Genomic DNA, 72,089 nt, shown 5'->3' on the forward strand with positions numbered 1-72,089 from the left:
TCTTCTCAGGTGAAATCTACCTAATGCTTTTGGACTTTGGGGAGCAGTGTCCTAGCAGCACAGTGCCAAAGAGGGGGTGACTTCCTCCTGCCACAGGCCCTTTGCATTACAGGCTCAGTGTCCCTCTGACTGGGAGGTGTGATCCCTGGGGCTATGGAAGTTATCACTATGAAGAACCGAAAAGAACAAGCTGCTGCTGAGCTGGGTTCCGCTTATCAGAGCAGCTCATACATGAAATCCCAGGCTTTCTCCTAATCACCTGCAAACCCACCTTCCCCTTTTCCCCTTGGCCATATCCCCGAGGGTCACTGTCATTTCTTCTAATTGCCTCTGCTATTCTCAGGGCTGGAGTACAAGGTGAGTTTAAGAGCCCTAGAAATATCTTTGGCTCCAAATCTTTCTCCTTTGTCTGATTTTTAGGAGTTGTGATTCCACCTCCAGTCTTTGCGGGGTGGGGTCCTGTGTTAAAACACAAAGACTCTGTCTTGGGCTTAGTTCACCTTTCGGAGCTCCAGAATGGTGGGGCCAGGGATGGGGGTGTGGGGATGGGGGTTGGTGAAGACCATGTCCTTTTCCTTTCCTAAAACTTAAAATGTGTAAAACATTTTTTTTTAAGAGCCTTTCAGAAGAAAGCCTGATTTGATAAGGAATGAAGCATGGAGACTTATGAAGGTAAATTATACCTTAAGTAAGAAGTTAGCCAAGTCCTGCCATTTTGGCTGGTGAAGAGGGTTGGGAATGTGGGGACAAAGGCTGCAGGAATGAAGGCCAGGGATTGGACTGAGATCACTAGAATCCCCCTCCCCTCTCCTTTCCTTCCTCCCTCCCCCTCCTCTTCCTCCTCCCTTTCCTCCTCTTCTTCCTCCTTCCTTGTCTTCTCCTCCTCTTCCCCCTCCTCCTCCTCTTCCTCCTCCTTCTTTTGTTTCTTGAGTCTGTAGGAAACAGGAAAACCACTCCACCTCTTTTTAGTTTCAACTGCTTTGTATTGTACCCTGTGTCCTGTGTTTTCTCTTGGACAGCCTGGTTTTCAAGTTTCAGAGAAGAATCGAGTAAAAGCCAAGTTAAACTGCTTAAGAGGGAACCTGGGGCTTCTGTGGGCATCCAGGATGGAGGTGAGAAGTATGGAGGGTGAGGGGAAAAATTATAAAGAGGACCTTGTGCTCCAAGAAGTTTCAGCCCTCTTGTCCTTCTCGAGCTGATTGAATGAAACAGAAAAAAGTGCTTCTGAATGAGTTTCTTACGAAGGTAAGCTTTGTTTTGCCAAGGTGGTGTATAGCATGGATGCAGTTTGTGCTTAAGGAGGGTCCAGGAGGATCAGGGGGAATAGGAATGGGAAGAGAAGGAGGGAGGAAGGTGCCAAGCACTTTTTCCACCGAGGAGGATACCAGGGAACTCTGCCCATACCCTTTCTTCAGGGCTGAGACCTAGTCCTCCAGGGCCTAGGATGCTTGGCTGTCAAAACCTCTCAGCTGAGTTTGTTGCTCTGGCCAGTGGTTCTTTGCTGCAGAGAGCCATCTAGGTCTTCCAGAGGACAGAGCACAACCAACAACTGGCCAGTGTGGGGCCTTAAGGGTCAGGTCCTTTGCCCCAGTTTGATGTAACTGTGCAAGGCTATTCAAGCTCCAGAACTCCCTGAGGGATTATCTGAGAGCTTCATTGAGACTGTATTTCTGCATCCCAACCTCCTCTTCTTCCCAGGCCTGCTTCTTTTCTTTCACATAATTCTGCAACTTGCTGTTTGGCTCCAGACAACATAAATGAGCTCCAAATGTATCTAGGTATTATATCCTACACTTATTCTGAATTTTCTGGTAGCGATAGTCTGGAATCTTTAATATACTCACCAGATTCCATGGTGCTGGGCTCAGATAGAAAAATTGCAGATTTGACCTGAAGTAAGTTATATCTTACATAATAAGATAACATTTTTACCTTCTGGAAAAAGTATTCAGAGGATGGTTTTATTTGGTCCTGACTTAAAAAAAAGTGGATTCTGAGCTCTTAGAATGGCAGAATGCAAATGATATCATAAAAACACCCTTATGAATGCTTTTGGTTTTTCTCTCTAGTATTAATATACTTCAGTTAAAAAAAAAAAAACAGGGAAGGAGTTGCAACCTTAGCATAATTGTCCTGCCAAGGTCCAGATATGGCTCTTAATAATCAGAAGATTATGAAAGAACATAGTATTCAAGGGAGCAAAAATCAATCTCTAATTTCTGTAAAATTAACCACCTGCTACCAATATTTTAAAGAGTATGAGGTTATATTAATAACAGTGATAATTGCCATGCTTACGTGTAGGTCAATGGAGAAAATCATTCATTAAAACGGGTACTTCTATGTATTAGCTATATGATGATTTGCATTTTGAAAAAAAGGCATTGTTTTAATATGTTTAAAAATTCTGCAAAAATGGTGGAACATGAGAACTTCATAAAAGGTAAGCCCAATGATGTGTTAAATGAATATAACAGGGTATAGGTGAGAAAGTGGCTGGACTTAGGCATCTGCTGGATGGATCCCTGAGTGTGCCTTCACAAGGGGCTGCCCACACAGCAGAGACACTGTGACACAGGAAGAACTGGATGGTCCAGGGCAAGTGAGAACAGCAGAAACAACACATCAGACTAGCAGGAAAATCAGGAGCGCTGATGAAGCATGAATTCTGAAAAAAAATCAAATTATGAAGGTGCTCTCTACTCCCCAGAGGAATTTCTATGCTTCTCACCATTAGGACTGGACATTATTATTTGGTGAAGTGTTTTGGGTTTTTTTGTTGGTTTTTCTTTCTTTCTTTTTTTTTTTTTTTTTTTTTTTTTTTTAGTGGTTCTGGACATCGAACCCAGGTCCTTGTGCATGCAAGGCAAACACTCTACCAGCTGAGCTATATCCCCATCCCATGGACATTACTATATGGGAAGCATGACTTGTCAGTCAAGGTAAAGGGGAATAATTCTTTACCTTAGCAGTATGGAATTTTGCCTGCAGAATTTCTCTAAGGAAAAAGCCTGTCAATCTGCTCGGGGGAGAAAATGAATCTCTGCATGGTTGACATTCAACAAGGGCTACTCCTGGGATAAAAGGCTGGGATGCATTGTGTGAGAAACTGGATATAGGATCTGGCTTCCCCAAGAGAAGTGGTGATTAAGGAAGAATGTGGGTAAAGAGGGTGATCTATGAGATGGGAGTGCAGTTTGGTACTTCCATGAGGTCTCCAGGAGAGTTGTCCAGAAGGACGCAGGACTTTTTGAATCAAGGGTGTCTCTTCATGACACAGCATGCCATGTGCTGTGTCTGCCTGTTTGTGTGTGTGTGCAGGTGTGTCCAACATGGAGGTGTTCCCCTGTCTGTGTCACATAGAACAGGGGTATCTTACAGCCTGTTTGGAAAGATGAGGTCATCTCTAAACTGAACAGAAGGCAGATGGTTGAAACTAGGAGAGATCAAAGTAACATCAGCTCCTCAGGATTCTGCAATGATTATCAGAGATCTTGGGTTTTCTCAGGGAATCTGAGCAGATCTCATCTAAGGTTTCAGTGGACTCAGAGGTTCCCACTCACAAAATAATGACGTCATTACCCCTGTGAAGTGCCCTGCTGGATGACTCATGCCATCGTACTGGATGTCCTTCCATCTTGGTGTCACGTTCTTGTCATTTACAGAAGAATATTGCAAAAGAACCACACCTGAATCTGGCCTCCATGAAAAATGTTGCTTAAAATGATCCATTATGTGACTCTCTGTCTCCATCCTCAATACCATGTGGGAAAGTTCATAGGGAGTTCCGTGCTGAGCCCATTGCTGGGGGCCCTGGTCTGCTCTTGCTTTGATAAAAAGGGTCACGAATTTAGTGACGCCATCTTTTCCTACTAGCTACAAGAAGCCCAGAATCCAATGTTTTTCTCCATCACAGCAACTATTTCACCCAAGCAGCCAGTGATTGTGCTTCTGCTTTCTGTGTGTGGTTCTTTGGGTCAGATTTGTTTTGTATCTCCCTGCTTTAAGGGGCTCTTCACTGAAAGCCACTCCAATCACCTATGGAAGCATTGGGAGTAAAAATAAAACACACCTTTGATTTTGTTCAAGAAAAGTTTTCATTAGAATCATCTAGATGCTAAGATACTGCAAAGTGCCCGGTGGAGCTGGCAGTAGCACCACAGGCTCAAGTGTCCTTTCTGCACTTGGCGTCTTCTTTGAGGATTAGCTGCTCACTGGGAGCTGCACCTTCTTTTCTTTGACTCCCATGGGAGTGGGGGTTTAACCAAGGAGATTTACGTCATGCTGCCAGCTGCCTTTCCCCTAATATTTGCAAGTGACTTTGTAATCTACCACTCTGCACAAGTTTAATAGATCTGCCTACTTAGCCCCAGGAATAACACTGTTTGTTTATCTGCCATTTTTCCCACAGAGTAGGCTATGTGGACAGGGTTTACATGCAATACAGTTTGAGAAGGTGAGAGAACAAAGACAGGTAAGAGAAGGAGGAGGTGCATTAGGGGTCATAAAAGTTGAGGGACCAACATTTCATTATTTGCCGCAATACACTGCAGCTAATCCATGTAGCTTAAGTCTATCTTTCCTTCTTCTTCTGGCCTAGGGATTCTCAACCTTGCCATGATTGACATTTTAGACCAGACAGTCTTTTGTTGGGTGGGACTGTTCTGTGCATTGTGGGATAGTTAGCAGCATCCCTTGGCCTATACCCACGGCATGCCTGTACATCCTCCCCTAAACGGAGACAAGCAAATATGTCCAAACATTGTCAAATCCCCCTGGGAAGGCACAATTGCTTCCGGAATCGCTGTTCCACCCATCTCCAAGCCACATCCCTGCGGGCTGATGCTTTGTGGCTGCTGGGCTTGAGTCATGTTGTGGTCCTTCCCTCAACCTGCGGCTGGAAGGCCTTGCTTTAAATATTTTATGTGCAATGCTCTTTTCTGCATGCTTTACAGCCAGGAAAAAAAAAAAAAAAGAAGACAAACAGCATGTTCTGCCTGTTGCAACTCTTCTTTCCTGTAATGTCTTGAACAGCATCCACTTTGAGGAGTTTCTCAATGACGCTGCTAGAACTTGTCCTCAGGCCTCAGCAGCTGATCTAACCACCTCCATCCTCCAGGCCTCTGCACACAGTTGAAATAAATCTCACGTGCGTTTTCATTATTCCCCTTTTTCAGCTAAATCTACTGCCAAATCTGAACCGTGTCTCTTAAAAGGAAAGCTCAGAATATAATTTGTCTTTCTTCAATATAATTTTTCAAAAGAACATCATTTCATTGGGCTATAAGAAGGTAAAATTTTGACATGAAAATTAATTTAGGAATTTCCTTCCTGTTCTCATTTAGTAAATGCTATCCAAATTCTTGGCTGCAAAGAAGACCAGAGCATTTAACTAATTACTGTGACAGTGAACAGTTGTAGCCTGCTTATTTGCTAGACCCAATATGAACTCATCCAAAATCAAATTACAATAAATGTAAAATCCAGTACAATGGTGTATAAGGTCAATTGGTGTTTTCCATTAGTGAGCTGTTTTCAAGGACAAAGACTATAGAAATCCTAGCTTGAAATCCAGTAAATGTGGCCTAAGACAAAGTTAAATATTATATTGATTTCAAATAGATAGGTATAAACTATATTTTGGGGGGTACTGATATGATTCATAACTCATGATGCCACTTTTGGGGCCGGGAGGTTGTGGAATATGGCAATATAATTTATTATGGAATTTGCAGGTAAATGGATGAAGCTGGAGAATATAATGCTAAGTGAAATTAGCCAATCCCCAAAAACCAAATGCCGAATGATTTCTCTGATTTAAGGATGCTGATACATAATATACTGTGTGTGGTAGGGATGGGAGGATTGAAGGAACTCTAGATAGGGCAAAGAGGAAATGGGGAGGGAGGAGAAGGGAGGGGGAATGGGGTTGGAAAGATGGTAGAATGTGATGGTCATCATTACCCTAAGTACATGTAAGAACACACGAAGGCTATGATTCTACTTTGTGTACAACCAGAGATATGAATAATTGTGCTGTATATGTGTAATATGAATTGTAATGCATTTTATTGTCATATATAACAAATCAAAATAAAAAAATAGCAATTAAGAGCACAAATTCTAGAGACACAGTCAAATTTCAACTCTTACATCTACCAGTCACATTCTATTGAACAGATTATACACAATTTCTAAGCTTCTTTTTGTCTCAGTGAATAACAACAGAATGGATATGACGGGTTGTTGTGAGGACTAAATAATAGAATGCATATAGGCAGAGACTTCTATGCCTGTCCTATGGTAGGAATTTGGTGAAGGATAGCTATCATAAATTCAAAGAAAACTGCACTAAAAGTAAGCACCCATGTGGAAATACGGGGACATTTCCGAGAGAAGGCAGAACAGGACCCCTCAAGAAATAGCTGTAAGGTGATGTCAGTGGAAAAATCTTTCCTCCTATTTTCCACTTACTATATGAACAAAAAAGAATTGCAGTGGCTTGGTAAGAGAATAGCCTGAATATCCTCTGGCTAATGCACTTTACTTTGTGTGCATGGGTACTGCTCAGAAGCTTCTCTGCAGCAGCAGTGGCCATGGGTCAGAATGGGACCTCCACTGGGGGTCTTGTGTCACCCAGAGCTGGCTGACCCCCAGCAGGTCTGCTCAGTAGTCAGTGTGGGGGATGCTCTGCTCTGGTGACCTCTGGCACTGCTTCTCCCTGTTGCCTAACACCAGCCTGCTTTCCATCTGCCATTTGGAGGATTGAACCTTATTTGTTTATTTCTGGAAAATTATCTTTTAGCAACAGTATGTGCCCATATGGCATAGCAGAGCTTTATCAGGCATGGCAAAGAAGTCCCACGAGATATATCCCAATTCATTTGGAGGTTCAGCCCAAATCTCTATTTTTCATCTTGTTTAGTTTTTCAAAATAAGCTCTATAGGACTTGGAAAGAATCAGGACCTAGGCCTCGGGGTATACACGTCTCATCATCATTTAGATTCTTGAAGCAAAGTAATCACAATAGCAAACTAGCTTTTAATAGTTCAAAATTAACATCATTTATTCACCAAATTTATATCTCTTGTGTGTATAGATAAATATTTTCTTATCACACTGCTTGGAGGGTAAATCTTAAGGTCTTTAAACTCTTAGAGGCATATTTATTCAATGCTTCCTTGTGTATGAATGATTTAGATTGAACTATTATTAGAGCTAAATTGTCTCATTTTAAGCTACTGTCTTTTGAAAAAAAAAAAGGTGGTAGGGAGCACTAACAGGATTTCTGTTTCTGGTTCTTTTTGATTATGAAAATTGTTTTGAACTCAGTTGTATCATTTCCTAAGCAAGGGGGTTTGGCTTAATGAATGGATGTCTTTTTCCATTGAATTTGGCAAGGTAGAATGTTATGCTTGCTGGTTCTATGAGATCCAGAGAACTCCCAGAACCCTGTCTAGTGAGGAGGGGGTTCCAGGCAGCAAGGTGTGTGGTACTCATTTCCTCTATTTTATGACTTCATAGTCTAAATCATTTTTACTATAATATCCAGGCAACAGAACAGTATTTCACTAAGGGGGAGTTAATAGTAGGTATTGTAGTAACTTCAGTCCCAGCTGGGTATCTGTCCTTCTACATCACCACACCCCTTCCCCTGTAACACACACACACTATGAGATATCCTGGTTTTCACTCTTTTACAAGGAGACATATGAAAGAGGGGTAGTCCACGTGACCCTTATTTGGGTAGAGATGGAGAAGTTTTGGGACTTAGACAACATAACTCCTCTTGCATGGCCACTGAATGATGTGCTGCACACTAGAAAATGTGAATTCTTATCAATCATAAGCAGAAAGAAATGCCTGCAGATCTTAGCTGTGGATCCCTCAGTTAAAGATGTGGAGGTTGGGTCCAAAGGAGGGGGTGGCCAGGGATACAGAAGGGCATCAGTAAATCAAGCGTCACCAGGGCTCTTCTGCCTTTTCTGTTCACTTCCCTCTCAATGCAGATTGCTTCTTCCATGCATGGGAGACATGGCTGCTATTACAACCTCTGGTTGGTTTGGGTTCAGACCTAACATGGCCCCAGGGCCCTGCAGCTCTTCCACGTGATCTGAACCCTGGGAGACCTCCTGTCCACTCCTCAGTCTCTCTGTCTCACGTTCTCCTGATTTACCTTTTCTCTACCCTAGGGAATCTCATCTCCAAATATCTCAGGGTGGTTATTTTCTTTCATTTACCACTTTTATGACCTCTTTAAATTGGTTTTCTCTTCTCTGGATCTCCAGGTTGGCATGTATCCGCTGGAGAAAAACTACAGCAATATGCAGAGTAATGAAACTGAAAATCTGTGTTATCAAACTGTGCCAGTCTTTCCTTAGCTTGGCAATCAAGTACTTGTCACTTGGCTCTCTTTCATGTTGCCTGCTGCAGCTGATTGAAAGGCCTTGCACACATTATATGCTATGTGTGACACGACTCTACTCCCCCAGCACAAAGTAGGAAACCATATAAAACTGATTGAACCTATGAATGATTCTATTGACTGAAAAGATGGATTTGTTCATGAGGGAATAAGATTTAGGATATACCACTTGAATTCTGCTGGGCATCTATCTAGATCTTTATGGAACATAGCCTTTTCTGCATAAACTTTAAGAATATTCCACAAATAAGAACTGTACCTAAACTCTACACATGTTCACGAAGAATGAATCCTGTCATCCTCTCCTGACAGTTTGGTAAGTGAATCTCAACTTCAATGTTAGGTGGTATTACTGAAAAAGCAAGAATGATCTTCAAGGTTATAAATATTTCACAAAAAGAGATGGGGGTAAAATGACAATATAATTTGATGAAATTAAAACAAAAATGAGATATGCAATGTGAAATTCATATAAGTTAATAAATACATGAGCTGGAGGATATCTGAATACAACTACCTTTCAGAAATTGCTTCAGCTATAACCTATCAAATGGTTCAGCAAGTTTAAAGTACTTGCACCCCCCATGGATTCAAATAATTAATGAAAAAAGGGTAAACTGTTAGGAAGCTGACCTGAAGGGATTTCAAATAGGACAAGCTTATAGTATAATTTGGGATGAGCTGAAATTTGATTTTTGGAGTTAATCTCTTTATGAAAATAAAGAAAACTTGGAATGAGTGGCAGGCATTATGTTAGTGAAATTAAAAAACAATAGCCTCTCTGAATGACCTCCTCACCCTTGGCCTCCACCAGCTGTTTTATGGTCACCTGAATCCTTTGGCTACAATTTACAGAATAGAATGAGAACACCAGCCTACCCCCACCCCTGACCTCATGGGCCACAGGAGCAGAGAGACAGGTGGAGAAGGCAGCAGCCACCCATGGCAACCTTGTGTGACCAGGGCTTCTTCAGGCCCAGTTCCATCCCCGCCCTTGTGGCCCACACCTGGATCCTTCCAGTAAATTTCTTGTTTTTGCTTAAACTTAGCGAACACCCCATGGTGCTGAAGCTGTGGTGAGATTCGTTCACACACAGTTGGTGGCATTATAAATTATTGCAAGTTTCTGGGAAATATTTGGCAATGTGTATTAAGAATATGAAAATGTTCAGAGTGTCTACTCAGTTGGGCCACGTGGAGGAGGGTGAGGAATTATCAGATTCATCGCTCAAGGGCTCATCTCAGTGTGATTTATGACACTGAAAAATAGTATGAAAAAAGCTAAATGTTCCAATTTGGTGACTAGCTAACTACATCAGGGTGTGTCTGTATTTTGTAACATTGTGAAAATACTAAAGTGTTTTAGCAAATATTTAATGGGTTAGGAAACTACCATGCTATCATGTTAATCCCCCAAAAAATTGATATACAAAATTCTGTATGCATTATGACTCCAGTGTCATAATTTATATATGTATATGTGTATGAATAAAAAAAAGTAGAAGGAAGTAAGCAAAAACATTAAAATGATCATTTTTGAGTTGGGAAACTAAAGATGACTTTTTTTAAACGCTTTTCTATGTCTTCTAAATTTCCCTCAATGATCACATATGTAATTAGAAAAATACCACTTAAAATTTATGAATAAAATTATATATTATTATTATTTTGTATGTTTAGGGCTGGGGATTGAACTCAGGGCCTTGTGCATGCAAGGCAGGCACTTTACCAATTGAGCTATATCCCCAGTTCCAAATAATGTATTATTTAAATTTTATAAGGAATAAGAATTATTTTTGCTGTTGTATGGAAAACTAAATTTCAACACAATGTGTTTATTCCATGTTGTTCAGTAAGGGGAAAAACTTTCTTTGTCTTTTCAATGGTGGGATATAAAAATTGATACCTAGCAGAATTAAGCTATCAGTTGAGTGAAACTTTAAATGAAAATACAATCATTCTTATCCATATTTATCCTATTTCAAAAAATAAATAAGCATCTCTTTTAAGTAGTGAACACTAGATACATTACAATAAAATTATTTTATTTCAAGGTAAATATAACTTTTCCAGCTTTTAATCAAATAACAGCAGTTTAGAGATGTACATATATATGTAGAATATATACTTTTTAAAAAACAGTAAGGCATACTTTAAGACATATAACCTTTTAACCATAAACTATACACATTTCTCAGATATGAAATAGAACTAACAGGACTAGGAAGACAGAGCCACCAGGGATCTGGATAACAGATTTACAAGTAGTTTTAACTTTTATGCAATGACTTAAGTGACAACATTGTACAACTAAGCCATCTTGCTGGCACAGTTTTGGTAGTGTGGATCTGTAAGACACTGAATTTCATGAAAGGTTCTGCAACTTGATAACTACTGCTTAGCTAATCCTTGTTCCAAATGCGTAGTAGCAGGAAGGAGTGACCACCATTGCTAATGGTTAAACAGGCACCAAAGCTTCACTGCCCTGCAGAAACTGGACAGAGCAACCTTGAACCCCCAGGGATCTTCTGTTGCTCTTCTGAAGGTTGAACATATTCTAAGTACCTTTATGTGGAAATAAAAAAAAAAAAATGACAGAACAAGAGGAGATGGGAGACTGCATTTCTGCCGGTAAAATTTTCCTAATTAACACATCCATCCAGTTTGTGATATTGTTCTGGGAGCAGCGGTGATCTGTTTAATGCAAACCATGGAAAAGCGTGGCTTTGCTTCATTTTGTGGCAAAGGGAAAGAAAAGCTTTTGTTCAGAGCTTTAGAAAAGGAGCATCAGTGCACTTAATCAGCGATCTGCTTACATTCGGAAAAGTAGCTCATTCGATAGTGAAATGCTATAGAGGAATGTTTCCCTGGCTCTTCCTTTCACAAGACTGCTCCACAGACTTGTCACTCTATCTCAAAAGGCGGTGGCGCCGACTTCTTGGTGGAGGAGCTTAAATTATCGGAGTGGCGGTAGGAGAGCGTGCTCATTTTTGTTGATAGATTTGAGTGGGTCTTGGGCTTTGGGGGAATGTATTTCAGAAGCTGGAGAAAATATTTTTTAAATTTCTTCCCCAGAAAGCCATAGAAAAGAGGATTGAGGCAATTGTTAAAATAAGCAATGCAAATGGTGATGGGCATGGCTGTGTCCACAATATCTGAGATTTTACAGTTGCGTATGACACCCAGCTGAATCAACACATCCAGGAAGGTGAAGATTTGGTGGGGAACCCAGGAGAAGAAAAAGAAAAGCACAATTGCCATAATTATCTTAAAGATATCATCATTTCTCGGCTTGTTCTTCTGGATGGCATAAGCCTTCTTGAGGGCCTTCCAAATAAGAGTGTAACTTGTCAGAATAATCAGAAAAGGAAAGATGAAACCCAGGACGTTTTTGGTCAGTCCCATCCCGACGGGGACAATTGAGTTGTTGGCCTCATAATGGAAAGCACAAACCGTGACATTGGTGTTCTCGATGAAAAAGACATTTCGGTGGATGACAGATGGCAAACTGGCCAAGCCGGCCAGCAGCCATATAATGATGCAGGTGACTTTGGCCACAAGCATTGTGCGTCGGAGGCGAGATTTCATGGGGTGGACGATGGCCAGGTAGCGGTCGATACTGAGACACGTGAGCAGAAACACACTGGCATAGAGGTTGAAACTGACGCTGGCTGAAGCAATCTTACACAGGTAGTTGCCAAAGGGCCAGCGGTATTCCATAGCAGTGTAGACAGCCCACAGCGGCAATGTCAGCAAAAAGCAGAGGTCAGCCAACGCTAAATTCAAAAGGAAAACACTGGCCACGGTCTTCATTTTCATGTAAAAGTAAATGACGATCACCACCAAGCTGTTTCCAAATATTCCCACCACGAAGATGATGCTGTATAGAGTAGGAATCATGATAAATATGTAATTGTGCCTGCCAGCTTTGGGGCAGTCATCTTGGATTCTTTTAATACCATCATCTATGGAAGAGTTGAGGTTCATTTTGATTTCTTGAGTTGAAACAGTGTCAGATGCTATATCAAATGCTCCTGGAAAAAAAAAAAACAGAAATAACAATGGAAAATATTTTAACTTCTCATTGTCAGCAGTTTTATTTTTCAATCATACTCAACCTGAGTCTTATAATACATGTTAAATCACATTTTCCTGAAGAAAGTCTGTGAACTGATAAAAGTCTAGGATTGCATCTTTAACTGTAGAATATTCTGCTTTTGCAGGAATTCATAAGCATCCTCCAGAGACATGGAAGTGAGAGTCCAATGTGACTAAAACTGCCTAAAGATTTTGCTTTTATATTTTTCCTACAAGTTTAAGTCCTAGCTTCTAAGTGAACTGAAAACAATCTAAATCTTAGAAAACACTGAATTAATCTAGTTATTCAGAACAACTTGAAAGTTTCTCCTGAGGTAAGTAAGACTAATTAACTTATCTTTAACCCCAGAAGTATGGCACAGCTGTATCATATTTTTCATGTATTTCATCTCACAATCTTTACTTAGGTATAAAAATTTCCCTTAAGTGTCAGAATATCTGCTTTTAAGTTAGTGAGAAACTGGTCATTGTGAGAATATATTGAAGAGGTGTTGGAGGGAGGGCTCAGCTCTTAGGAAGAACATTTTTTTTTTCCTGGTTTTACAAGCTGCTACTGGCTATAACTACTTATTCTGTAATTTCCAACTTAGATCTTCCAAAACATCTTGAATCTTCCCACATTCATCCCTGCTGTCTGTTTCTGGAGCTAGAGATGGCAGCAGTTCCATAGGATCTTAGGAAGAATCAGATGCTCAGGAGGAGCACCATGCTAACACTTTCTGTGTTAAACCGCCAGAAAGTCCTGCCAAAGAGGCTGAAGGTGACCTCACAGGGGTGTGCTACAGGGGAGCTCTGAGGGGAAGGGCAGCACTGGACACAGGTAAGGACAAGCAAGCAGGCTGGTGGTGCTGGCACATAGATCCTATGACTAGTTCTTCTATTACTAGTTCTTCTGAAGCAGATCCTTAGATGTGAGTGGCTGTGCATCCCCCATAGCAATGTGCCCTGGGGAAGAAGAAGAACAAGATCAAGACACCCATGGTCTGCCTAGCATGGCTGTGCTTGGCATCCAGAAGAGCTGGACACACATTATTAGGGGAGTGTTCATCCTGGTACAAAGGAGTGAGGCAAAGGATAAGATCCAGTTGCTGGCTTTTAAGAAATAATGCATGATTTGAAGCCTGAGAAGTATCATTATCTGGAACACTGACTAACAGACACCCCTTTTTATTTTGTAATATGATACCTCAAAAAAATCGTTTTGTACCTCTACCTTTCTTCAATGTATACAAAGAAAATGTTCAAGTTCCATGGGAAAAATAAGAACAAATAACAAAAGAGATAATGCATGAGAAGAAGAGTTTCCAAGTAGCCTTTTACCTTCCTTCAAGAGGTGAAGTTCTCTCCAACTATTTGGTTCTATGTCCTCAACATTTTTTCTTTTGCACTTGGCTTTGTACAACCTAAATCTTTCTTTTTGTCTCCTTTCACCGATTAGCAGCCACACACTAGCACTATCAACCCCTCATCACATCACATGCAGCCTTCCCAACATTTCCAAGTTTCTTTGGAACTTTAGATACAGATGGGACACTTGAGTCATCTTGACAACTCTGTCTTCCCAGTGGCCGGTCAGCTGTGGGAGAGGGGCCTGCTTGAATCATCATCCTGTCTACTACTGCAGGTTCTGGTATATTCCAGGAGTAGATGATAAAGGAACCATGGAAACGGAATGAGTGACTAGCTGAAACTTGATGCTATGAGCACAGAGTGAGGAGAACAGTTTCTACAGGGCTTCTGAAGCCAGTTACTGCTCCTCAAAGTATCGCAGAAAGCACCTGTTGTCAACCTGAGCCTCACGAAGGACAAGCAAACAAAAACAAACTTTCAAAAGACCCTTGGCACCATGTGGAGGAAACAGAAGATACAAAGAAGGAATAATTTCATAGAAGCCAACCAGGCTTTTAGGAGGTATGACTAGTTCTTCCTTACTTGCTTTCTTTCCATTCCTTTCAATACAGTTATTGAATTCATGCCAACTTAGAAGTATAATTTCCTTGGATAATTATTCTTTTTTAAGAGTTAATTACTTCACCAAAGGCTTATGGGCTAGTAGTCATTTATGCCTCAATAGGGATTAATTTAACCATTTGCTTTTCTCTTAACATCTAGTTGTGACCAGCTGGGTTTTGCCTGAGGAGGGGGGATTAGAAATATTAAAGAATGTCAATGGTTGAAAATGGCCTGGTCGAACTGAAAATATGGTTAGAGGTAAATATTTGGCTCAGCTTGGACATAAAGGCACACGCGCAGCCCCCCCCCCCCCAAATACAGAATATACGGGATGCGTTGCGTGAGAATCCACTGGGAACCTGAGCTGCTAGAGCAAGGAGGACATTCTCTCCTCTGTTTCCTTTCTTGACCCTACTTTGTGGGCACATAAATCAGACTGCGTCCATTAATCCTATATTTGTAGGACATAAAATTTTATTGTCTAGCCTGAAACGTATAATGGAATAGGAAGGGATCAAGTTTGCATTTGAGAACCAATTTAAAAGCAGAGTTTTTAGGTTCCAGCTTCTTCCCAAGCGGGGCTGAGCCTCTTCCACAGTCCATGCTAATTCACACCCACCACTATGTCACGTGCTGGAGTCTACTCTGAAACTCCAGTGATGTATTTATCATTGTAATGAGCATATCACTCGAGGTACTCTGCCCGTAGAACTGAATATACTAATTAGAAGGACATTTTACATAATAATTTGTAGAATGACCAAGATTCCCTAACTAATAAGGAAATACATTTTCTCCTATCTGAGAGTGCAGAAAAGGGAGAGAGGAATTTTAGGGGTTGTCACTAGAGCAAAACCAAGAAAGCACAAATGTAATTAGCGCACTCAGCAGGCATTGACCATTCATCATACAGTCACTGAACACCTACGATGTGTGGGTGTCCAGGATGCAAAATGAATCAAGTCACAGTCCTTCTCCTCCTTGGCAGTGTTCAAGTCTGGCTGGGGGGGGGGGGCGGACAGAAGCCTTAGAGATACTTCCTCTGTCCGGTGTTGAACGCTATACCATACCCGAGGCATGTGGGATGCTCTGACCAGCTTGTGGGAAGGGGAAAGGAATTGAGAGAGCACTTTGACTCTGGAGAACATTGAGAGAGTTGAGGTGAGGTGATGACTGAAAAGCAACCAACCAGCTGTTCAGATGGAGTCGAGACTGTCACTCCTTGAACTTTCACCTCCATAGCAATGTCTGCAGTGTCACTTAGGGAAATTGCTTGAAATGTACAAATCTCGCGTCACCCTCCTGGAACTGTTGGGTGTGAGCCTGCCCTGGGCCTTTCTGGATGGGAAGGTGACATGGGCCAGTCTGCAGTGTGCACTGCTGCCCCTGAGGAGCTTCCCCAGAGGAACCAGTCCTCAGGAAAGAGGGAAAAGTGGGACTGCTGAGATTGGAAGCTGTCTGAGATTGGGGACAAGTGAGTGACAAGGCGTGGGGCTCATTCCCACTTGAAGCTGAAAGGATGCTGTTGTGGTGAGAGCTGCAGGAGGGGAGATGTGGTCTGTTAGGAACACTGCAATTGTGAGTCCCAGAAAACAAAGACCCCCTGCTTCTCTTCCTAACAAACAGGGCTGTGAGCAGGCAGAACACTGAGGAAGACACAGGAGTCAGTGGTACCAAGTTACAGTCAGGTAGGAGAGAGCAGTTCTGGGGTGCTGCTGCACGGTGGGGTGATTAGATAATGATCACGTACATCTCACAAAGCTAAAAGGATTCTGAATGTTTTTGTCAGGAAAAAAAAAAAGAGAAATCTTTGGGGAGATGGATATATTTAACCTGATCTCAGCATTACACCATAGAAACATATGCTGAAACATCACATGGTACCCCATGAATGTGTACGATTTTAATGTATCAGTTAAAAACTAAAATCTAACCATGGTTTAAAAATCCACAAAGGAGTGACCTCTTCCTATTTGTCCTATTCCAGATCTTGCAATAGCTTTTATCCAGGCTCTGTGGGTGTACATGAATTCCATAGCAATATTTTGCCCCTAGGGGAAAAAAATATGTATTTGGAGTTAAGAGATCCTAATGGAATCATCCTGTGCCATTTACAAACCCATGTAGCTCTGGGTAAGTCACTTCGTTTCACTGTGAGCCTTAGTTTCCTCATCTGTCAGATTAGAATGGTGATTCTTATTGCATATGATTATTGTGGGAATTAAATGAGATAATGTGAAAGTACTGGGAATATGTTTCAAATAGTGTTCAATACATGTTTTATTCGAATCTTTACTATTATTTTCGAAAGCAAGGCAAGCACTGACTCAGAATAGCCAATGGTAGAGAAAGCATGAGAGAGTAAAACAAGTTTATCACTGGTAAGTTCTTTATGTTAGCAATAAAAGGCTAAAAATTCCAGGCTGCTATTCTTCTGAAGGATGGGTAAAAATAATCTTAAGCAGCTGAGCAAATTTTCCACGAGTTGGGTGGGAACCTTCAGCCTGCGGCAAACACAGAGGCTCATTCACCGTGCCCAAAGCACATCCATGCACTCACTGCTTGCTTTTGGAGGAGTTGCTTTATATTCCTTGACAGTTTCCTGGGTTCTCGAACACAAGCTTGAGAAAGAAGATTTTCTGTCTTTTTTATTCTAATACTATTTCCCTGAGACTTTTGATTAGAATATTAATCCCTTCTTGTGCTTTTAGGCAAGCCAAAGCCAATCTAATTGAATTGTTCATTATAAACATGTTTTCTAATGAGTTTGCAATCTAAAGGAAAAAAAACACTACATGGGTTCTTATGATAATAAAGAGAGAATGGAAAGACCAACTAATTATATTTTCGAATCATCTTCTATCAAAGTCTCTCTCTCAAATATCAAAAAGAGCAGGCCAGTGTTCATAAGTCACTGACTTGCAGGGTTGGACAGCTCAATAAACCATCCTGTTCAAAAACCATTCTCTTTATTGCATTTATTTTATAATTCAGATTTTAACAAGCATCTGTTTCTCTTCCTATGTCCCCCTCCCAACCCTCAGTAATGCTGTTAGTAAGCCATCCATTTGCAAATTCATTGACTCATAGATATTGGCACTGAAATTTGTAAAGTTTCTACTTGTTTCTTTTAGAAATCTATTTGTCCTTATTTCTTAGCATTCTGTGTTTTTATGGGCTGTATATTTTCCTTCATCTCCTCACATATTTGGAATTTCTGTTTGCTAAGAGCCCCTACCAAATTGCTCCATTACTTGCAGCTCCTCAGATATAAATTCTATGTGTCACATCTTTGGATCTACTTTCTTGGAATTTGCCTTCCTCTAGGATTAGTAATCTTGGACTATGAATTCATCTTGGGAGCCTGTGAAATTTCTGCTTGGGTGCACAGGGTATGGAAGTCAGGGACCCTAGACTCACATACTGAAAGCAATTGAAAGTGGGTTTTGGGGTAAAACCATTAGAACTTAATCTAGCTGTGTACGCTGTATTAGTCCTTCTCTGGTCCTGTGGTCTTAACTCAAACAGAGCCATGGTCCAATATTTTGTGTTTGGAACAGGAAGAAGCATTCCCATGCCTGTTGAGTCCATCACCTTCGTCTGGGCTGATGTTGCCCTAATATTCTTTGTACCTAACACTTAACTTACTTGAACCCAATAAGCTATGGTTTACAAAGCTTATTAATTTTGGGCTGCAGTTGCATCCATGTTGGTAATGCTGGCTGCCATGGAGAGAGGAGCATGGCAGAGCACCTGGCACCATGGGGACAGTGTCTAGAACTGATTCCATGTCAGATGCACAGGAGAATGCCACACAATCTTTTTTTTTTTTTTGTACCAGGGATTGAACTCAGGGGCACTTGACCCCTGAGCCACATCCCCAGCCCTATTTTAAATTTTACTTAGAGACAGGATCTCACTGAGTTGCTTAGTACCTTGCAGTTGCTGAGGCTGGCTGGCTTTGTGATCCTCCTGCTTCAGCCTCCTGAGCTGCTGGGATTACAGGCATGTGCCACTGTGCCCAGCTGAATGCCACATTCTTGCCTGGCAATGACAGTCCAACTTCTCTTACTAAATGCTTTCCCTGTGGATGATTTTCTTTACCTTTGTTAATTCCTGAGTGATTATTTCCCTCCACCCAAAACATATTTTATTAAAATTATTAATAGCATACTAATTAAGTATTTAAGATCCAACCTCCTTAAACTTAATGAATGGCTCTGGGATATGTCTAAGTGGTAAGTAGTGGGTCCACTTCCATCAGCCACTGTGGTCTGATGTGCGTTTTCTCACAGAAAACGCAAAATGCAAACAGGGCCCCAGTTTTCTGCATTCTGCAAGGATATGCCATCATGGTGATGGTGGTTAAATCTTCCATCATTCCCAATCATCCCTGTTGAAAGTAAAAGACCACAAACCCAAAGATCCCAGCTTTATCAAGAAAAATCCAGAAGTCCCTTTCAACTTATAATATGAATTTCAGTGAAAGCAATATGTTAATCCCACACTTTAGCTTCTTGGGAATTAATCAAGACAGGTATCTAATAATGGAACACCATGCTATAATAAAACTTCACTCTAGAAATCCCAACTGATTATAAATTACAGTCACAGCCACTCAGCCACAATGGATGTCCCACGTCCCTTATGTCCCCCACTATTCCAAACTCCTGACCGCTGTCTCCCCCACCCCCAGTGAAAAGAGAAACAAGTAGGGATGAAAGATAAGTGATCAAGTCTAATTCATGTGCTTTAAAAATTCTCCTTGGATGTGCTGGTGTTAGTGAGAATTCTTCTTATGTTGAAATATGAAGGGTAGTGGAAGGCTGTCTGGGGAGCCTGGAGAGAGGAGGGATCCAGAGACTGACCAGGAGAAGAAGGAGGCGTGGACTTAAATGAACCCCTGTGCTCTTACACTCCCAAATTCTCTCAACTTAGAACTTAGGGAATTGCTCCACTGGACTCATCACTGATTTCAGCTGATCAGCTTCTTGGCTAACGGGGAGGAGACATCATCTTAGAAATGTGGCTCGTGGAGACTCTCACAGCCTTCCTGTCTCCACCCATGTGGGATTCCGGTCAGTGGGACAGCTGCTTTCTCTAGTTCGTGAACAAAACCCCAGCATTCTTATGTGGAACCACTCCATTTTTACTTTTTTGAAACTCTAGTTCGGCAAAAGAAACTGTTTCATTTCTGATTCCACTTTAAGGGGCATAAGGAAAGTGATTGGGTGGGAAAGGAAGTACTAATTTGAATTCCTAAGAAACTATGATAACATTTAGAATTTATATGTATTATGAGTTTTATGCTAGAGCTTATTGCCTGCATGGCAATTCATTTCAGATGAAAGTTTTTAATATACAAACCACATCACTTAAATTTTAAATGAGGCTAGTGAGTATTCAATATACTGTGCATGCTTCTCCAAATCGCTGAACGTTCTGATTGCAGTAGGAATGTTTGAATGACAGCGTGTGAGTCAGCCCTGGACGATGTGGAAGGAGCCTGTGATTCTCCTTTTGGCTTCCTTGATCTGTAGCTGGGTGACTGTGAACCAGTCGCTGGGCTTCCCCAGACTTCTGTATTCTCTAGGGAGTTAGTTTTACACACACACACACACACACACACACCTCAGTGCCCTGCAGCTTCCAGATTTTTCTTCTAAATGGGTGTGCCTCTTTTGAAGGCAAGGACAACTTGACAAACAGAAGTGACCTATCACATATCATTAAATAGTTATGTGTCTATATTAATCTGTACAGTTTTAGTCCCACACTCATTTAATTAAGTCTATATTGAACACCAGAACTCTTTATATTAAAAACAACAAAATGAAAAGAATTTTGCCTTTTGCTCAAGATGAATAAAGAAACTCCATGTAAGATTATTATAGGGCTGGGGATGTGGCTCAAGCGGTATCGCGCTCTCCTGGCATGTGCGCAGCGCTGGGTTCGATTCTCAGCACCACATACAACTAAAGATGTTGTGTCTGCCGAAAACTAAAAAATAAATATTAAAAAATTCTCTCTCTCTAAAAAAAAAAGATTATTATAGTTATAGGTCTTTTTCTTTCTTTCTAAAAGTTAACTAGCACACAAAGAAACTCTTCCCATGTAACCTGGCTGTGGTCCTGGGAAAATGAAGTCAAGGTCATGGGTCTGGGCCCTATCTGGACTAGCTTGCTCCATTCCATTTGTGGCCATGGGCTGAGACTCTCAGGCATTTCTGCTTTGCTCACTGTCACTACAAGGTGAAAGGGTACAGACAGATTGGTTCATGGTTGGAAAGCAAAATTAAAAGCATGCCCTGAAGTCATAGGGAGTCAGAATGACGCCATCCTCTCAAATGCAATATTGTTAAAATAACTCATACAAAAGGAACCTAGCCTCTGATTCTTTGTGACAAAATATAACTTGCTAAAGTTTAGCAATTAGTTAATATGGTTCAGTTGCCCAGGTGAAAACACATTGGCAGGGACATTATTAGAAAAGAAACCCGCAGCAATGTATCACGCAATAGTTAGAATATGACAAAATTAAGAGATTTCTGTCCTCTGAAAGCTAATGCTATGAGGGTGATGCTTATTTGATGTTGTCATAGTTATATTTTTCAAACTGCAGTCTTGTGTGCGTTATTCTTTATTTGTTGCCTTTTTAACCTTAAAATGCTGTTAAATCAGGGAACAGCAAACCATCTGGCAGAGGCACAGGACTGGACTCCTGGCACAGAGGCTGCCCTGTCACTCACCAGCCACACAATCTTACACCGGAAACTTAATCTCTTACCTTGATATTCCTTAAATATTACAAAATATTTGCAATGGGAATACCCACACCTGTTCTCAACTCTACAGGTCAATATAGGTAAAAAGCAAAGTCTTTGGAAGACATAAAAACACTTGGAAAATACCTTTTTATCACACAGGGGTAAGTGAAATAAATTTAGTGAAAAAGCTCAGATCTTCAAAAGATATAGATATTAATAGTTCTATCAAGATTTTAATAATTCTATTAAGAATTTTTAATTCAGAAATTCAGAAGAAATAGTTACCATTATTATCATCCAAGCCTTGATTTTAAACACTATAACAAGGCACTTGTTTAATGCTGATGGAAAGGCAAAATTCTAGATACTGAATTGCTTCTACATTTAATACTTGTGACCGCAAGTATTTGGCTACAAATTGAGGCCTTTAGGCCAAATCTGACCAATAGGCATATTTTCTTTGGGCCCCACAGTGTTAGAGCTTTTGGAATTTGAATCCTCTGTGGTTTACTAATCCTTACTTATCACTCTCTATTTTCTGATTCTTTAGGTCAGTGTAGTCCAAAAGAGATACATATGTCATTAAATTTTTCTAGTAGCTACATTAGAAAAGTAAACAAAACAGGTGAAATTAAGCTTGATAATATGTTTGATTTAACCCAATATACCCAGACTATTATTTCAACCTGTAATTGATATGAAAAATATTAAGATATTGTATTTTTTTGAGCCATTTCTTCAACATCCAGAGTATATTTCATGCTCTCAGCACCTCCCGGTGGAGAGGGCTGCATCTCACGTGCTCCTGCCCACAGGGCTGGTTGCTGCTGTTTGCTGTAGGTGCTTCCCTCACCCAAGTGCCCTCCCTGTCCCTCTGGCAACAGGTCTGAGTGCTGGTCCCTGAACAACAGCAGCGGCATCACTCAGGAACTTTTAAACTTTTGTTAAAAGTACAAATCTTAAGCTTCACCTCAGACCTACTGAACCAGAAAGTCATGTGTAAGAAGCCCTCCAGGAGATCAGGAACTGCTAATATTGGATCTCTGGGCATTTTAATCTGCAACTCTGGCTTAAATGATGATAATCATGATTAACAGGCAAGATCAAATCCAATGAACAACTCAAGTGGCCTCAGCTAAAATGTGTTCAGTGGGTCTTTGTGAGGCTTCACTGACCAAGTAAAAGAGACTCCTAAGTATAGTTTAAGAATTATGCATTTAGCTGGGTGTGGTGGCACATGCCTGTACTCTCAGTGGCTTGGGAGGCTGAGGCAGGAGGATTGCAAATTCAAAGCTAGACTCAGCAATTTAGTAAGGTTCTAAACAACTCAGTGAAGCCCTGTCTCTAAATCAAATATAAAAAAGGGATGGGCAGGTGGCTCAGTAGTAGAGCATCCCTGGATTCATTCCCTGGTCCAAAAAAAAAAAAAAAACCAAAAAACTCATTAAACTCTGTTTCCTTTACATATTCCGGACTGGCTTAGGGTGTGCCCAGCATGACACTGTCTAGTCAAATGATCCTTGAGCTGTGGGTGGGGTAGAGCTCCACCTCCACATCATCATTAGAACAAAGATCTACCTGGGGAGGGAAAAGCTGACTCAGGTTAGTGACAGAAAAGAGCAAAGGATCTGAATCCAGTACATGCTTTACTTCAGAGGTGCTGCAGAGTGTGGCTTTTCATATAACCTCTGTCTCTTTTTCTCTGTCTAGAAAATGATATCGTGATATTGGTGATGGATGACGATGAATTAGTAATATCTGTTCAGTTGGCCTCACAGTACAATTGAGAAGATCAAATGAGATCACAGAGGTAGAGAGTCTAAGAGGTGCTAGACTGCAGGACTTTTGTTGGTGTTAAATTCACACTATCGTGTATATGGCTCATATTTACCCTGCAAGCAAATGTGGATAAGAGAGTTTGGGAAATTGCACACGGTGTTGGAAGTGAAAGAAGCTAAGGTACAAGAAGCAAGGGACGGACTTGGGGGAGGTGCGCTGAGAGACACTGCTAAGAATCTGCTTGGATTGGACAGTTTTGCCAGCTTTGAAAAGTCCTCTTTGAATTCTATATCATTTTAATACATAAATTACAATGTTACTACACTACTGACTGTCATTAAAAAATCTAGAACCATCTATCTTCTATTATTTACTGCTCTACCCCTTCTCTTCTTCTACTTGAGCTTCCTAACTAAACAGCCTGTGATCAGAGCCACAGAGGCTGGGCCAATGAAAGGTAAACAACACTTTGCCAACTGGAAAATAAGATGCCGGTGACTTCTGCTTCCTGTGAACACGTCATTAGCAATAAATGAGTCACCAGATGTCACACAAAAGACTCAAAATTAAGATCTATTCCAAGTATTTGTGTGCAGTCTGAGTAGGAGTTGAAAATGGACTCTTCCCAAGAGAGCAGCATAAGATAACACACCATTTTTGCCTTCTGATAGTTTGACCCTTTCTAAATGTAAAATGCAATGCATTCCTTGGTTTGCAAAATGAAAAAAAAAAAAAAAAAGCATTTCTTCTTAGGGCTGAGGAGCAAGCAGCGTGTCATCCTGCAGGCCCAACTGCATAAGGCTAAGGAGGAGACTTTTGAACGTTCTGTGCCATACCAAGACCACCAGCCCCTCTGGTTTTTAACTCTGCTATAGCAATTTCATCTTTTCTCACCTTCACACCTTCATGTTCAGTAGGTGATCTCTCCTTTTACCACCAGAAACAAAATTGTTCAAGTCAGCAACTGTCAGCGTCAACGCCACTCTTCCTGAACTCTGCCATGATAGCAACTTGGGAGTGCTCGCCTTTCCCCACCAGGTATGACAACTCTCCTCTTGTTCCTCCAGCTAGCTAAACCCGCTGCTCTGTCCTCGCAGTTACCAGTCTCCAATCTGAAGGCAATTGTGGTCGGGAAGGGAAGCCCACAGTAGGAAACAGAAGAGCACAATTCCACTCGAGCCAGCAGAAATTTCAGATGATAAGCTGGAATGATGGAAATATCTAACACTCTCTAGTTTTTATAAACAAACATTTTTTTGGCTGAACTTCTCCGGCCTAGTTCCTCTGCAATTTCAAAATCTTTACAGTTGCTCAGTTCTAGCTGAGGATCGTGGCTGTTTGAAATCATTTATTTTTTTTTCTCCCCAATTAATTTTGGCTCTTATCTCCCCTAAGATAGGTGAAGCTTATAAAGCGAATTTAAAGAGTGAAAGTGAATTATCATTCTCAAGCCTCCTCTTAGAGAACTATTTACACAGAACTTCTCTACACATAGAAACCCTCCAAAGCACTTTAAAGTTTATTTCTGGATCATTAGCTACTCATCAGATGTTAGAGATGCAGGAGATACTGCCCTATGACCTTCACATAAAGGAAGACAGAGCATCATTGATTAGTTATGTCAGGGAGGAAAAATATCAATTTAATCCCTTCAGCTGCAAAACTTTAGCACAAAGTGATATATAAAGGTCCAGCTAAATTTATTTAATGTACAGCTATTTTATTCTCTATTTTTGCTGGTCTCTGATTCACAGAATTGACAAATAATAGCTCAAGGTATATCATTTATGATTAAGTGAATATTTGCTATGTGCCAAGTATGGTGTTGTTTCAGTCTTTAAAGAGCACAAGGAGGGACGACATCACCATTCCTATTTTTTAGCTGAGGAAGCAGGCTCAGAGAACAGGTCCTTACATTTTTGATGTTCTAGGGGGGTATTGAGGCTCCATTATTTTGAATGATTGATAATGTTATCTGTCCAGTGCTTCTCCACCAGGGGATGTTTTGCTCTCAAGGGTCATCTGGCAGTGTCTACACACATTCTTCATTTGTACAGCTGGGGTAGGGGTAGGATGGGGGTTATCAGCATCTAGTAGGTAGAGATCAGCCTGATGCTGACCATTTTACCAATCACGAGACAGACACACCCCCCACCCCCCCACCCCCGCAAAGAAGCATCTGGTCTAAGATGTCAACAGTGTTGCTATAGGGAAACCCTCTTCCAGGCCTTACTTTTTTTTTATTTTTTTAACTTTGCTAATTTTTATCTCTTTTATGAAATGTTAACTATACGTTGCATTTTATAGGTGGCTTTGGTTTTCTGTATTTTATTTTCTCAAGAAAGCTATTGATTTCTCAAAAGATAAAAACCCTCCTGGGTTATCCCTGAGCAGTCCTGGGTGGTGGTGGGTGCTCAGCAGGAGCTCCGAGCCTGGAAACTGACTGAACACCTGCCGTGTGAGGTCATTTTAGAAATTACCCTCTCTAAGCATTTTATGGGAGTACAGGATTCTGCACAAATACACTAGAAGAGTGCATTCTTCATATGAACTTCAAGAGTTGACGGCTGTTTTCTGGCCCCAGGTCCCCACTTCCAGGAGGAGGCCACCCAGTCGGGAAGTCAAATCCTGCCCTCTGGTGGCACTGCCATCATAGGCAAGGCAGGCATGACTGAGGGCCAGAGGGCATCCATTGCACCCTTAGGGTCTGAACTGATTCTGCAATATTTGAATATAAATACAGCTTTGCATTCACCTAGGCCTTTCTTCCATGAGGAACAGCACAGGAAATATTACATGTCACCAAAGCTCTCATTAGAATTAAGCCAAGGAGGGAAAGCGAGAGAGAAAGAAAATGAACATTTAGGAATCAAGGAGCCTTTCTGGAGATTTGGCATCTGAAGCGTTTAGTTCATTAGCCTCATTTTTCTGTTGCTTGCCTTCTCTACAAAACTGTTTATCTGCCCCATGAGGGCATAGGATATTTGTTTTTATAGCAGAGAAGAGCTTTATAAAAAGCAATATGAAGAGACTTCTATGGCCAAAATTCTCTGGCCACATACTAATGGATACCAATTCCTGAGGCATTTTCCTTTCAAATTTCTCATAGACTAGTTCGAGAAGAAAAGCACCATGAAGTTTGAAAGACCAGCTAAATCAGAGGGAATTATACTTCTCCCTCTTTCCCATTAAGAAGTCTATTCTTTTGCTATGAAACCCCCACTGAACGTCTTATCAGAGAGAGCAGCTTTTTTCTGTATACTGCTGCCAAATGGGTAACATTTTAGTGGGGCATTTGAAGTCATGATATACAACTCCCTGGGAGACAAATAAGGTCACTCCCAAGGTCTCTTCATTGAGAACATCAGAGCTTTCCAAAGATGTACACAGCCTTTCCTGGATAATCAGGGTAAAACAGAAATGAAGAAAAAGCCTATAAAGTCCAAAAATAAAGAAACAATCAGATGGAAACACTCAAAATTGGGAGTGAAAAGATATGGCGAATGCTGACGCTGAATCTTAATATATAAAACCAAAAGCACAGAGGAAAAAAGCAACGTAATCTAAGAAGTTGAGAGGGAATCCGTGGACTGTAGGATTAGCAGGGATAAAAAGACCTAGAACAAACACTGGCCTAGAATTAGGAGTGGGGGTCTTGGGGCTTTTGCTTTTCCCCTCTAGAAATTGAGACCTCAGGCCAGTCATTAAACCACCCTTGAACTTTGACCATACAAGTAGGAATGGGACTGTGGATCCTCTGCCCTGTCCTGGAAAGAATGTTATAAGAGGAGGTATCTAAACTGATTCCTTCATAAGACAGTGTATATTACACATTCCATATGGAGAGATTAGGTAACAATAAAAACCAGTTTAATAAACGGCTAGAGTGGAAAGCTAATTTCCATACCAAGAGCCATATATCCAGCACTTTGAATCTTAAAGGGAACACACATTTATGTTAGCAGAGAGTGTGTTGCTGGAAAGGAACCAACCATAAACTGAGCAGTTAAAAAGTCAGGGTCAGGGTTCCTGGCTCCATTTCTGACTTATCACGCAATTAGCTCATCTCATTCTCTTTTGGTCTCAGTCTTTTTTCCATCTAAAATGGAAAAAAAAAAAAAAAAAAAACCTCCATGCTGTCAAGATAAGGTCAAATGAAGCAGGCAAAAATGATTATGATATATTACAAGCTCAATAGATATTATCTATTATTACTATCATATATATTAACAATATCACCTATATACTAAATTGCCCCATAAACTTTATCTTATATGTAAATTGGTCACATTATTACTTATGGACAAGAAATCAATTGGAATTGGGTTAGAAGACCTTTTAATATAATAAGATGTGATGATATAATCTATTAGTAATCCCATAAAGCAACTTAAAGAATCAATTTTCAAACTGAAAGAAATGAACTTAAAGAATCAGTTTTCAAATAAAAGAATGAACATCTAAAGTATAGATGATTTTAAGATTATTTTAAGGTAGAGCATCAAAAAATATCGTACCATAGACCTTTGCTTGGTGGATCATAATTCAACTAATTAAATGATAAAGATCTCCTTAAAAATGTAGGATTAAGAGAAAAACAAACTTCTTTGCCTGCAGCTTCCCTAGTATTCATGTAGGACTCTTCCTTGAATTATCTGACTTAACATGTGGTAGTTGTTGTTTCTTAATATGACTTCACGAGTTCACTTTCTAACAATTATACAACACTGTAATGTATCTGGTAATAACATTTTGGGTATTATTTTATTATTATGTAAAATAATGAAAACCATATTAGGCTAAATATTTTATTTTTTTACTCAGAATAGGGCAGGCAGATTTGTACAGTTCATTAGATCTTTGTGAGAACAATGTAACATGCTAATAATTTTGAATATCTTCATGTGAAAAGATTCCAATTCAGAGAAAATATATTCTAAAAATCAGTCAATTCCAATAGTCCCTCTTGGTTACATATGTAAGTCAGTGATCATCTTAAAGTAATTAACTAAATAAATTATATGATGTCTTTATGTTAAACCAAAAATGAAAGTGCTGTTTTTACATGAAAAGCCATTTTGCATCTTGGGGATTTTCAATTTAGACTTAGAGAGTAGTTTATGTGGATCAGGAAGTCGAAGAAATTTCTGTGATACAAGGAAATTCACGAATCAAATGTATTGTTCTTCTTCAAAGACATCCGAGAATAAATTTGTATGCCCTTTGTCCCTGGAAACATACACAATTTTTATTTTATCAGTGGTGTTAGTTATCAGGTTATACAAGTGAAGTCTATTTTAATTTATAATGTAGTGCCACTATTATTCTTTAATCTTCTGTTACCCTTGAAATAACTTAAGACCGAGAGCCACAGAATTTTATTGTTGGAATGGACACCAGAGATTATATGTGTCAGCATTCACATGTTCAAATACTTCAGGGACTGGGAGGAACAGAGATGAGTGAAGTGGCCTGGTGGTGAAGGGAGGGCCAAGGAATATATTCCCTAGCTTTAGTCAATTGTGATCATGGTGATCAGAGTGGGATATAGCTGATTTTTAAAGATAAATTAGAAATTTCAAATATTATGTGAAATAACTCGTTCTGAGAAGTTTTCAATTAATGCAAATGAAAAATACAGCACCAGGGAACTGAACTGAACTCTTCTACAGTTCAGATTTGGTCTTAGTCCTGACAATTTGCAACTTAGGATCCAAGCCAACCCCCTAATTTTTCAACTGAGAAAACAGACTCCTAGCCCTGCATGATGCTGCAGACCCCATTCCAATGTTGTCTATGTGACACTAAAGACTTGTAGTAAACCTCTGCTAGTCAGACATCTCCTCTCCCATTTCCACATGAAGCAGCAATTGTGGCCCAGGAGTTAGAGGCGGAGGAGACACAGAGCCGTGATGGCAGGAGGCATAGCTCCTGCCAGCAACTTATTTTTCCCTTTTTATTTTTCTGTATCATAAAGGATGCTATTATGTCTTTTAGAGCTACATTCCATTAACGTGAAGTCTCCGTGTGGTTGTATACAGCATAGAACCTATGATATCTGGGATGGAGTGCTGCTATTTCACAGAGCCACGTGGATTTGTGGGGCCTGGTTACATAACTGATGAGAAGGTGAAATTTTAAATAAACACTAAAATATTTATTTTTGAATGTTTTATGACCAAGAAAAGTGTTTCTAAAGTGAATTTTGATGTTCCAAGCATGAAATTACCTACGCATTTATGTTGCACCAGGTGTGTTATTCAGCTTTTCATTACTGGGACCAAGATACCTGACAAGAACCACTTAGAGGAGAGAAAATTTATTGTGGCTCACAGTTTAAGACATTTAGTTCCCGGTTGGTTGACTCCACTGCTCTGAGCCCAGGTCAGGCAGCACATCATGGCGGAAGGGGATGGCAGAGAAAAAGCTTCTCAGCTCATGGCATCCAGGAAGCAGAAAGAGGGAAGTTTTCTTTAGGGAAAATGAACTTGCCAAGGGATTACCCTAGGGATACCCATCTCCTTCAACCAAACCCTCCTGCTACAGTTACCACCCAGCACAGCAGTCCTTTCAAATTAGGATGACCGATTAGCTCACAGATGTCACAATTGACCTCTGAATACTGCTGCACTACCACTGGAGATTTTTGGGGACACCTCATATCTTAACCATAACCCTAGTTATGTTCTATTTGTTTATGTTTATGTTTAAATAATAACATATTTTCTAGATTCATTCACTGCTGGCTCAAGAATACAAATAAAAAACAAAGTCAGAGAGAAGATACCTGCTATGGATGAGGCAGACACACTGAGAAGTTATACAGAATTACTACTGGGTGTATATGAAGTGCTTCTGACTATAGTGACACTTGACTATAATATACATTATTTAGGATTCTAGCCCTAATAAAACTTCCTAAACAACAAAGTTGATTTTTCCCCCTTTGTTAGAAAAAGAAAGAAAAAAACAACAGTGTATGTATTATGTATTATTAGCATATTTTAAATTCCATAAAAAGACTATGGTGTTATTTAGTTCAGAGCTTGGTTGGCCGGAAGAACATAGCTCATGATTTCATTCACAGTGCCTTGCATGACATGGCTGGGGTCTGCAGAGGTGCTCATGTCTACATTAATTGCATTTCATGTAAACACGACTTTGGATGCTTTTTGAAACTAGGGTTTCCAGGATGAGACAGAAAACTCAGATGGAAAGTGGTGGCCTGATGATATGAACTTTCTTCTAACTGATTCAGACAGCACCATGTTGAGGGCTACAAGTGCCTCTTTCCTGGGGAGTCTACTCTGGAGGTAAGGCGCACCAGTCTGTGGAAGGTGGCAGAACTGCTCCGTGAGCCTCAGACAGGCCAGGAGGGCCACACTGAGAAGGAAATATGGGCCTCCGTAGGGACTACACCCCTGTTGAAAAGGAAACTTTTACCTGAGAGTTTCAGTATTAAGCTAATATTTATGTATTAGGCTGCTGGGGATAAACTCGGCATCTAGCGAAGAATATTTGGGGAGCATTAGAACAAAAAGTTTGATCTTAGCATCTGAAGTCCCATTTGAGTGTTCACTTCAGACACTGTAGTTTTCACCTCTAGAAATTCAATTTCAATCCTTTTTATATCTTCCATGCCTCACTTAATATGTTCAAACTTTTGTCTAGTTCCTTAAACACATGAAATATAGTTACAATAACCATTTAATGTCCTTGTATAAAAATCCCATTATCTGTCATTATTAGGTCTGTTTCTATTGACTATTTTTCTTTTCATGGATTGGTAATTTCCTGCTTCTTTGCATGCCTGATAGTTTTATCATGAATGTTCAACACTGTGAATTTTACTTTGTTGGACATTTGATTTTTTTTTTTTTTTTTAAATAAAAACTCTCCCTATTTGTCCTGGGGACAGCTGAGTTACATTTCCCTCTTTGGGGTTTTGTTAGGTGGGATAAGAGCAGCATTTAATCTAGGAGTGACTTTTTTTTTTTTTCTATTCCTGAGGCAAACCCTTCTGAATATGCTACCAGATGCCCATGAAGTATGAGATTTTCTGCTCTGGCTGGTATGAACAGGCTCTGTTTTCTGGTCTAGCTAATCTCTGGGGCTTATTCCTTCCAATCCTTTTGGGCAATTTCTCACCCAGGGGACCCTTTGCAGATACCCAGGACCTTTGATAGGGGCACTCTCTCCTCTTTGGTAATCTAACCTTGAACTCTAGCCTCCTTGGACTCTACTGACTCCCAGTTCCTTCTCCCCAAATCAGGAGGCTGTTGGGCTTCACCAGCACCTTCCTGCCCTGGACTGCTGCTGGAGGTTCTTCCAGACAGTAAACTGGGGTGATTCTGGGGTTCCCCTCACTTAGTTTCCTATCCTTTGGAGATCATTGCCCTTTGTTATCTGCTGTCCATTGTCTTGAAAAACCTTCGTTTCATACATATGTCCAGTATTTAGGGAGCTCCAGTTCTTGGTGCTCCACTTTGGCTGGAAGCAAAAGTCCTAGAATTTGAGATTTGATCTTATGTGCTATTTGATTTTCGAAGAACTACTAAGCCTCATCCTCATAAGCCAATTTATGAAGTGGGGAATGATTAGTCAGTGGAGTTCTGCATGGGAAAACATGCTAGAGTCATAAGAACACCCATACTCAATAGGTGAGTATGGGTGTTCTTATAGACTGAGCTTAATGAACTCTTCTCTCCTTGATGGGAATCACCCAAATCCTTTCCTTTACCCAAACAGAGGTGCTTTCCATATTTATTGCCCTCTTGCCAACTGACAACCTTGCCCTTGGCCTTTGAATATGCTGGTAAAGGGCCTCTAAGCCAAAGAGAAAATCTGTCTCTGTCCAAAACCCATAGGGCAAAAAACAAGAAATATTTTCAAATATTTTGCCAAAGCTACACCAACACAGCATTGTGGACCCATCAACAGGGCCTCTGTGATTTTATAGCAATAAAAATCCCATTTTTCTTATTTATACCTTAATTTAAAATAATCATTTTCTCTAAACCATGAAGTAGAAAGGACGCAGAAAACTATTAATGGGGAACATCTGCCCACTATCATAAATCCATGGAACTCACTCAGTTAGTTTCTAAGCAGTACATTAACATTTAAAAAGAAAATGAATTTTTTTATCAAAGGAAAGATATCTTCTTTCTGATGTATAAAAATTCCAACTTACTAATGTAGAAACGTGAGTGAAAAAATAATAAAATCCTATGGCTTTTTTTATTGCATGTTTATTTAGGCCAAACCAGTATGAGGCGGCTAGATTAATTACTTTTATACTGTTAAGTACTGTACATAGTTAATTATTTCATCCAAGTCGTGTCTGAGCCAAACCTGTGAATTGCTATTCATGCAGGGCAACCACGATAATTTATGTACTCCCTCCATGCTACAGCCTGTTAATATATTATTTTTGATTCAAAACTAGATGTTAAAAGTTTGCAAGAGGCTTTTAAGGACTACCCCATGACATAAGTTCTGAAATTATGGATTTTGAAATTAAGGTTGACAACATGCTATGATAGCAAGTTATTTCAACGATGGAATTATAATAGATATGATCTGAAATATATATTCTCCTATGGTGTATTCTGGTCTATTGACTTTTAAGGTTTCAGCTTATGCTTTTTAAATTCTGCTTGATTTTCTGATATATATATCTTTTGGGTCCTCAGTAATTTTTCTACACACCTATGACATGTACAAAATCTGATCTTACTCATTTTTCCCAACCAGCTAATCAGATTCTTAACTGTGGCTACAAGTGCCCAGTAACTTCGAGCACTTACAGAGGCGCTATAATTAATTAATTAATGCTGCTCCCAGGGTGGCCCTGCATGAACAGCCTTAGAATCATCTGGGACTTTACTAGCAAAGTACTCTCAGACCCCATGTCATACCTACTGAATCTGAATCTGCATTTTAGAAAGATTCCCCAGGCGATCTGGATGTCCCTTAAAATTTGAGAAGCACTGTCTAGAGATTGTCACTTACACTCGTCCTTGGACCAGATAGTTTTCCCTTCAGTAGCTGAAGAGCCCACAGCCCACGCCACCAGAGAGTGGCTGCCAGGCAAGAGAACTGAGGTTGGGGCTGGCAAAGTACTGCTTTCAGGAGGAGCTTGTGGAATAGTGAGGAAGAAAGGCTCCAAATAAGGCAAAGGGGAAAAAAAATGTATGTCATGTAAAGCCGCCATTTGTCAACTCTATTCATATAATTTTCAGAGGAAAAATAATACAGACTCAGACTTCTTTGCTGGGTATTGGGTCAGAGGGGCTTTGTTGTTTTAGAGGAAAGAGCATCTAAAAGGGTGGTCACACCTGTCTTTAAAGCACGTTTTTTTTTTTTTTTTTCCATTTTTACTTTTTCTCTCTATGAACCATGTGAATTTTTCCACGTAAATAATTCTAACTAACAGATGTTCCACTTACAATGCAGCCACCTTCTGCATTATTGCCTTTTTTTTACAGGGACTTTCAAACTGTTCGACCACTAGAGGTCTGTATTACCTATTTTTAAAAATTATATCTCACTGGCTAAGACTTTCACCTCTCCATTTAAATACCTCTTTCTATGTTTTCAGACTTAAAAATCTGTTCATGACCTAACACCAGAAGATAAAAATCATGACACTTTAAGAAAGGAAGAAAACATAACGCACAGCCTTCCATTTGGAAAGAGACCAAGTCTCCCCTGTTATTTCTGGTGGACAGAGAGCACGCCTTCAAACAGATCAGTGGCCAGCTGCAAATCAGGGGAACATTTATTTTCTGTAAAATGCCTATGCCAAAATGGTCCTTGTGGATACTTAAGATCTGTTTTAATTTTAAAATTTAAAAAGCATTTATTTTTCTATTGCAATGAAAGAAAAATTAAGTAATCAAATTCTCATTTAGATCCATTAAGACACCAACTTGACAAATTTTATGGGAGTTTTTAAATAAAACTTTCTTTTATTTTTCATACTACATCAGTTTAAAAATTAATGTCCTTTCAGGCTTGTTTTATAAAGCTTTGCTACAGTTTTGTAAACTAATGTATGAGCCTGAGTTTTCCTGGTTCAAGTTATTATAGAGGCATTGCTTGCTGGTGCTACCTACTGCAAAGAGGGCCCCCCAAGTTTTCTCTGTGCTCCCTGACCATGTGGACATTTCAATAGAGTAGCCCATTTGGGTCTGTTCTCTGCCAGCATCAGCACAGGGTATGAGCCTTCCAGAAGACTGAAAAAGAAGTTTCCTATTTTCAGGACTACCCTGAATAGAAATGATGATTTTTTTCCCCATAGCATATGGAGCAGGCCTCCTAAAGCCTCACACACTCATATATTTACATATTTAAACAAAATGGTTGAAAATATCACAGACCATAAAAGCTACAATTTACTGAGCACTGCACCAGGGGTTTGGATTCTGATGCTAGATTTTCACAGATTCTAATTTTTCCTGCTTTTGGGATAAGTGGCTACATTTGTTGCCAGGCACAAGGCTAAGAGGTTCCCCTCTCTTCCAGGCATTATTGCATAATGTTCCGGGTCCACCACGCCTCCAGAAGCATACACAGGTCTAGTGTGGCTTCCCTCTCACTCTGTCACTTGATTAAAACACAATAATTTGTAAGTGTTATTTGGCAGATCAGCCAAGTTCCTTTCAAAGGCTAATATTTAACAGAGGGGGAAAACCACCAATCCCAACCCTTTTAAAAAGTGTTTTCTATGTATTTGTAGGCAAATTGCCTCGTGTTTTAGATAGACCTCAAAGCTACATTCAAGAATAATTTTAGTAAGGTCTTGCACCACTCATCTATGTAATCCAAATGATCGGTTCGACAGCAGAAGGGAACTAATCCATAGTGCCATAATTTGTACTACAGACCACATCATTTAAAGCAGTTAAAAGTTTTTTCTTCATTTCCTGTTGCATTTCTGCCTACGGCTGGTGGCATATGAATTAGCAATTTTTCTCACTGAAATGTGACAGAAAAAATATCTGCTTTACTCTATTCTGAAGATCTCTCTCAAAGCTCGTGACTCTTCTATTATTCAAATGATGCTCGCTTATACTCGTACCCAATATCAGTATAAACCTGTAATTAAATACTAGCACAGTGTTCACTTGCATGAAAAACAAAACAAAACAAAACAAAAAACGCTGCTATTGTAGCAGTTAAACAACAACAGCAGGATCTCAGGCATTGACAAACTTGGTGGGTTATTTCTGGGAGAGCAATGGTTAGAAGCAGAGCACTGGAGTCTCAAATCTGGGACCTGGTGCTGACACTGGTTAGCAATGAGGCCAACTTCTACTTGGTTTCCATTTGGTCCAAGTGGAGCCAATAAGAGAACTTAGTGTAGATGTTTAATTTTTGTTGTTGGATTTAAAAAAAAAAAAGGAGGGAGACGTTGAGTTAGAGTAAAGGACACAGTGCCCAATACCAGGAAATATCCAGTTAGCATTTACTACTATTTTCTCTATCCTTCCTGTCTTCATTTATAAGCAGCAATACACTGGGATGGTCCCAGTCATGTGACCTCCTAGCACTGGTATGAGAAACATAAAACAATCTGAAACACTGCCTGGCCCCAGCTGCTCCCCCAACTCTTCTCCAAAAATTTGCACCCTTAAAATTAGATCACCCGTTGGGAGAGTTTCAAAGATGATTCATTCCTGAACTGGAGATTTTTCTTCTTCTTCTTCTTTTTTTAATACAGTGACCCTTAGATTACTTTACGTCTCACTTATTGTTTTCTGATCTGGATGACGATGTACATTAGTGCCTCTCTGCCGACAAAACCTTGCACCGATAAAGAGCTAACTAGAGACAGGAACCATTTTCCAAAGCAGTTAAAAGACTCAAGAATCTGTTCAAATTCAGGAAATGGAAAGAAAAAAAAAATTGAGTCTGCTTGTTAAAGGCTGGTTTCAGCCCTTCCTTATTCCACCTCTGGTCATTTAGAGAAGTTTGTTTTCTCCAGAAGGCTTTATAGCATCTTCTTTTTCAGAAGAGAAATCTGTGGGAGAGGCAATTGGAGGAAGTTGGGACTCACTGGCCTTTTCCTGCGGCCAGAATCCTGCCTGAGGGTTAGGCATTCTTTTAACTCACCTGGTCTTCCCAGTGCTGCTGGCATTTCAAGTTAGAATTGCCTTATTTTGCAATGAGCGCTGAAGAGAACAGGTCCTGACGTACAGCTAAAAGGGTTTTTATTCAGGGGAAAAGGACTAGACTCTGGCAGTTTGGCCTTTGAGCATCAATTTCCAAGGACACACAGGAGTTACAAAAGAGGCACATGGCCCCTGAAATCAGAAGCGCTCCCTCTCCCGCGTAGAAGTTCAGGTCCATTTGAACCAGTTGTCATGCCTTTGTGCAAGGAGAGGGAAACTCCTGGTTTGAGGTGATGTATTGTATGTTCTCTTAACGTCCCAGCGCTCGCTCACGGCTGCTTTCAAGGCATGTCAGTCACACTGGCAGGGCTGGGAAACAAATTCCTGAATAGTTATAAATAAATAACCACTTTGTACTATTAACTGGCCCGAGGACCTGGAAAAATACCAGGAAGGTTCTTTTTGGATTATATTCTAGCGTAAAGAGCCAGCCACTCACCAGCTGTTTAGAACTGAACCCCACATTCTCCTGTTAACTCAGCACCATTTCTATAGCTTCCTTTTTAATTCTCTGAGACCAGCGAGTAGGATTCCACTGTGGGCCTCAGGGAGAAGACCAAAGAGGGCACCGCTGTGTGACTCTGGAGAAGAGGACTAGGGCCAGGATGGAGCTCTATCAGGGATGTGGCCCTGCTGGATTCCGCCTCTCCAGCTTTGCTTAGCCCAGACGGCTCTCCGACCACATCTCCGTTGATTTCCTGGAAGAGCATTTGACAATGCAGTAGGGGTTAAGAGCCATCGCTGCAGAGAGACACAGCATGGACTTGATCCAGGCTTTAAAAGTTCTGAATTCAAATTAGCATAATAGTCGTGTGAACTCTTTCCATGTCACAGACATTCTAAGGCTCAGAGATGTGTGCACACTCAATTAAATAAGCCATCAGACATAAAAAGAGCCAGAAAAAGCACAGCTTTTCATTTAGCAACTATTTTAGTGAGAAGGACAGATACATATGGCAAATTCAAGGGTCAGCTAGGAAACATCTATGGCTTAATTTTCCTGACATTAAAATACTTCCTAATAATAGTATTCAGTTATTGCTTTATCCAAGTTTAGGTCAATTTGAAATATACCTTTCTGATTAAAATAGTGACCATTTCTTAAAATAAGTAAGAATAATTTGCACTTGTTGGATCAGAAATCACATTATTTTCAAAACCTTTTGGGTCCCAGCACTTCTCAGACATTGCTGCTTTCCTCTGGGGTATGAGGTTATACTTCTCTTTTCTCCCTCTTGGGGAAGTCCCTAGTGAGGTCCTGCAATGGCGAGACCACGGCAGGCAGAAAACCATAGATGTGTGCCTTTTCCTTGGCCCCATCTGCTGGAAAGAATAACTAAGTCCTGCGCCCAAGCTGGTAGGAGAGGAGCCATAGAGAATCAAATTAGCAGAAGAGAAGTGATTCGTCTTCATTTTCTTGTTTCCAACTTGCAAACACAGATTGTTAAATACCCTTGTTCCCTAATCCTCATTAGGAAATCTTGAAGAATAGCAGGACAGGAAAAAGACACAAGGATTGAAAAAAGACAATACCAATAAAATAGAGACCAAGTTGAATCTTTTCTTCTCACTCAGAGACTCTATAGATTTTTTGTTAGCGGATTTGAAATTCTCCACTATATAATTTTATTTCTACTTATGTGGATGGTGATGTACCCCTAATCCCAAATGTATCTGGGCACAGTCTATGAAATTATTCCACGTCCAGTGGTATCCCTTTACTGAGTTCATTGCTGTGTGTTTCTAAAAAAGAAAAGTCTTCATTAAAAGTAATCTAGTGGCCATGAGGGTCTCCTTCCATTTCCATGCAATTTCCCTTCTCTCTCCCTTTCCCTCCCACCTCTCATCCCTGTTTAATGTTAATCTTCTTCTCATGCTCTTTCTCCCTACTCTGTTCTTAGTTACTCTCCTTATATCAAAGAAGACATTTGGCATTTGTTTTTTAGGGATTAGATTCATTTAGTATAATCTGCTCTAATGCCATCCATTTCCCTGCAAATTCCATGATTTTGTCATTTTTTAATGCAGAGTAATACTCCATTGTATATAAATGCCACATTTTTTTTATCCATTCGTCTATTGAAGGGCATCTAGGTTGGTTCCACAGTCTTGCTATTGTGAATTGTGCTGCTATGAACATCGATGTAGCAGTGTCCCTGTAGTATGCTCTTTTTAGGTCTTTAGGGAATAGACCGAGAAGGGGAACAGCTTGGTCAAATTGTGGTTCCATTCCCAGCTTTCCAAGAAATCTCCATACTGCTTTCCAAATTGGCCACACCAATTTGCAGTCCCACCAGCAATGTACAAGTGTGCCCTATTCCCCACATCCTCGCCAGCACTTGTTGTTGTTTGACTTCATAATGACTGCCAATCTTACTGGAGTGAGATGGTATCTTAGGGTGGTTTTGATTTGCATTTCTCTGACTGCTAGAGATGGTGAGCATTTTTTCATGTACTTGTTGATTGATTGTATGTCCTCCTCTGAGAAGTGTCTGTTCAGGTCCTTGGCCCATTTGTTGATTGGGTTATTTGTTTTCTTATTGTTTAATTTTTGAGTTCTTTGTATACTCTGGATATTAGGGCTCTATATTAGGGAAATTGCATGGAAATGGAAGTAGACCCTCAGGGGTATACAAAATTACATACAAGGGGAAGTGAGGGGAAAGGGGAAAAAAAAACAAGGGGGAGAAATGAACTACAGTAGAGGGGGTAGAGAGAGAAGAGGGGAGGGGAGGGGGGAGGGGGGATAGTAGAGGATAGGAAAGGCAGCAGAATACAACAGACACTAGTATGGCAATATGTAAATCAGTGGATGTGTAACTGATGTGATTCTGCAATCTGTATACGGGGTAAAAATGGGAGTTCATATCCCACTTGAATCAAAGTGTGAAATATGATATATCAAGAACTATGTAATGTTTTGAACAACCAACAATAAAAATTAATAAAAAAAGTAATCTAGTGGCAATAGCATGCAGCTCTAACTCCATCACTTAAGAGATACAGGAACACAGATCAGGATCACCAGTAAATTGTTTTTGAAGTATACAACATGCCAAGCAAGAGACGTAAGTGTACCGGAGGACAAATGTTTAAAGATCAGTAGAATTGCTGCCACGAACTTAGCCAAGTTGTAGTCCTCACCTCTCTTAAATTTTTATCCAGTTTGGGGAAGATCTCACCATCTTTCAAAGCATTTTAAGTTTTAAAACCACTTGGGTATTTAAATTCCATCCATTTCCTTTTTTGTGTCTATTTTACATATGCTTCTAGTTTGTCAGTTCATATCCTTCAATATATTGTCACTTGTTACTTGCTCTTCCCTTAAGGTTCCTAAGTATACTGGCCTACTTGCTGAGCCTTGGATATGTCCATAATTTCATGCCTTAGGGTTTTTGCATCTGCTCCTCTGCCTAGAGCAATCTTCTCCTGGATGTCCACAAAGTTTTTTTTCTTTCTAAGGAGACTTTCTCTAAACTCCCTTTTAAAATGGCAGCATGCCCTCCTACTGTTTCTACACAGTATTCCCACTCCTTATGTAATTCAACATATTAAACATTTTACTTGCTTTTTATTTTCCTCTCTTTATGCACCAGACTATAAATTCTTTGAGGACAGCGATATTTGCTTTATTTACAACTTCGTGCTCAGAGCTGACAACAGTAACTGGCATGCCAAGGTCCAAAAGTACTGACTGACTGACTGTTGGATCTATTTCAAGATGCAGTCCTATCAATGAAAACATTGTGTTTAACAACACCTTCATTCAGAAGGAGTCTTACTGTCATGTCATTTCCTGGATAACTCCTACTTTGAAAGGAAACTTTAGGGTTCCTTCACATCTGTTCAGTAGTTAATGACTGGGTCATAAGAGTGGAAAACTGAAATGCCATTTGGAGTTGAGCAGCTAAATAATGTGTGAAACATTGGGCATGAGGCATTAGGGAGTGGAGGAGTCTGTGGCAAGCAGGGAGTCCACATCCTGCCCTGCTTAAAGGCATTTGGATTTGACAAAGCAACTTAAAACAGCCTCTCTGAAGAAAACCTATCTACTTCCAGCTTCCAAGGCTCTCTGTAGTGGCCAGCTATGGCTAGCAGGACCAAGAAGACATTTTCTAAGTCACAGTGTTTTTTCTGACTTCTTTTCCAACTGTATGCTCAGGCTTGGGTATGTGCCTAACGCCACATCAGGACAGGAATACTCAACTGATCAAATCTAATTACATTTGCTTCCCGACTAAATTGTACATCACCTTCCCCTCTTGTGAGAGAAACGGCCCCTCTTGGGTTCTCAGCATCTGATTTTGCAAACCTAATTGATTTGCGACATTTCATTAATAAAGTTAACTAAAACTAATTATACATATTGAATACAAGTTTCCTCTGAAATGAATTTTTCTATTTAGCTTAAGGGTTCTTAATTGTTAGAATAAGTTGCTCAGAAAGATCACAGAATTACTTTCTCTTGGGAAATGGAGATATACATGTTCCCCCCAACTAATTTGGATTGATGGACAGTGATATCACAAAAGCTTGAAAAAAAAAATTGATTAAATGTGAAAAGTTGAAGGAATTGAAGCATCTTTCTCCGAAGACAAAATAGATCACGTGGATCTCTTTATGGATCTTCTTCACGTTAAATTAGGTCTGTTAAATTGGTCACATTACCTGAAGGAATCTAAATTAAAAATTTATTTTCATTCATTGTTTTATTCATCGTGCAGATTTCCTTTCATTTCACTGGTACGTACATGTTGTATTTTTCACTCTTTAATTCAGATGGTTTGTTTTGTCTGATTCATCCATCTAATTAAATCTCAGTTTTGGCGGAAGTCCAGGGGGAGTCTCCTACTCCTTCAATAGCTGGTACACTGCAGGGCCAATTTCCAAAGGATGCTTTGCAATGTTCTTTGTGTGTTCGGCTGTGTATAAACACACTCTAAGCAAAACAAAGACTGGTATTCCTTACTGGCAAGCGTTAAGTAGGACGTGGCTGGCCCTCTGATGGTGTACAAAGATGCTGTCCATCACAGGAGCCTTTGTGGCCATCTATCATGAATGACTGACATGGGCCTCGTTTTCACTTTGCCCAAGCAGAGTCCTTGCTTGCATTGTTAAGGAAGACATCCCACTTCTACTGTTCTGCATGCTAATCCCCTTGAAAGGACCCGGAGGCAGCAAAATGCCTGCCTATTCCTCTTTGACCTGGGAGCATCACTGAGTAGCAAGCTACAGACTCTAGATCAAAAGACAGCTCTTACACTCTGGTGCATTTTATCTACCATGGCCCCACTGTGCCTGGAGCCCATGCTGTGTGCAGAAGCATCCTGCCTTGCCTGAACTCGAGGAGGAAGAACCCTACTTCTGGTTGGATTTGGGGCTTGCACATCACATTGTTCCAGGTGACCCAGGGCTCCCTGGGTGAGTCTAGTACATATTTACATTCAGGAAAGACATCAAAGGACTACTTCCAGATATCTGGTTTCCTCCCACCAGGTTTGAATTGTATTATTACATTTGTAAGATATTTTAGACTTTTCTGGAATTAAAAAACAAATGACTCTTGTAAATCTTCTGAGCTTTAAGTCTTCAAGGGAAGGACTAAGAAGTAGGAGGGAGAGGATGACCTCACTGTTGGTACCAGCTAACTGTCCTTCCTGTCAGCAAATCACAGCCTCTACACTCAGAGGCTCATTGCTCTAAGCTCTACTAATTGTTAAAAAGTAGTAATAGCAATCTATCTGGAAGTGGTATCTCCTAGCCACATTATTTAAGCAAAAGAATAATTTTACCATAGATAAACTGTGTGGAATAGTTTATTTAGAGTAAACTTGTTTAACCTTAAAACAAGTTATATTTTTGTTTATTAAACACAGATGGCTAACATTTACCTTGCTTCCCCTGCCCTCCCCTACCATTGGTATGATTCTGGTACTCATATTTTAAAACCCTAAGCTGTGCTCAAACTTCTACCATGTATGTTTTCATTGAAAATGAAATAAAAGGAAATGGATACAGGGAATATTGGCTGGATATTTATATTCCTTTCTCACAGCTAGCTCTAATAGTTGCTTCAAACCCCCTTATGTATCAAAAACTCAAAGACAAATATGTTTCTAATTTTTTTGCCTTGTGTAACTATTAGTGTAGGAAACAAACTTAACCGATTTGCTGGGTGGAGGTGACTGGAAAGAGTCTGACATTGCTGTTTCACGAATAGGATCATGTTAGTAGAAAGACGATGACTATGAACTTCAAGATAGACCATAATAGAAGGTGATTATAGTAATTAGAATTTGTAACACTACTGTATGTATCTATCATCCATCCATCCATCCATTCACCTATCTATCCATCTCTCTCTATTCCACATAAAAACAGACTTCTAATCTCATGTACATGTCCATCAAAAAAAGAAGTGTTACAGTACTTATTTTGTTTGGCTCTCCAAACTGTTTAAAAAAACACACTTTATTTAAGTTGATACAATTGAGACCCATCTGTCATTGTAGGAAAACAAATTTTCTGGAAGCTTTGCTTACTTGGAGGTGACAGGGACGTAGGTAAACAAGGTAACTGCCACGTACCCCAGTCCTCAGCTCCCTGTAAGGTGCCTCTTTTCAAATATTGAAGAAATGGAGAACTTTAGAAGAGTACATAAAATACTAACTCCCTTATATTTAAATATGCATACGGATAAGAAAAGGTAAAAGAGGCCTGGGAGAATTATGTCCTAGGTAATACATACAAAACCTAGGAAATCAGAATTTCAGAAATATTTTAAAATTTCCAAGTAAGTTAGTATGAGTATGCAACTTTCCCACCAAGTGGCAGCGAAAGTCCACCATGTTATTAAATCTGCTTAGTGTAGTCCTTGCAACAGAGCTTTCTAGGAGGATAGAAAAAGTTCTACCTCTCCATTGTCCACTAGCTCCCTGTGTCTACTGGGCATTTGAGATGTGGTTGGTGCAACTGAAGAACTGAGTTTCTAATTTTATTTAATTGTAACTAATTGATGTTTACACTTAAATAACCACCTATGGCTAAATGGCTCCCATATCAGAAGGTACAAATGCATAGATGTTAAGCCATCAAGTATGGTTCTTATTCTTTTAAATGTAGTAGTCAGGTTTTCTCCATTTGCTGTAACTAGATTTCAACATAAATTCTTTGGACCTATAAAACAAGGTCTGAAATGCTGTTTGCACATCCCTGGCTTAAATCAATGAGAGATCAGAGTTCGGTACTCATAAACTGGTGAAAGTTTTAAAGGGATGTCACAGAGCTCAGCACGGCTTTCCACTAACACTGTTTCAGTACAGGGGATGGGGCCTTGGAGAGTACGTCACAGGAAGCGGAGGACACAGTTGCTAGTTAGCGGTAGGATTGGTATAACGTCGTTTTTTAAACAAACAAAAATCCAGCTTTTTAGAATGCTTACTCATCTGAAACTCAAAGGTTTGAAGAAGTTAAAAAATTTGAAGTATGTTTTCTTCAGTGTTTTGTTTTTCTTAAGCAAAACATCATGATATTTTTTTGGAGGTTTTGCCACAAATGTGTGACTTGGAAACAGAAGATTTTGGAAATATAGGAGAAGGGAGGTAGGACCAAGAATCACTCCCTGGATTAACCCTCTGGCTTCTATGACAATAGGGCTGATCAGGTGTCTTGTAGAAAAAGCTACTTCTGTCCAGTACTGTTAAGAACAGGTTGTCTTACAATTTCCCCAATAATGTAGTTTTACTGTGCTGTTTCTAGAACTGAATTTTGTCTGAAAAAAGACACAGCCCAAACCCCAAGCTTATCTATTAAAAAAACAAAAAAGCACACACCTGCATACAAACACACCACAAAAACCTAAAGATACCCAGTGATGGAACTGTGTAGAACGTGACTATTTTTATCTCCAAGATTAAAGCAGTCCTAAATAGTTTCCTAACACTACTACCATGGAATGCCTTCCAAAAAGTGTTTCCTACATGCCAACCTGGCAAAGAATAAAGCCACTTCTAATATTTATCTACCCAACTTCTATTTTGATGAAACAGAATCACAGCATATTCAGAATGGTACAAGCTACTTTTTCAATTTCCCTATAGAGGGGGGTGGGGAAGCTGAAAGCTTGCTCTTTGAGTTGAGGGTTTTGGGCTCCCCCACCCCATGACTTGGATAAATTAAGGACTCCTTTTGGGAAAAATACCAGACAGGTCCATGAGACAGGAGTTGGGCAGAAAAGGGCAGACCCAGCCAACTGTGCTAGTAGTCTCTGTGCAAGTTCCGAGAAATCTGCCTTCTGCTAGGGGACCCCATGTTATCCCTGCCTGTCACAGAGTGGGGCTCAATAGCAGGGGGCTTAAGGAGGGCCCTCCAACTCCAATTTCATATCCCCCCTGCCCGGCCCCACATCTTCTCACTGGAGTAAGAGAGAAGTTTGTAAGAATGAGACTTTGAGACATGAAGCTTTGCTGAAGGTGAACAGGCTTAAGCAGGTCACATCTTTAGACTTCTGGACGTGAGAACTGGTGCATTCCAGCACAGATACTCCACTAGGCAGCTGATAAGAGAGCACAGTCATTTTCCTGCTAGCCTTTGGAGTTCTAACCAGCAAGGACACTACTGATCCAAACAATTACCTGTGGCCATAAAGTGCCTTTGCCAAGGAGATGCAAATCTCTCACATGATTTATCAGCACATGTGGAAATACCTTGGTAATTCAGACTGTTTACACTTAAAGTCATATAAATACATATAATCAATCTGTATGTTGGAAGGTATAGAAGAAGACTTTCTCTATTTCTTTCACAGAACCATGGTGTGTGGATTCTTGTTAACTTCTTAAGAAACCTACTGATGATACAAGCTGTAGATGCCGGATGCTTACCTGATGGCCTCTTTCTTGGGACGGCTTCAGTGACTTATTCAGATAAAATCCCATTCATTTGGGACCAATCTCTCTTGTATTAAATCTGGAAAGTAAAGAAAAAGATTAAAGTGATTTATGAATGTGGTCAGGTTTTTATTTTTTAATTTACAAAGTAAGTATTAACACTGCATATTAAGAATGTTTTGGAAGGGAATGAAATCATCTGTTCCACCTCAAGAACATTTTTTTCTTTACTTAGAGTTAGGTGGTACCAGGCAGCTATCAGGGGATCCCATTTTTCTGTCTGCTCATGGTCAACAGAGAGCTTTCTCAATTGCTCGTGGACACATACCAGACAAAGAAAAACAGAATACTTTCTGGTGAAATGATATAATCTTATTCTAAGATGGTTTCTATAGACATGACTACTAAATAAAAACTCTATAATGATTTTGATTTTTGCTCATGAATTTAGAGTTAAGCTTAGCTATGTGATCTTTCTAGTACAAAGTTCATACAAGTGTTATTTAACCATAATTTAAAAAACACCATTGTAAAAGATCTTTTGTTCTGTTTTTCTTTTTCACAGATATAACACTTGTCTGTAGTTTAAATGTTGAGTTATAGAAGAATATAAAATAAAAGTAAGCATCTATTCTCCTTATTCTCTCTAATTTTGTCCCTGGAATCACTTCCTAGAGATAAGGCCAACTAAGAAATTGTATATCCTTTGGACTATAAAAATTGAATGCGTATACATGTAAATGTGTATATTTATGTTGTTTCTTTTTATGCATATTACTCTGCTTTTTGCTGTTTTCATTTGTTAATTTTGCTTAATACTATGGCTAACAGAACTTCCTATATCAGCATTTATAAATCTACCTCATTCATTTGATGACTACATGGTACTTTATTTAGCTATTCTGTTATTAATGAGCCTTAAAGCTCCCCCCCCTCTCAATTTCCCTTTTGGCTGCTACAAAAATATATATTTTTTTTGTTTTGAGCAACTATGTATTCAAACTTTACTGTAGTATGGTAAGATATATGAATTTTGGCATTAGAAGGACCTACTAGCAAAAGGCATTGTCTGTAAGGTGGCTTCTTCCATAAAATACCAAGGTTTATAAAAACTATGGGCAGTTCTATGGAACCAAGAGAAAATAATGCTAAGTGAAGTTAGCCATTTCCCAAAAAAACCAAATGGCAAATATTTTCTTTGATATAAGGAGGCTGATTCCTAGTGGGATAGGGAGGGGGAACATGGGAGGAATAGATGAACTCTAGATAGGGCAGAGGGGTTAGAGGGGAAGGGAGGGGACATGGGGCTATTAATGATGGTGGAATGAGATGATCATTATTATCCAAAGTACAGGTATGAAGACATGAATTGGTGTGAATATACTGTGTATACAACCAGAGATATGGAAAATTGTGCTGTATATATGAAATAAGAATTTTAATGCATTCTGCTATCATATATAAAAAAGAATACAAAAAAAGTAAAAACAACTATGGGCTGTTTTGTAAGACTATAATATACCTTAGGAAAAAAATTACACTAAGAGGCAGATTTACAGTACCATTCTCCAGAGAGTTACTGGTGAAATCCAGAGTGAGTTATAAGGAAAGTAACAGAAATTATAAGACACATAGTGAGAAGTATGAAAGTAAAAGGGATTCATTATAGGAAATTCAGAAGTCATGTAGAAAAAAAAGGAAGAAAGAAAGAAATCAAACCTGAAATTAATAACCCTCAATCATTTTTAAGATTTACTGTATATTTTGCTAATCTTTCTTTTCTGCTCCACAAATATGCAGGCATTTGAAAAAAATTATATATATATTATATATATATATATATATATATATATATATATATATATATATATATAGTTGTTGTTATATATATAACAAAATTACTTTCATTACAACACCAAGAACTCATGTTAGACTTTTTTTTGTGGGGGGGTGCTGTACTGGGGATTGAACTCAGGGGCACTCAGCTACTAAACCATATCCCAGCCCTATGTTTTATTTATTTAGAGACAGGGTCTCACTGAGTTGCTTAACACCTCACTTTAGCTGAGACTGCCTTTGAATTCCTGATCCTCCTTCTGCCTTAGCCTCTGGAGCTGCTGAGAATAGAGGTGTGTGCCATCACACCTGGTTCCATGTCAGACTTTAAAGACAACTTGATAAGAACCCCCCCCACCACACATACACATGGTAATACTTATGATTTATGTTCTGTACATTGCTTTGTTTACTTATATTTACCTTGACACTAAATTATTACATACATAAAATATTACATACTTATGCACTTATATAAAATATATGCTGACTGTATAATTTTCTACCATATGGCTTAAAAATGTGGCTGCTTAGTCCTGTTGGTGTACTTTTTCTGTCAGCACATCAAAGGGCAGGGAAGACTGAAAAAATCATCACAGATTCTCCCCATCCTGATAAAACGGCAGTGACAAGACATGTGAAGGTTACGGGCTGGGAGACATCACTGTGCAATGTGTTTTACGTGAAGTGACATCACTCAAATGGAAAGAGTTTATTACATTTGGGCTAAGGGAGCATTCTTGTTCTAGAGGCTACTGTGCAGATTTAGAAGCATATCAAAATGCATGGGAATCAGTAAAAAAGAAGAATTTGGATCAAAATGTAGGGAAAATGATTAGTGATAAGATTGCAAATGTATGAAATTTACTAGAAGAAATTCTATGAGATTTTTCAGTCCGTTTAGGAAAAAACACCGGTGCAGATTATATGAAGCCACAACCACAAACCACAAATGTTTGGGCTTGGTGAAACCAGTGGGATTCTAAATGGCCATTGGGAATGACCATTTGTACTTTTCCTTTGTCAGCACTATGAAACTCTGTAAGATATCTCCTGGGCACCATTTCCCCTCTGCAGCCCTGACCATAGGGCATAAGAGTAGCCCTGGGTTGATTTTGCCCTAACCTGTAACTTAAAATTTAGACATTACCATTAATGTCATTCAAATGTCTAGAGTTCTAGATCCAAGCAGCTGGTGAGATTCTGTCTCCCAGAGATGCACCTTCATCATTGAGAAAGCCATAGCTCCTATTGGCACCCCTTTAAACTCAAACACAATCTTACGGAACCCAGACTTAGCTCAGTCTTCTGACAAACAGCAATAAGCTGAGCCCCTGTTAAAACAAGCGACATTTGGTGGGACCCATCTGACAACTGTCAATCTGCATGCACTGGGATCTATAGTTTAGGGACTAAATTATGTGGGGAGTCACTGGTTTAAAATAAGTCCCCATTTGCCTGGGGATAGTTTGCTTCAAAGCTATAGTCAACTCTGGTTTTATAAACCATGCTTGTGGTAAATAAGCATTTATATCAAAGACTGAAAAAGTAAGACATATTTGAGTTGGAATCCTGAACAGTGTATCTAACTGGTTCAAAAGATAACATTTTTTTTTTCTAACATCAAAACACCAAAAGTTCAAAAGTGAATTACGGGAAAATAGAAATATATTAAGAGTTAATTTTTGACATTATGTTATTTACTCCCTCCTTTCCCTCCTCCTCCCTCCTTCTGCCTCTTTCTTCCTTAAGCCATCAGGGTCTTTCTTGCTAGGCTACTCAGGCTGGCCCTATACTCCTGGGCTCAAAGGATCTCCTCCCTTACCCTCCCAAGTTGATGGGACAACAGGTACAGCACCAAGCACAGCTATCATTCTTTTTTAAAAAGCTTGATTGAAGTAAATGATATATAACCCCCTCTCCGCTCACACACCACATTAAGTGCATATATTTTGACAACCTTGGGTGGGCTCTCATAGTTTTAGTATTTTTTGGCCACCTAAAACAGGAGTTTCTAGAATTCTTCATTATCACACTTAAATACAATTGATCTTAGTTTTCAGATAAAGAAAATGGTACTGGATTTCAAATGATGACTTTGAATATGACTTTGAATAAAATTTCAAATAATTCAAAAGTAGGCAGCAGAGTTTCGAGCAGTGCGGGCAGCAGCAAGCTTAGGGGCTTTGGGATCACAATGCCTGTGTTTGAATCTCACCTCTCTCGGTTACCACATCTGGGTGAGCTAGTTTCCCCACCATTGCTCAGTACCACGACCTATAAAATGGGGATACAGGAGTGATTCTCTCATAGGATTGTTATGAAGATTAAGTCAAAGATCACATTCTAAAACTGGACATGGCATGTGATACACGATATGAGCTCAAGAAATGTTAGCTTTATTAACATGTGGGTTGATTACAAGGCCAAGAAAATTACTTCTAGGTAATCATTTTAAACAAGGCTGTGCATGGGGTTTCTCTAACTTTCATGTGTTTTTGAATCTCTTGGGGCTCTTGAAAAATGCAGATTCTTATTCAGGGGATCTGGGTGACATCTGAGAGTCAGCATTTCTAACAAGCTCTCAGGTGATTCTGAGGATGCCACTCTGTGGACTGCAATACCTGAGGTCACTGTGGAGGGTTGGTTGCTCCTCGTTTGCCATCATGGGACGCCACAAGGAGAAAGGAGGAGGGGTAAGAAGGAAGGTGTGGAAGAGGTACATAGCTTTAATTAGCTTCCTAGGTGTGTCTGGTGGTCTTTCTTTACTCAAAGCCTCTAACAACTACAGAACCACTGGTTTGGCATTTCAACCTTTTATTATTTTTTAATGTTTCCTTTTCTTAGTCTTTACCTTCTTCTTGACACTGCAACTTCAGATTGAAAAATGGTATTAGCACCGGGTTCCCCAGTTAGTAACACTGAAGCACAGACTTTCATTTTATTGTAAATAAGAGGACAATACACCTAGACGAGATTAGACAAATAGCCTCTAACATTTCTCTTCTAAAATATAGGGATCTGAAAATACCTTTAACATTTTCTTTAGTATTAACTGAAAACATCCAACCAACTAGCAAAGAAGCAACTTGTGAAGTGTTAACTAACAGAACTTAAGAACACATTGGATGTGCTCCAAGCTGTTAAAGGGCCAATAGTTACACTACAGGAATGACTGGAACCCAATGAAGCAACCATATTAGCCATTCCTCCTGGTTTGGGAGGCAGGACAGAAGGAGGGGCCATTTTTCAATGTCTGGTCTTTCTAAATACCTGCTCAGCTTCACCAACACTTCTCTCTCTGCCAAAGACCATTTTGATACTTTATGTGTCCTTAGGGCCTAGTAGTTCAGGTTGGTAGTATTCCCTCTGCAAGAAGCTGCTACTGTTGTTGATACATTTCACAGACATAATTTTTCACTTTCCAAAGCAGATAAGAAGAGCTTTGATTAATATAAGATGAGAAAATATCACAAGAAACGGAGGGAGTGAATTAAGCCATCAGAAATTCTCTTTAAGAGCACACAGCCATAGATGCATTTTCCAATATTCTTCCTCTGCATTTAACCAGAGGACTTAGATCTATTGATCTAAATAAGATTTTATACCATTTGGCAAAGATCAAGGCATTTTATATGCATATAAAATTAATAAGAAACCACTTAGAAGTTGATCCAAATCAAAGGGTTATTAATTTCATGATTTTAAATTTTAAGCACATCTAGAGCTCCAACCTGAAATAGGAAAGAACCTCGTGATCATGAAAAACAAAGCGAACTCATTGCTGACCCATTTTCTCAACTTTTAAATGTCAGAAAAGTAATCAATTGTGAGAATAGCAACACAATAGAAAATATTGGGTATAAGAAGGACTCTGACAATCACTAACAGATTCTAGACATTAATTTCTACTAAAGATGTTCAGATGATACACTTATTGAGAAACCAAACAAATCAAACAAAACCAAAAGCAAACCCTTCCCAATTGATCTGGAAGAATAATGTCAAATGAAGCAATCATGCACCATTTGCACTATATAATCAATTCTCTGTTAGCAAAATATTTTGAAAGACAGTTTTAGTTTTTCATATGCAAGGAAGTTTTCTCCCTCATGAACATCTGCTATGAAAAGAAATTAAACTTGGATAGCAAATCTTTTTTTTTTTTTTTAAAGAGAGAGTGGGGGAGGGAGAAAGAGAGAGAGAGAATTTTTTTTTAATATTTATTTTTTAGTTCTTGGCAGTCACAACATCTTTGTTTGTATGTGGTGCTGAGGATCAAACCCGGGCCGCACGCATGCCAAGCGAGCGTGCTACCGCTTGAGCCACATCCCCAGCCCCGGATAGCAAATCTTTAATGTTAAAGGTCTCAGTTACATTCACTTATCATTTCCATGACCAGTCTAAACAGATACGTAGCTCTCTATTGACATTAGACTTAGAACTAGCTAATAAAATGTGGAAAATGTATAGCTCTTTAGAATATATATAGGCTGTGATTGAAACACTGTGTTTTAGAACTCTACTAGGATAATGATAGTCACTTGCCAAATCAGTTAAATATTACTTCAAATCTCTATAGGTATTCTCTGATTTAAGATGATTTTACATGTTAAGCGATTGTTTTTTGGAAGCTAAAAATCATTATCAGGAATAAAATAAAAAGTGATGGCTAAACTTAGGATATAAATTGAACATAATTTATCAGAGATAGAGCATATTACTTGAATAAGCACCTCCGTGAAATGAAATGTAAGTCATGTTAATCCAATTACTTGTGGTAATTTGGAAAGAAAAACTCTTAGAACTTTTTGAAGGAAAATCATACCACTTTTCTGTGGTGATGCATTGAAAAGATGCCTTCTCCAGTTTGATAAACAACATAAGAAAAAAGTGTTCCTAATCTGGGCTCGGATACTTCTTCACATCTGCTGCTCCAGGCCCACATTTGACTATTGCCATAGGGTACCCTTGAGGTAGCTGCTTAATCTTTACATTTGGATATACATTTCTAAGCAAAATTCTTAATTTACTAGCCTGCTTGGGAGCATCTTTGGAGTTCCCCATTTATGACTGGGTAGGAAAAGGAGTAGATAAACCCCAAGGGTGAAGCATAGGCAGCTGACACATGTAGATGTAATGCGACTCTATTCCTGGAACAGGTTTGACAGTAAAATACAACAACTCTCAGTTATCTGCTTGAATAGGGCACTGTGACAGCAAAGAAGAGATATGTATCATGTATCATGCATTTAAACTGTGAGTTTCAAATTCCTCCTCAATTAGGTATTTTACCTGGGCTTCAATTAAGGAGCAGATTATACTTTCCTCATTTCCCTTCTAGAATAGGGCAGGATATTCATTGCTATTAATTAGCCTAGAGACAACAGTAATAAGTTGAAGCAACAACAAAACAAACTAAAACAAAATTATAAACATATACTCACACAATTCCATTCTAAACTAGGAAGATGGCAAAGAAAATTTAGATAACCTGGACAGTCCACAACTGGTACTTTTTGAACATGAACCAGGGGAATAGAGAGAGAGGAAAGATTTAAGCTCAGAGCTATTCCGGAGCAACAGTGACCAAGAGACATTCTGTACATCTCAGGAGGGCCATCAGTAAGGCCAGGGGAAGAAAATCTGTTTTCTTCCAAGTAGGATGATGGGCAGTTGATTCTGTTTATGGTCAAAGAAGAGCAGAACCAGAATTTAAGACCTCAGGATGAGAACAGAGAACAATGAAGTCAAGGAGGGGTGGGATAAAAGGAACCAGAATAGTAACAGTTTTGAAACTAATTATCATGAAATTTTAGCGAGTGGGGCTCCTCCCTGAACCCTAAGCTACCTTATAGGAACTGCCAACCATAATTTAGGAAATGGACACTTGGACCTATCACGGGACACTTAATGTTTGTCCAGATCAGAAAATTTAGCAGGGTAATTTTTTCAGACTTTTATTTTTTAAGCAACAACCAAGAAACTAAAAGACTCAAGAACTTTTATCACTGGAGGGGAACTTATGGGCAGAGACTTAATGTTCACAGTTGTTATATGGTACTCAGCTAGTTGAACAGCAAGTGAACAGCTAGTTCCTAGTCCCTTCTCCCTGTGCTTCTCTGATTTGCACTGTTGCCAGGAAGAGTGGTGGAGAGAAAGGGTCCCAGGCCAACAGCAAGAGGCATCCATCACAGTCCAAGGGGGGCCTTTACAGCTAGGGAAACACTACAGAAGATAAGATATATATATTTTATTGTTGTTTGTTTTTTTAACCCAGGGTACATACTAGGCAAGCAGTCTACCACTGAGCTATACTCCCAGATCCTGAGGTTTCAGTTTTAGAGAAGATCATAAAAGGGTTAAAGCTTGTGCTAAGATAAACACCTGGGACCATAGACCCCTCTGGTGGTAATTGCCAAGAGAATCTTGTTAAGGGGAGGAAGCACCTTCAAGAGGACACAAGTTGCTCAATATTTATAAACAAGAACCCTAGGGTGTGGGGCTTCTCGCCTCCCTCCCTGTTACTCTCTCTTCCCAGAATGACACAGGAAATAAATGTAGCCAAGTTCCAAAAGTGACCCCAGGGGAAAGCAAGCACCCAAACTTACACTGAGAAGCAAGTAGAGTTTTGATACTTAATGAGGTCATTAGCGAACAAAGATTAGGTAAAGAGATGGCCCCCAGAGAAGAGTCAATGGCCGGTCTCTCTAGAGGCTGCCCAAAGAAAATGCCAGAGAGACACTCTGGGTTAGATTTGTCTAGCTCTTTGAAGACCACAGCAGGCTGACCACAGAAGGCTGCAGAAGTGGACATTGAGAATTGGAAAAAGGGGTGTTAGATAAGTGGAGCAGAGGACCCCGCAATAGGCCCTGTTCGGTCCTAGACACAGAAATCCGTCTTTCCCTAAAATCCAGCCTTAGTTACAAAAGCGCACAGGTCAGGGTTGTGGGGGCGTGGAGAAGCCCGGCTCCCTCGCTCCGCATTCGATGACTCTCCTGAGAGCACCAGAGGATTGGCACCGGTGGGGACTGTGTCCGAGGACACTTATCCATGGTAGGGATGGCAGGGACAGGGGGAAGGCCAGAGGAGCGGTGCGGGGACATTGCCTGGGAAGAAGAGGGTTAGGTAGAGCACACTTAACTTTACCTTAACAGCGCACAACTTTCAAAAGGATCGCCCGCGGGGTCGCGCAGGCCTGCCACTCAGCTCTCAGTTAAAGACTAATCTAAACGCCTCCAAGAAAGTTGACTCGTTGCCTCCCGTTTCTGCTGAATTCTAGCCTGTACTCGCCAAAGCTAGGTCAAAACCAAAAGAAATTCTTTTGGAAAGCTCGAGGCAAATAAGCCCATGCTGTGACCTCCGGTGCCAGAAGCCCCTCACCTGACCTGGGGACCCGCAGCTGGCGCCGGGGTGCGCGCTGAAGGGAAGTGTGGTGGCTCTCCTGGGTCTCTGGGAGCTTCCCAGCACGGCATCCGGAATTAACCCAGGGTGACATGAAACTTACCACTCCCGCCCCTGCAGTCCCCAAGCAGGCCAGGAGGTCAGGGGCACTCGCACTCCGGGGGCGCTGCGCCAAGTCCCAAGCGAGCTGGCTGCGAAGGTGCGGGGCTCCCACCGCCTCTGCGTCCGGGCTGTGCGCCTTCACTCGCTGCTGCGACAGCCGATGGCCATCGATGGATCGTCACCACGGCCGGGCAGAGCTGCCAGCTATGTACCCGTCCAGGCGTCTTGTCACTGGCTACTGCCTGGGGTCCAGCTGTTAGGCTCTCTAATCAGCTGCGAAGAGTCCGCTCCAAATTTATAGCAAGGGGTGTTGTTGCTCTGTGGGTTCCAGAGAGCAGACTGTTTTGCCTTCCCTCCTCCGCCCCGCCCCAGGAGACCCTCCCGGGCCAACCCCGCCCTCTCCAGATTCTGACGGCATCGGGGATGATGCCACAGGCGTCCCCTGTCATCTACCGCCATCGCGATCCCTGATCCGCTGGCGCACCTGCCCTGGAATCTAGGGTCTCAGGGTGAGGGGTCTCCAAGGGCTGGGGGTAAACTCGGTTTCCACCGAGATAAATATTTTCCCTCTCTCTCTCTCTCTCTCTCTCTCTCTCTCTCTCTCTCTCTCTCTCTCTCTCATATCTTGGAAAATTGTTAAGGAAGAATTAGGGAACTTCCTTGTCTTTCCTGTGAGTAACTCAAAATTTGACAATACTGGTGTGGATCATGGATCACAGAGATTTAATTCAGAGTTATAAAATGAAACGGTGGATTTTCATTTCCTCATTGGACACACTCCCCGAGTAGCATGTTTTAATATAAAAATAGACAAAGTTATTAAATGAAATATCACCAAATATTTGCCAACGAGTTAATATCAAGTCTTCACAAAGTCTTACAAAAAAATAACTAAATAAAAAAGAAGGGTAAGGAATATATCCTATTGTATGTCATGAGGGCAGTACTACTCTTGGACCCAAACCAGATAAAGACATCACAACAAATAAACAAAATGCTACAGGCTCTTATCTTTTATGGATACAAACTTAAAAATCCTCTATGAAATACTGAGAATTAGAATTCAGTAATATATAAAAAGGACTATATACTAAGTGAGATTTATTCCAGGAAAGAAAGATTAGTTTACCAAAAATGAAATAGTATGATAAACCTTATCAATCAATAAAGGACAAAACTTGTATCATCATATCTATAAGATAAAATAAAAAAGCACTTTTGCTTAGTGCCTTGCTGCGGCTGAGGCTGACTTTGAACTCAATCCTCCTGCCTCAGCCTCCCGCAGCATTGCTGGGATTACAGGCATGTGCTAACGATAAGCAGAGCGGTTAGGCAAAAAAAAAAAAAAAAAAAAAAAAAAAAAAAAAAAAAAAAAAAAAAAAAAAGACATGAAAGGCATTCAGATAAGAAAGAAAGCAAAATTATTTGTGTTTGTACATGACATGATGTTGCAATTAGAAAACTCTAAGCAACCAAGAAAATAAACAGAAAAATACCCATGACTTTAGAGCTAATAAATAAGCAAGGTTTCAGAATATAAGATCAATACAGAAAAATCAGTGATATTTCTATACACTATCAATGAACAATCAAAAAATGAAATGAAGGAAACAATCCCATGTATAATAGACCAAGAGAATAAAAGTGCTTAGGAATAAATTTAACAAAAAGGATAGAAGTAGCTGGGGATTATAGCTCAGTGGTACATAGTGAACTTACATACACATTGAACATAGGCAAGGGCCTAAATTCAGTCTCAATTCTGAACAACAACAACAACACACAATGTACAAAATATGTACCTCACACCATGTATGAAAAGCATTGTTGAAATGGATAATATTAGATCTAAATAAATGGAAATGACATTCCATTTTCACATATTGGAAGATTTAATATTATAAAAGGGTGGTTACCCCATATGATCTACACAATCCAAGACAAAATTTTTAGTTTTTCATTTTTTCATTTTTTTTACAGAAATTGGCAAGGTTGTCCTAAAATTCATGGGATAGTGCAAGCCACACAGAAAAGTGAAAATAATTCTGAAAAAAGAACAAATTTAGAGGACTCACACTTCCCAGCTTCAGAGTTCACTACAAAGCTACAATAATCAAGTCAGTGTTGGTACTGACGTTGGGATCTAGACATTGAAAAAAAAAAAAAGAATATAGAGTCAAGCACATAAACTAACATTAAATAGCAGAATGAAAAAAATAATGGTATGAGAACAACTGAAAGAATGAAATTCTTTGAAAGAATGAAGTTAGATCTCTTGCAACATACACAAAAAATGAATTCAAAGTGGATCATAGACCTAAATGTAAGAACTAAAATTATAAACTCTTAATAGAAAGCATAGGAATAAATCTTTGTGACCTTGGATTATACTAGTCTTTTCAGATATACAGCAAAAACTATACCTTGATTTAATGATCGTTGAGGAGTAAGTGTAAGAAACAGAAGGGAAATAGGTGTTGGGTTTCATCAATACTAAAAGCTTCTGTACTTCAATAGCTAATAATAAAGTTCAAAGGAAAAACCCACAGAATATAAGAAGATATTTGCAAATAATACATATGATAAGAACTTGCATTCAGAACATACAAAAATTTTTCAACTCAATAGTAGCAGAAACATAAATAATCAGTAGAAAGATGTGTAAAAATCTGATTAGACATTTCTCCAAAGAAGATAGATAAAAGAACAATGAGCACATGAAAAGACTCAATATCATTAGCCATCAGAACAATGAGATCAAAACTACAATGAGATACCGCTTTGTGCCGACTGGTATGGCTAAAGATAATAATGAGTACTTGGCAGGATGTGGAGAAATTGGAGCTCACATATACTGTTGGTGGGAATCAAAAATGGTATAACCACTTGGGAAAACACTTTGACAATCTCTCAAAGTTTAAGCACAGAGTTGCCATATTGCTCAGCAATTCCATTCTGACAGAAATACCCATGAGAAATGAAATTGTAAGCCTTCACAAAAACATACATATGAAAATTCATAGCACCATTCTTCATAATAGCCCCAAGGCAGAAATTAATCAGAGTAGACAGAATGTGAAATGTCCATACCACAGAATTTTACTCGGCAATAAAAGATATAAGTACTTGTTAGGACCTGGATGACCTTGAAAACATCGCCCTAAATCAAAAGAAACCGGTCACAAAAGACTACCATGCGAATGATTCCATGTAGGTGAAATGTCCAGGAAAGGCATTTTTATAGAACGGAGATGATTTTAATGCATGTGTAGATTAGAATTTTGTTTGCCTAGGACTGAGGATGAGAGGGTAGTGATGACTGCTAGTGAGTTCAGGGCTTCTTCTTGGGGTGATTAACATATGTTAGGTTTTGTGGTGGATGCCCAATTTAACAAATAGACTAAAACTCTTTGAACTGTACACTTTGAGTGGCTGGATTGTATGTGGAACTACACATGAATAAAAATTTTTACAAATGTAAACTATGAAATCTGTGTAGAGAAGTCAAGGCATGGATTTCTGACTTTGGTATCTTGCTTCCAAGTTTCTGCAGACAGCAGGGGAGCTAAGTCCCAGCCACCACTCCTCCTCTGCAATGGCAGACAACTCTAATCATTGACCATGTAATGAACACAGATTTCTGCAGTAAGACTGGGTCATAATGCAAAGCTGAGGAAGTCATAATCCCTGGGCCCTAGCAGTGCTGACCCAGGAAGGGACAGCATTATCTTCTCCACTAGACTGAGCTTCTGGGACAGGGCTGGGCTTGAACAGTTTATTCCTTTGGCATGGAGTACAGTGTAAGACCACCTTGCCCCCGGGGCATGGTAAGGAAAGGGACTTTCAGAGAGAGCAGTTTGAAGATAAAAGAGAAAGGGTAAGGTTCAGTGAGATTCTAAAACTTTTTGTAGGATTCTGGCTACTTTTCTTCTTCTTCTTTCCTTCAGCCCTGATTCCCAAACTTGAGCAGCTCCTGTTTTAAGTTGAGAACACTGCCTTGGAGGTGACACCCTGTGCCTATCAGCAGTCAAAAATGTGTATGGCTGATAATACTTTTTTTATGTTATGTAACACCTTCCTGTGACTAACAGCTTTCTCTTGCCTCTCCTGACATATTTATTTAGCAAATGTTTATTGAGCTTCTTTGTATTTGCTGCTCTGCTAAGTGATGGGAAAACAGATAAAAACTTTGGTTTTATCTTCCCTTTGCAGGAGGAGTGGGCGGGAGGAGGAAGCCTGGGAACCCCTGGTTGGGTGGTTCATGTATCAGAACTGTGGGTGGAGAGAAGAGACCCTGAACATCTACCTCTTCTGTTTGGTGTCAAGCTTCTCCTAAGTATGTATTTATTGTTCTGCTCAAGGCTCACAGACCCTCTTGGAGACTTACCTCAGAGCATCAGAGATGTTTGGGACGGTTTACCAATACGGCTTTTGTAGAAAAGCCAGAAACGGATGACAAGCAGCATTCAGTGTCTGAGGATGTAAATAGGAAATGTCTCTGTGGTCATGGTCTAAGTTTCAGGAGTGGTTGTATTTTTGAATCTATTTAATTCTGTGAATCATTAACCATAGTCACTCCTGCACTAAATTCCAACTTAGTTTGAGAACTGATTATAGTTTTGAGAGCTGGAGATTTCTTAGAGAGTTAGTGCTGCGTTGGAGGAATCTTCCAAAAGGGTGGGGTTTGTTCCCAGGGATATTATGGCAACAGAAGGAAACAGATGAGAAAGAAAAGCTTCCAAGAAATCAGTAGAGTAGCATCATCATTACTGTGATGAATTGGCCCAACAAAGCTGTAGCTAAAACTCTTGGTTTTTCTATGATAAGTCAAGCATATCTAATCTGAAAATCCAGAATCTGAAATGCTCCAAAATCTGGTACTTTTTGATGTGATAACACGTGGAGTTTCCTCAACATGAAACTTTCATGTGCAAAAGGTATTAAAAATCTTGTCTAGAATTATGTTCTAGCTAGGTGAGGTGCACATGAGATATAAATGAATTTCCTGTTCAGATTTGAGTCTCAATCCCAAGATATTTCATTATTCATATAAAGTATTCCAAAATTCAAACATTGGAAACACTTCTGGTCCAAACATTTCAGATAAGGGATACTCAAGCTATATAATTATAGATCAGTTCTTTGGTAAAAAGATACTTAGAGTTGTGACCAGAGGCAGAGGTTTGAACCTCAATTCTGCTACTTATTAGTCTTGGATACTTGATATTGTTTTCAACACGTAGAGTGATAATATTAATTAAACTTTTGCCAGTGTTAAGAAAATGAGTATAAGCAAAAGTTCCAGATACTTTGTACACAGTAAGTGCTTAATGGATCACAGCTATTTTTAGTGAGAAGCATGCAGTTTTTCATGCTGTTCAGGGACATACTGGCTTGTTGATTGTTTTAGTCAATTTTTTTTTTTTTTTTTTTTTGCTGCTGTGACTAAAAGACCTGACCAGAACAATTTTAGAGGAGGAAAAGTTTATTGGGGGGCTCACGGTTTCAGAGGTCTCAGTCCATAGACAGCTGGCTCCATTCCTCGCGGCTCAAAGTGAGTATGAACATCACGGGGGGAAGAGTGTGGCAGAGGGAAGCTGCTCATGTGATGATCAGGAAGCAGAGAGAGGTTCCACAGCCCAGATACAAATATATACCCCAAAGCCACGCCTCCAATGGAGTCACTCCCCACCTGCCTCCAGTCACCTCTTAATTAAGCCCATCAGGGATTAATTCACTGATTGAGCTAAGGCTCTCACAATCCAAACACTTCCCCTCTGAACCCATTGTCTCACATGTGAGCTTTTGGGGGGACACGTCACATCCAAACCATAACATTGATGTTATTACAAAATGAATAAAAACTTGAAATCTTTCTGATTAATGTGTTTCTAGTATTTAAGTTTTGAAATTCTGATATAAACACAGTCCAGTTAATCTTGCTTCTTCTCTCTTTGCTTTCTGGCTGTGCCCTGTGAGGTGGAATCCAGTGGCACTGTCACTATTTAGCTGGAAGTGTGAACCCAACTAAAGAAGAAACCTGCCCTGGAAATGCTAAAGGTGTAGAGGCGTTCCCAGACCCTACTTGTGCTGAGGCCAGGGCTGTGGTCAGACTCTGGGTCATCTGCAAGTGACTCAAGAGGACGTGCAAAAGAAGTAATGCAATGCCTAATAAACATGAAAAAACAGTTTAGTCTTTCCAACAATAAAAATGTGATCTAAAACATGCTTTGTTATCTATAAAGTTAGCAAAGATGAAAAAGATGATCACCTCAGAGTTGAGTTTTTGCTGGGATGGGAGGAAGTCAGCTCTCTCATATATATTGTTGTTGTTCCTCATCAATTAGGAAATTATTCTAAAGGCAATCATGGATATATACAAAGATTTACACACAAGGATATTATACATACTGTTATATATAATAATACAAAATTGAAAGCAACTTTAACGTCTCTGCCATGGAGTTTGGTTTAAATAAGTCATGCTACTTCCAGAATAGATTTTAGCCATTAAAAATAAGGTGAAAAGACATAATGATGTGGAAAATGCTTATGATACGTTAATTAATGAAAAATTAGCTAATGAGGGCTGGGGTTGTGGTCCAGAGGTAGAGTGCTTGCCTACCATGCATGAGGCACTGGGTTTGATTTTCAGCACCATATAAAAATACAGATATTGGGTCCACCTAAAACTAAAAAAATAAATATTAAAAAAAGAAAATTTAGCTAATGAAACAATATGTATAGTATTATCCAAATTATGTAGAACATATATATGTGTGTGTTTATACCCATACACATATGTAGAGAAGAAGACTAAATGCGCTAAAATGCTAAAAGTTGCTATTTCTGAATATGTTTCTTTTTCTGTTAATCTATATTGCCCAGAATTTTTTTTAAAGAGAGAAAGAGAATTTTTTTAATATTTATTTTTCAGTTTTCGGTGGACACAACATCTTTATTTTATTTTTATGTGATGCTGAGGATCGAACTCAGTGCCCTGTGCATGCCAGGCGAGCGCGTTACCGCTTGAGCCACATCCCCAGCCCTGCCCAGAATTTTTAAAAGACAATTGTGTCACTATAGAAAATGAGCAGGATGAATAAGAAGGCAGGGGTTGGGAAGGAGCTGCTTGGAAAACAGGTCATTGGCTGGAGTTTTGTGGACAGTTTTGGTTAACACTACATCTGAAGGCCCTATGGCTTCAGCCCTGAGAGGTGGCACTCATGTGTGTATTTTAGGGCATTTGTCTGATTTCGAATGTATGACTGGCTCTCCCATATTTTATGGCCTCTCTGCAGCTGGTGTTGGCTTGATGAAGGACGGTAAAATGTGTAAGAGTTCACCGAGTTCAGGAAAGTTCCTAAATGGAAGTCCATCCTCTTGAGGAGATGCTGAGAGAATCGAGCCTAACTTTTGAGCTTGGTCCTCTGGCACATTGACCTAGTCCACTCCTGCATGGATTTTAGTTTACTGTCTCAGAGAGAGCACTGGGCTCGACGGATCACATTAGTGTATCCCAGGCAGCTTCTGGTGAGCTCACTGCACAGCTACTGGAGATCACAAAATGGAACACACCTAAGGAGCCACTTTTACTAACACAAAGAAAAAAAAATAGGGGACTTTTCCATATTTCCCTTGCCCTGAATTTATTTTCCTCAAAAAATATTCTTAAGGTTTATCAACTTTAAATTTACAAGAACAGCCTCATTTTTATTTGAGTTTCTTTCACCTGTGTGCTTTGACACATTCCTCCCATGTCACTAGGTTCCTTCTCTGTGCTTCTTGGGTCTCTTCAGCTTTCCACTGTCACCCGTTGTCCATGCTAACCCTCTTACAGACACCTTCCAATCTTTGCTATGTGAAAACTTGCCTGTCCTCAAAGACTCAGATCAAATTCCAGTTTCTTGATTTTTCTTTTCATATTTTCCCAATGTTCCTACTTTCTCCTTTGAACATTATGCTCTGTTTTTGGAAATGCAAGAATAGCATGAGTTCATGAGCTGAAATGTTAACCAGGAAGCCAGAGACCTAGTATCCATTTCCCTTCTATCAAGACACCAGTATAGCTTGACCAAGCCTGTGGTGTCTTGATAGTTTCTGTCACTTAAAATAAGAATTTCCTAAATCCTGTTTGCTAGGTGTGTGAACTTGGACAAGTTATCTAAACTGTTCTTCAGTTATCAGTAAAATGTGATATTTACTCACATTTAGTGTGAATGAGGATTAAATAAATCAATACAGGTAAAACAAAAATATAAGTGTGCCTGGTCTTTAGTTAGGGATAAATAAATATTAGCTATTTTCCAATTAACTCTTGTGATTTTACACAGACATGTCATCCAAATTCAAATAGTCACTAAGAAATCTTTTTGATCAGATAGAAATCCACTTAATAACATTACTAAAATTCATATCTCTGCTTTAAGTTGTTTTACAGAAATGTGGAGAAAGAGAGGAATTTGACCAAAACCCAGAATTATTGAATATTCTTGAAAGGGGTAATGTAGCAAGCCTCATTAATATAGCTGAGTTTTACATATTGTATGTATGAGGAAAGTCTACTTACCAAGTGATTTACTTCAATTATTAATATAGTGTACTATCAGAAAGGATTATGTAGGATGAGCAAATGACAGCTTTATCCTTCTTTTTTTACCTTTTACAAATATAAACTTTTTTAAAAAATTATAAACTTCAGAGATCATTGATCAGATAGGATTTCTATTTCGTATCAGCTTTATTTATAGAGAGATGGAATGTAAGGTTCTGTAATTCACCAGAACATGAGACTATTTTAACTATTATCCAATATTCTGGTAAAGGTGAGAGGATATATAGAATCTTAGGAAAAAAATTCTTAAGAGTAAAATGTTTTTTGTCTAAGTTATATGTTGTAATGCATATGAGTTAACTGTATTAAAATTATTTAAATGTTCATGAGGAAAGAGGAGAAATCTAATAGAAATGAAACTATTTTAACTTTAAAAGAGGACATAAAATGTAGTAAAAGATGGATCACTTTAGTATTAAATTACTTTCACTTTCTAAAAATGTCAAGGCCACTATATTCCCCAATTACATTGTTAATAGATGATAGGAAAGAATGAAAAAATATGACAGAAATAAAATTCCCTGCAGAATTGTTACATGTGAATGTTTTCAAACTATGAGCATCATTATTGACAATCACTAAATAAATGCATCGTACTCTGCACAGAGGAACTGACGTTTATCAGAGTTGTATCAATTACTTAAACACTTAACTATAAAAGAAGAAAATCTTCCATAGGAAGAAAAGGTACTGAAAAATGAAGTACAGGGAAGAATAAGCTACAAATTTAGGATGGTGATGCATATATATTTTGATTCGTAAAAAAATCAACAGACTTTCAGATGAAAAATTCTGAAAAATGAGTGACATTTGTAGAATTGTGCTTGAATTTAGTTGGCAGAGCAAAGGTAGGAGGGCAGCCTGTCCCAGTTTTAGTTATATTTCCACTGCGTCTTCTTGATATAATCCAGGCATTTCTCCACCATGTTTCTTTCTTTGGTTCCGTTTTGGTGGGCAGTGCCTTCTGTACTGTCTAATAGTTTGTTCAGACAAGAGTGCTGGCTGTCCTTTACCCATTCTGGAGGTCATGTTATCAGACTGTCCGCTTGGGCGGACAGTACTTTGGCATCTGGCCACCTTGAGAGTGCCCCCGTTGGCCAGAGCACACTTATGTCCCACTGGTTGGGTTTCCCAGTCTTCCTCCCAGCAGAAGTTCATCAGGATCCATGGAAAGCAGGTCTCTCTAGAGAAGAGCTCTTGTGGCTGGCCTGCACTCTGCTAGATTAGATAGCTCCTCCTGAACTGCCTAAGGCCCATTAAAATGTTTTTATAATTTGCTGTTTTAGATAGACATGACAGTAGGGTGTATTTTGACATATTATACATACACGGGGTGCGTTCTATTACAATTTGATCCCATTTTTATGGTTGTACATGAACTGGTCATGTATTCATAGGTGAACATAGGAAAGTTATGTCTGAGTCATTTTACTATCTTTCCTATTCCCAACCCCTCTTCTCCTCATTCCTCTTTTTCCAACACAATGAACTTCTATACATCCCCTCTCTAGCCTTCCATGTTATAGGTTAGCATCCACATATCAGAGACAATATTCTACCTTTGGTTTTTTGGAACTGGCTTACTTCACTTAGCATTGTATTTTCCAGTTTTATTCATTTAACAGCAAATGCCAGCATTTCATTCTTCTTACCATTTCAAATTTTCAACTTGACTCCAGAGTCAAGTTCAAAGTCTTCTCTTTGCTTTGAAACCTTACACACAGACAAAACCTCTTTAGAGGAGTAAAACTCAGGACACTCATCTGTGGCCCTGGTGGCTAACAGCTGCCATGCTTTCAGAGCTTCACCCAGTCTAGTTTTCACCACAGAGATGGTTTGGGTGGCTGGCCTGAAAACCACTCCATAGCAGGATTGGAACACCTGTCAGTGGGGAGAGGGGTTGAGATATTCAACACTCATACCTGCTACTTGGAGTCCCATGATGGAGGCCTAACTGGGTTTAAGGTGTCTTCTAAAGAGTCGCGTGTTGCCAAAGGACAGTTTATTCTAGTGTATTAGCCAAGAGTTAATTTTATCTTTATTCTCTCTGGACTATTTTAATTCCTGACACTTTTTCACATTGCCATTGGTATAATTTAAAATAGACAAACTCATGTTCCTGTGGCTTACACTCCTAGTACTCACCCTTCCTGACTGGTTTGGATTCCACAATCTATGTGAACTCATGCTGCTAACTGCTCATTAAATTGTTCTTGCCTAAGTACTTCCTGATCACTTCTATTATTATTTGTTCTTATTCTTACCTAGTATTGATGTTTGTTGCTTGGTAATTTCCTGGATCTTCCCTTTGGCATATTGTGAAGATTGGAATAGTTATCATGATAATTATTTTGCATTGCTGAGCTCAGTGAACAGCACTATCATCTAGGCAAGCTCTTTTTTGCACCCCATCCTATATTCTTTATTTTTTGCATTGTGTATGACTTTAATATCTATAAGATGTAAACATATTATTCATATAAATAAAATATTTTATTTGTTTATTTTTAGTTGTAGGTTGGCACATTATTTATTTTTATGTGGTGCTGAGGATTATTTAAACTCAGTGTCTCATGCATGCTAGGCAAACACTCTACCCACTAAGCTGCTACCCCAGCCCCTCAAATATTTTATTTTGAGGAAATTATTCTTGATATTTATTAGCAAATTTTTTTTTCATTAAGGTGTACTTTGAGTATGCTAAAATTAAAAAAAAATTGTTGCCTAAAAATTGTGCTTTAATAGCTCAATAAGCCTTTTAGGCAAATCACGTGGGTTTTTTGTGAATAAAATGAGAAAAGTCATGATATTAAAATTAGTTACTTAAAAATGCAAATTACTAAAGGACTATGTTCTTCATGTTAGTATCCAAGAGCAACTTGTTATCTCTTTAAGTATCTCTTTACTATTTTCTTTTATCAACTACTTGTTATTATCATAGTATGGATATAAATCGATTTATGACCTTGAGTCACAGAAAAGACACAATTAAACAAACGGTAGTTTTTACTGGGTTAGTCATGGGGACATCAGTAAGACATAGCGCCTGGATATAAGAAGGTCATAATCCATGTGGCAAGTAAGTGAGAGTTCATGATGCTGTTGGAATAAGAGGGATGAGGAGGGAGGCTGGAACCAACCATGGCAGACGTGAATTGGGGCAGCCTCCCACACTAGAGGAGGAAGGATTTGGGCCATGCCTGGAAGGGGAGGGTCCTCCAGAGAGAGACCACTACATTGGCAGGTGACATAGTGAAAGTCTACCTTTTCAACGTACATGGAATTATCCTTAATGTGGGCTGCTTGGTCATTTCCTGGACCTCCATTTTGGCATATTGTGAAGATTGGAATAGTTATCGTTCTAATTATTTTCTGACTTTTTCTGCACCCCGTCCTTCATTCTCTACTTTCTGCATTATCTATGACTTTGGTATTGATCACCTCTGATGGGCTGGAATCCCCAAAGAAGAGAGAATGTGCTGTTCTTCTTCACTGCTCCACTCATCCTCTAGCACAATGCTGAGCATAGAATACATGCTCAATAAACACTGGCTGAGGGAATGAATGGGTTGTGAAAGGCGGGGACCCAGTGTTTGGACCATATCCTGTGGGCAGTGAGAATCACGGGGTGGGGGGGGTGTCATTGAAAGAGTTCTGTGATCCCGCGTGTTATATAGGAAGGTGGCAGCAGCTCTGGAGGAAACATGGAGGATAGATTGAAAAACCATCAGACTGCTGCCAGAAAGGTGAGTTAGCTACTCCAGAAGGCAAATGCAGAGGGCTTCAAGGGGTGGCTCTATGGATGGTGGGACAGCATCAGAAATGCCGTGGAAATGATTCCTGGACTGGTTGGCTGTGAAGGGTGAAGGAGAGAGAAAGGAAGTGGGTGTGGGACTGGGGTTGTGAGGTTGCCCAGATGATGGTGCTGTTCCCTGAGCTCAGCAATGCAAAATATAGAGCCAATTTTCAAGGTAGGATAGGTTTAACTTTGGGTGTGCTATTTGTTTTTCCCTGAAGGATGTTGAAATGAGGCAGAATCTGCACTAGGATACGTGACTTTGGGAGATCTCAGCAAGCAGAGGATGCTTGAGGGTCTGGCAGGGATTGAGATTAGAGCGTGAGGGAAGACGAGAACTGGAGAGAAGAAGGGACCCTCGGGATCTCACACGCACCCAAGGGGTGGGCAGCGGTGGAGATGTGGAGACGCCGGTGAACATGGATTCACACGTGAACTGGGACACAGATCCTGCCTGGGGGGCTTTGCCCCTGTGACCTTCTTTCATCATCACAGCAACTGAGGCAAGACTGATCAGAGAAGTAGGAACTTTTACAGAAAAAGGCATCCCCAAACCCAGCTGGAGGGAGTCTAAGTTGGCAGTGGTACACACTTTCTGTCAATCCTTCAGACTTTGTGACTTCCCCGTCGCTGTGGCAGTGACTCAACTGTGCATGCAGGGTGCAGCCATGGAGGGACAGTTGGCTAGTTTCCAATCCAGCTTCATTTGTGGACACTGAAATTGAATTCATATCGTTTTCCTAAAGTATTATTCTTTTTTTCTTTTTTTGGTCCAGGGGATTGAACCCTGTGGTCCTTAACCACTGAGCTACATCCAGTATTATCATTATTATTATTATTTTTTTTATTGCTTTAACCATTTAAAAATGTGAAAACTATTCTGATCTCCTGGGCCATACAAAATCAGGGAGTGGGCTATGGCTTGCTTCTGGCTTTAAATAGGGCTGTTATGTGTCTGATTCAAATATATGAGCCTCCCAAAATATTCCTTGTGTCTTGCAAATAGTTGGTGACCCAGAAAAAGTGGTTTCAGTAAGGCGGAGGGGCAGATGCCCCATGGTAATCAGTTAGAGAGTAATTATGGGGTTAGCAGAATAAATATAGAGACTTTCTGAAGTTTAACAGGGAAGGAAAAGAGAGAATTAAGGAAACAATTGAAGGGAAAGGGCTTTTTGTTTATTCAAACAAATTAATCCTGTTTAATGAGGATTAAGGCCACTTATTATTATTATTATTATTATTATTATTATTATTATTATTAGCTTTTAGCTAAAGGAGCTTCTTTTTTTATTTGGTATATTTTGATATATTATACATACATGGAGTGCAACCCATTCCAATTTGGATCCCATTTTTGTGGTTGTACATGATGTAGAGTTACACTGGTTAGTGTATTCATACATGAGCATAGCATGTGTTATTTTACTGTCTTTCCTAATCCCATTCCTCCTCCTTTCCCTCATTCCCCTTTCTCTAATCCAATAAACTTCTATATTTCCCCTCCCTACTTTCCTTTGTTATGGGTTAGCATCCATATATCAGAGAGAACATTCACCCCTTGATTATTTGGAACTGATTTATTTCACTTAGCATGATATTCTCTAGTTCCATCCATATAGTGGCAAATGCCAATATTTTATTGTTCTTTATGGCTGAGTAATATTCCATTGTGTATATATACCACATTTTTCTTTAACCATTCGTCTGTTGAAGGGCACCTTGGTTGGTTCCATAACTTGGCTATTGTGAATTGAGCTGCTATAAACATTGATGTGGCTGTGTCATTGTAATATACTGATCTTAAGTCCTTTTTTATAAGCTGAGAGTGGGATAGGTGGATCAAATGGTGGTTCTACTCCAAGTTTTCTAAGGAATCTCCATACTGCTTTCCATAATCCTGACACCAATTTTCAGTCCTACCAGTAATGTATGAGTGTACCTTTTTCCCCGCGTCCTTGCCAACATTTATTGTTACTTGTATTCTTGATAACTGCCATTCTGACTAGAGTGAGATGGAATCTCCATGTAGTTTTAATTTGCATTTCTCTAATTGCTAGTGATTTTCTAACATATTTTTTACCATTCATATTTCTTCTCCTGTGAAGTGACTGTTCAGTTTCTTTGCCTATTTAATGGTTGGGTTATTGGTTGTTTTGGTGTTTTTTTTTTTTTTTGAATTCTTTATGTATCCTGGAGATTAATGCTCCATCTGAGGTGCACGTGGTAAAGATTTTCTCCCATCTGTATGCTGTCTTTTCATGTTCTTGATTGTTTGTTGTGAAGAAGATTTTTAGTTTGATGCCATCCCACTTACTGATTCTTGATTTTACTTCTTGTACTTCAGGAGTCTTGTTGAGGAATTTGGTTCCTAAGCCAATGTGATGGAAAGTTGGGCTTATATTTTCTTCTAGTAGGTACGGGATCTCTGGTCAAATGCCTAGGTCCTTAATCCACTTTGACTTGAGTTTTGTACAGGGTGAGAGAGAGGGGTTCAATGTCAACCTACTACATATGGATATCCAGTTATCCCAGCACCATTCGTTAAAGAGGATATCTTTTCTCCAATGTATATTTGTGGTGCCTTTGTCTAGTGAGATGATTGTATTTATGTGGGTATGTCTCTAAGTCTTGTATTCTGATCCGTTGTCTTCATATCTTTTTTTGGTGCTAATACCATGCCATTTTTGTTACTATAGCTCTGTAGTATAATTTAAGTTCAGATACTGTGAAGCCTCCTGCGTTACTTTTCTTGCTAAGGATTTGGGTCTTCTGGACTTCTTATTTTTCCAAACGAATTTCATGGCTGTTTTTTTTTTTTTCTATTTCTATGAAGAACGTTATTGGAATTTTAATGGGAATTAAAATTAATCTGCTCAGAAGGTTAAGTGGAATTCAATTGGATCCTTACAACCATCCTGTCTGACGGAAGAGTTTCAAGTTGAAAATTGAATTCCATCTCTTAGCCACTCCCTGTGTTTAGGTTAATTCCTACTTATGCACACACAAGGACCTGCTTTGGTGATATTATTTGTAAGACCAGCGTCTTGACTCGGCTATCCCTTTCTAGTTCCCAAGCTGCTTTGGCCAATGGAATAGTCCTGAGAGTGTAAAAAAACAAAACAACAACAACAACAACAAAATAAAACAAACAAACAAAAAAACTTGCCTGAGAGTTAGGAATGTTGTAAGTAGTTGAAGTATAACGAAGAGAGCTTTTTAAAATCCATGCTGAAAGATTTGTTAATATTAACCATACCAAGTATTCTTTTTTTCCCCCTCTATTTGCAAAACCATCGAACACTGTCATAGAGAAATAATCCCCAAATAATAAGGGAATACAAGTGTGGTGTTGAAAACTAAATTCTACCTGCAGTTTGAATATTGCTAGGCATCCATCCATCAGAGCAGTTTGGAGAGTTTGGCCTAATATGCCAAGAAGCAAGTGACCCTTGCATCCTTACTGAGCTGCCCTAACCCCTCAGTGCAACAATGACTAAGCCCTTCAAGGGCATGGGCCCTTTTGTGAGCTAACAAGAAAAGGTGAGCAGGTATAAAAACAAGGCATGTGCAAACATTTTGAGGTCATAAGAAAATTGTTGGGGGAAGGAAACCTTAGCAGAGTTTCAGAGTGCATTCTGTATAACAGTAAAAAGTTAAGGCAAGTGACAGAGGAGGATTTCACTCAAGATGGATAAATTATTATCAAAATTTTTCTTATTACCCTATGATGGTAAGTCACCTCTCTAATATGCTTAGTTATTAAAGGAAAGTTAATGTCAAGATGTAATAGCACTTTTCCAGATTTCAAGGACTAGGAGTCAAATATGTTGTATGAAGAATACTTTATTCTGTGAATAAATTATTTCGCAGCTTTAATTAGGCTTCTAATCCAATTCACATTTAATTTTGGTAAGACTTTTTCCTCTTGCCCTGGACTGGCTTTCTCAGAGATCCCTGAGGCTGCTTGCTCCCATCATTAACCTTGACCTACCCTTCCCTCTGAATCTGAAGTCATCCAGAAGCCAGTTTTATATCTATCTTGAACAAACTGATGTTGTTTTAATTATCATTTAATGATATTTTCATACTATAATTCCCTTCTGAGATCAAACCATCAGTCATCTTTTTGATTGTTTCCTCTTTTTTAAAAACAAATGTGTGGCATGAGTGAATCGGGGACACATTGTCTTTTCGGTGGCAGTACACCTTAGATGAACGTTTTGGAGACTGCAGAAACACAATGTTTTGAATTTTTCTCCTAATTTATTGGATCTGATGAATGTTATAATTAAAGATTAGAAACGAAAGGAAATCATTTCAAAGTATAAAGTTTCCTGGAAAGGGATTATCTATTTAATTACCAAGAAGGATTCTCATTATAAAATTCAAAATTTTCGAACAACAGAGACTTAGGTAATAATTTTAAGCCACTTTTATTGTGAAATATTGCATGCATATAGAAGAGTAGATAAAATACACACAGCATTAAATACTTATAAAACAAGTGTCCATGTAAAGATCATCCAAGTTAAAAAAAAAATCATTGCCCTATCTGATGCCTCCCAAATACCTGTTTTCTTTAATTCCAGCCCTGCATTCCAAGCCTTTATGCTTGGTTTTCTGGTTTTTCTATTTTTATCTATCTATAGATATATCCAAGCAGTATAGTTTTTAAACATCATATTCAAAGAGCAAACTGTTAACATCTATTTCCATCTAACTTCTTCTGCTCAACATAACATTGGTAAGACTTTTCCATGTTGCTGAGAATAGCTCTCATCTTCTAGTTTTCACTGATAGGGTATTTCATAGTATGACTATATCTGGCACTTACATGCCATTGTCGCAGGCATCTGGACTGCCATTTTGGCTATTACCACTATTCTTGGAATGGACATCCTTGTACCCTCTCCATTATTCTCAAAGATTATCTATTAGGGATGGACTACCTGGGTCATAGGGTGTGCTGAAATACCAATTTTCAAGTCTAAATTATTTTAAGAGATGTAACTTCTACACTCAGATTCTAGACTTTTTATTCTTTACCCCAAAAGACAGAGTCATACTTTTTTAGAAAAAAAGCCCAAATAATAGGAATATAGGCTTTCAATCAGTCAATTTATAACAGTTTGAATACTTTTGCTTTTCATTCTGTTGCTCAGTGAAGTCCCCAAAGCACATTGTTTATATGTACAATTTGTGTCTTAAATCTAAAGGGCTGGTTATATATACTAATTAATTGCCATTTG

General features: G+C 39.4%; 1 protein-coding gene across 2 annotated transcripts; it reads right to left on the reverse strand.

Moving 5' to 3' along the window:
* Window positions 1-10,500: 10,500 nt before the first annotated feature.
* Window positions 10,501-54,756, reverse strand: Agtr1 (angiotensin II receptor type 1). Of its 2 annotated transcripts, none has more exons than XM_076867687.2 (3): window positions 54,432-54,756; window positions 45,083-45,167; window positions 10,501-12,460 (listed from the first exon to the last, which is right to left on the reverse strand). In XM_076867687.2, exon 3 carries the CDS (start codon window positions 12,411-12,413, stop codon window positions 11,331-11,333), a length of 1,083 nt encoding a protein of 360 aa, XP_076723802.1. In that variant the 5' UTR covers window positions 12,414-12,460; window positions 45,083-45,167; window positions 54,432-54,756; the 3' UTR covers window positions 10,501-11,330. The 2 variants fall into 2 exon arrangements, with proteins under 2 accessions (XP_076723802.1, XP_076966494.1); XM_077110379.1 differs by lacking the exon at window positions 54,432-54,756 and adding an exon at window positions 54,308-54,369.
* Window positions 54,757-72,089: the final 17,333 nt, after the last annotated feature.

Source organism: Callospermophilus lateralis, chromosome 10, assembly GCF_048772815.1.
Source record: "Callospermophilus lateralis isolate mCalLat2 chromosome 10, mCalLat2.hap1, whole genome shotgun sequence".
In the NCBI taxonomy this organism is placed as follows: domain Eukaryota; kingdom Metazoa; phylum Chordata; class Mammalia; order Rodentia; family Sciuridae; genus Callospermophilus; species Callospermophilus lateralis.

Coding starts and splice junctions, on each gene's coding strand:
- Agtr1 (XM_076867687.2), bottom strand. CDS start 12,413: ATGAACCTCAACTCTTCCATAGATGATGGTATTAAAAGAATCCAAGAT.